The sequence below is a fragment of the Capra hircus genome, assembly GCF_001704415.2.
Source record: "Capra hircus breed San Clemente chromosome X unlocalized genomic scaffold, ASM170441v1, whole genome shotgun sequence".
In the NCBI taxonomy this organism is placed as follows: domain Eukaryota; kingdom Metazoa; phylum Chordata; class Mammalia; order Artiodactyla; family Bovidae; genus Capra; species Capra hircus.
In genome coordinates, this window is record NW_017189517.1 from 5725985 (window position 1) to 5798073 (window position 72089).

Here is a 72089-nt window from a genome sequence, read left to right on the forward strand (position 1 = left end):
CTTGTGTGCTCTTATATTTCCCCTTGAATTGTATTAAAGAAAGAAATAATAAAATTAGTGTAATTTACTTGAAAATATAATTAAAATTTAAATAAAATTTAAATTATATTTAATTTTTAATATAATTTAATACACAAAATATAAGTGTATTTGTTTCTTTGAGCTGCTGTAACAAAACAAACTGAGCACCTTAAAACCACAACAATTTTTTCACTCACATTTATGGGGGCCAAAAGCTCAAAATTCAGATGTTGATAGAATTGGTTCCTTCTGAGTATTCTGAGGCAAAATCTGTTCCCTGCCATTCTCATAGCTTCTGAATTGCTGGAAACCTGTACTTTGATTCTCAGTACCATATTTACCTCATTACTCTCTCACCTTTTAAGCCTTTGCAAAGAGCTCATCTCCTTAATGAGGTCTACCAGAATTCTTTCATTAATACTTCAATATTCTGCCCTTTCTTTCTATACTGCCAGTCCTCCCACATTGCTCTAGCTTTTTTTTTTTTATAACACTTATCAACCTCTAACATAGTCTATACATTATTTATTAGTCTCAACTATTTATTATGACAGCTTATGGTGAATGATGTTGGATTTCTGATCGAAGAAGAATATTTAGCTTCAGGACCAGGGACCAGGCTTGATCGATCACTCAAGACATTTTGTGTAGCAGTTTTATTAAAGTAAGAAAAGGGACAGAGAAAGCTTCTAATATAGACATCAGAAGGGGAATGGAGAATATCCCTGTAGCTAGTCTTGCTGCTGCTGCTGCTAAGTCACTTCAGTCGTGTCTGACTCTGTGCGACCCCATAGACAGCAGCCCACTAGGCTCCTCTTTCCCTGGGATTCTCCAGGCAAGAATACTGGAGTGGGTTGCCATTTCCTTCTCCAGTGCATGAAAGTGAAAAGTGAAAGGGAAGTCACACAGTTGTGCCCAACTCTTAGCGACCACATGGACTGCAGCCTACCAGGCTCCTCCATCCATGGGATTTTCCAGGCAAAAGTACTGGAGTGGGTTGCCATTGCCTTCTCCATAGCTAGTCTTATCAAAGTCTTATATACTTTCTTCAGACCCACTCCCTCAGCATAAATCTTAAGTTAACAAGATTAGAACTAACAATAGAAAGATCTTACCAGACCCACTCCCTTAATATACATTTTAAGATGAGAGGATTAGTCAGAAGGCAAGAAACATGTCCTCCAGCAAGATACATTGTTATGTTGACTAAGACAAAGCAATGTAGAAAAGTACTTTGTCCTTTTCTCCTTGAGAGCCCCAGATACCTTTCTCCTTCTCTGGGGTTCTGGACCCCTTCCTCCTCCTTCTCTTTCTCCAGGAGGGAACCCTGGACTTCTTATCAAACTACCTAGGCATTGACTCTCTCAATTATCTGCCAGTTCAGTTCAGTTCAGTCACTCAGCCGTGTCCGACTCTTTGCGACCCCATGAATCACAGCACGCCAGGCCTCCCTGTCCATCACCAACTCCTGGAATTCACTCAGATTCATGTCCATCGAGTCATTGATGCCATCCAGCCATCTCATCCTCTGTCATCCCCTTCTCCTCCTGCCCCCAATCCCTTCCAGCATCAGAGTCTTTTCCAATGAGTCAACTCTTCGCTTGAGGTGGCCAAAGTACTGGAGTTTCAGCTTTAGCATCATTCCTTCCACAGAAATCCCAGGGCTGATCTCCTTCAGAATGGACTGGTTGGATCTCCTTGCAGTCCAAGGGACTCTCAAGAGTCTTCTCCAACACCGCAGTTCAAGAGCATCAATTCTTTGGCGCTCAGGCTTCTTCACAGTCCAACTCTCACATCCATACATGACTACTGGAAAAACCATAGCCTTGACTAGACGGACCTTAGTCGGCAAAGGAATGTCTCTGCTTTTGAATATGCTATCTAGATTGGTCATAACTTTCCTTCCAAGGAGTAAGCGTCTTTTGCTTTCATGGCTGCAATCACCATCTGCAGTGATTTTGGAGCCCCAGAAAATAAAGTCTGACACTGTTTCTACTGTTTCCCCATCTATTTCCCATGAAATGATGGGACCGGATGCCATGATCTTCGTTTTATGGCAAGTAATCTGCCTGTAATGCAGAAGACCTGGGTTGGATCTTTGGGTTGGGAAGATCCCCTGGAGAAGGAAATGGCAACCCACTCCAGTATTCTTGCCTAGAGAATCTCCATGGAGAGAGGAGCGTGGCAACCTCCATGGGGTTGCAATGAGTCAGACATGCCTGAGTGACTTTCACCTTCACTTTTTTCATGTGTCATTAGACTATAAGCTACAAGGCTCTAAAAGAACAAGGAATCTTGTCTATTTTCTTCATTAAATAAATATTTTTGGAGTAAAATAATGAAAAAGTTTGCTTTGCCAATTGTCTATATGAAATAAAATGTTTACAAATATTCTCATCTTTTGACCATTAATTTCTACTTCTTAGGAATAATCCTAAAGAGATAATGTAAAATGCAGAGAAGAATTTGTATAGAAAAATTTATAAAACAGTTGATAACAATTGTAAAAATGTAGAAACAAATGCCTAGTATTGGGCAAGTGCTAAGGAAATTTTACTTAAAATAATATATAGGCAGTAAAATTATTTTGAGTCTGTAATGGCATATTGACAAGAATATCTTTTTTAAATAAAATGCTTTCTTATTTTAAATGCTAAAAAAGAAAAAAAAAAAAACGCAAAAAATAAACCAAGCAATTGTATATCCAGTGGCTCCTAAATGTATCTATTCACTAAAAAGTCACTTTACTATGGGTTCTGGGAATATGGCAGTAAATGAAACAGACAAAATACCCTGCTATCATGAATCTTACATTGTAGTGTGGTGAAACAGCCACAAACAAGTAAAGATGGCATAATATCAGGTGTGGATAAGTGATGTGAAGAAGACTTAACACTCTTTAAAAGTACAGTGATGGGAAGTGCTATTTCATATGATAGACAGAAAAAAGCCTCTTTGAGGAGGTGATATCTGAGTACCAACCAAAACAAATTCAGCGAGTGTAGCACAAATGTCTAGAAGAGCAATCCATGCTGAGGGACCAGCATGGACTCTAGTTTGAGAGTAAGTTTGGCAAGTTGAAAGAGACATATTGGATTAGGAAGGAAAGAAGAAAGCCTCTGTAGCTAGAGCAGAGAGATCAAGGTAGAAGGAGGCAGGAAATGACCTTGGAAAGATAACCAATGGACAGATCACATACAGTTTTGTGAGAGTCTTGTATTTCATTCTAGTTGTAACAAATATTCAATGGAGACCTTCGTGCAGAGGAGTAAAATGAGCCAACTTATGATTTAAAAAGATAACTTGACTTCTGTGATGAAAATAGAATAATTGGTATCAAGAGAAACAGAGATAATAGGCTATTGCATAATGCCATTAAGAAGTGATATTGGCTTAGACTGAAGTGGTAGTGGTGAAAGATTATGATAAATAAGATTTGGGATATAATTTTGGAGATAGTGACAACAAGAATTGCTGATGCAATGGATATAGGAAGTGACTGGGAAAAAGTAGTCAAAGTTAGGGAATTCTCTCTGAATCCAGTGGTTAAGAATCTACCTGCCAATGCAAGGGACACAGGTTCAGTCTTTGGCCAAGGTTGATCCCACGTGCCATGGAGCATCTAAGTCTGTGAGCCACAGCTACTAAGCCTGAGCACCTAGAGCTCGTGCTCTGCAACAAATGAAGCCACTGCAAGCAGAAGTCCATGCCCCCAAATGAAGAGTAGCTCCCACTAACTGCAACTGAAGAAAGCCCACATTCAGGAAGGACGACCCAGCACAACAAAAAATAAATAAACAAATTAATTACATAAAATTTTTAAAAGATGCTGCCTCTAAAAATTTGTTTAAAAATAGTCAAAGTTCAATTTTACTATGAGTTTAAGCATCTGAGCAAATAAATTGATCAATTTTCAATTAATGGAAGCAATGAGAAAGATAAAAGTAGGTTTGTTTGTTGTTGAAGGATGGGTAGTAATGGAGTTCTATTTCAGAGAATCATGAGAAACTCTTAGTCATCTAAGTGTACATGTCAAATAGGCAGTTAAATATAGACACATACATTGAAGTTTTCGAACTGTGGTGCTGGAGAAGATTCTTGAGAGTCTCTTGGACTGCAAGGAGATCAAACAAGTCAATCCTAAAGGAAATCAACCCTGAAAATTCATTAGAAGAACTGATGCTGAAGCTGAAGCTCCAATACTTTGGCCTGATGCAAAGAGCCAACTCATTGGAAAAGACCCTGATGCTGGGAAAGATTGAAAGCAAGAGGTGAAGAGGGTAACAGAGGGTGAGATGTTTGGATGGCATCACTGACTCAATGGGCATGAGTTTGAGCAAACTCTGGGAGATAGTGAAGGATAGGGAAGCCTGGTTGCAAAGAGTAGGGTATGACTTAGTGACTGAACAACAACAAGAAGCTACATCTGCACTAGATTTACAAATTTGGAGGTCATAAATATGTAGATAACATTTAAAGCTGAGAGACTGGATGAGATCACCAAGGGAGTGAATATAGGTGAAGATATCTCATGATGAAGCTTTGGTTTCCCAAACATTTGGAGTCTAGATAAAGGAGAAGGAACCCAAAAAAAGACAGCTAGTAGGACAGTAAGAAAATGAAGACGATGAAGTATCTTGGTAGTAAATTAAAAAAAAAAAAGTATTTCAGTCCAAGTTAATGAAACAATACAAGTGAGGGAAATAAATGGTATATAGATTTTGAAGGAAAAATAATACTGTCTTTGTTTACAGAAGACATAATAATTTATATAGAAAATCCAAAAGAATCAGTAAAAGCTTCCTGGAACCGATAATTGATTTTAGCAAGGTTGCAGGATGCAAACTTAACATATAAAATCAATCACATATATACCATCAATGAAAAAGTGGAATTTAAAGTTAAAAACATAATAGCATTTTCATTAGTACATAGGCATAAATCTAGAAAAATATAAACAAAACCTATAAGGAAAATTACAACAATGAGATAAAAGGACCTAAAAAATGGAGAGAGACTCAATCTTCATAGAAATTAAGACTTAACATTCTCAAGATGTCAGGTCTTCCCAAGTTCAGCTACAGATTCAGTGCAAACTAATCAAAATTTCAGAAAGTTATTTTGTGGATATTGATAAACTGATTCTAAAGTTTATATGAACAGGCAAAAGGGCTAGAATAATTAATGTGTTATTGAAGGAGAAAAACCAAGTTGGAAGACTGACACTATGGGAGTTCATGATTTACTATAAAGTTTAAGACTTACCATAAAGCTGCAGTCGTTGCTGTTGCTCAGCTGCTCAGTTGTTTCCAATTCTTTGTGACCCCAGGGACTGCAGCATGCCAGGCTTCTCTATCCTTCACCATTTCCCAGAGTTTGCTCAAACTCATACCCATCCAGTCAGTGATGCCTTCCAACCATCTCATCCTCTTCTTACTTTGGTTCTCTTCCTACATTCTATCTTCCCAGAATCAGGGTCTTTTCTAATGAGTTGTCTCTTCTCATCAGGTGGTCAAAATATTAGAGCTTTAGCTTCAGCATTAGTCCTTCCAACGAATTTTCAGGGTTGATTTTCTTTAAGATCTACTGGCTGGATCTCCTCGCAGTCCAAGGGACTCTCAAGAATCTTCTCCAACACCATAGTTCAAAAGCATCAATTCTTCAGCATTCAGCCTTCTTTATGGTCCAACTGCCACATCCATACATGACTACTGGGAAAAAACATAGCTTTGACTAGATGGATCTTTGCCAGCACAGTAATGTCTATGCTTTTTAATACATTGTCCAGGTTTGTCATAGTTTTTCTTCCAAGAAGCAAGCATCTTTTAATTTCATGGCTGCAGTCAGCAGCCACAGTGATTTTTCACCGCAAGAAAATAAAGTCTGTCACTACTTACATTGTGTCTCCATTTATTTGCCACTAATCAACATAAAGTGGTATTGTCAAAAGAATAGATAGACCCACAGAGTTAACTGATCTTTGGCAAAGGAGCAAAAGCAATACAACAAAGCAAAGATAGTTTCTTTAACAAATCAGACCAAACAACCAGACATCCATATGTAAAAAAAGATACATAGACGATGAATAAGAATATGAAAATATGTTCAACACCATATGTCACTAGGGAATTACAAGTTAAAACAATACCACTCCATAGTGGCTGAACAGTGTGGAAATTCCTTAAAAAACTGGAACTAGAACTCCCTTATTGCCGGGGTCCAGCCCCGGTGGATCCAGGGTAATTCGAAGGGGAGACGGAGTAAGCTTCCTAGGAAAAAACTTATTTAATTACAGATATAGAGAGAGATTAGAAACAGAGAGTGTAGTAGGAAAATTAGTGGAGAAAAGGAGGCTGAATAACTTGGTTTACATGGAATACCAATCACCACCTACGTAGGCCACAGGCGTCTTTCCGTTCTCCCGAAGGAGAGGAGGCACTGAGGCCTCCCCAGTCCGATCTTAGAAGCCCAGGCAAAATTAGCAGGCTTGGTGAGTCCCCACGTACCAGATGGGAATTCAGCCAGAAGGGGAAAGAACGACACGGGGGAATCAGTCTTTCCAGAAATTGGTCCTATTTCTTTATTTTTCAGGTTTGCTTATATACTTTTTGTTATACATAGGGATGAATACAGAGCCACGTGGGTTCAGCAGACCTGACCCTTGTCACAATCAGATGCTTCTTATAAAATTATACAAAGGTCTTATGGGTTTTACATCATCTTCTGGCTATGAGGCCTGCTGACATTTTATGATCGTTTCTTTCTGATCACCAAAAAAGTTAGTTTTTCCAAGGATGTTTTTTCTTAAACCAGGCGTGCCACCCTCCAAATAAAGTTGCATTCCTATAGGGTGAGGGTGTAGTGGGTTACAATCAAGAAAGGGATTTACTTAGTCTAAGGTCTAACATGATTAATCTTAAAGGTTAATACTTATTTCTCCTATATGCTATTTATATTCATTATAAGGGCAAGGAATATGGAGATTTAGCAGCAAATATTGGCTCAACAAATGAAAACCCTTCACCAGTATTCTCCTTAAGATCTATTTAGTCTTAAGATAGTGATAAAGTTGCATTTTTACATAGCAAGGACGCGGTGATTTATAACAAAGTACAGTGATCTATAACAAAAGAGAAAATTCATTAACTCAAAAAATCTAGTATTCCTAACATCAAAAACTACTATATTTCCTTTTCTATATTCCAAATACATTAATTAATATATTCCCGGGTGCCTAAGGATATGGAGGCCTGGCGGCAATCATAAACTCAACAATGAGAAAAGCCCTATGCTAATTAAGACTTTCAAAATACTCCAAACTCTCTGTGCTGTTTATGGTTGAGAGGTAGTAAACAATCATGTGTTTGGCAGGAGTATGGATAATCCTGTCACACAAGCTAGTTTGCCAGCAGAGAGGTTTGACCTGAGACACCCTTGTCACACCCAGGGCAGGGAATTAGCAGCAATTATTGGCACAATAAATGAAAAACTGTTCACCAATATAATTCCTAATCAACCCGCTATACTATACTAATAATTTTCTAACTTCTCAAAAGAGTCTCAATTTAGAAAGTTATAAAGCATCTCATGCCTCTCACGGTTGGGAGGCTGTAAACAATCACATGTGGCTGGACGAACCCAATCATGCAGACTAGAGAAACTTCAGAGGAGTTTGTAAGTTGAAACACTCTTGTCACGCCCAGGAATTTTTATTAACTGGAGCTGCAAGTTAACTCCTTCTCCAAGAGAAATGGTGATGGGGAAGAGGCCCCCATAAAGTCAGAGGTATAGGTGAGGGTGTAAAACAGACTCTGGTTTTGGGGATAGATGCTCGGGAACAGGTGGTCTCCTGAGGCTTGATCTTGCCTTTGCATAATGCCGAGCCTCCTTCCTCATGACCTTTGCCATGGGCAGAGTTCCTCACGCTGGCTCCCAGCACCTTATGACCCAGCAATACCACTTCTGGGCATACATATAATTGAAAGAGTCACACGTACCCTAATGTTCATTGCAGCACTGTTTATAATAGCCAGGGCATGGAAGGAACCTAGATGTCCATCAGCTGATGAATGGATAAGAAAGCTGTGGTACATATACACAATGGAGTATTATTCAGCCATTAAAAAGAATGCATTTGAATCAGTTCTAACGAGGTGGATGAAACTGGAGCCTATTATACAGAGTGAAGTAAGCCACAAAGAAAAACACCAGTACAGTATACTAATGCATATATATGGAATTTAGAAACATGGTAATGATAACCCTGTATGTGAGACAGCAAAAGAGACACAGGTGTATAGAACAGTCTTTTGGACTCTGTGGGAGAGGGAGATGATGGGATGATCTGGGGGAATGGCATTAAAACATGTATATTATGATATAAGAAATGAATCACCAGACTAGGTTTGATACAGGATGCTTTGGGCTGGTGCACTGGGATGACCTGGAGGGATGGTACGTGTAGGGAGGTGGGAGGGGGGTTCAGGATAGGGAACATGTGTACACCTATGGCAGATTCATGTTGATGTGTGGCAGAATCAATACAATATTGTAAAGTAATTAGCCTCCAATTAAAATAAATAAATTTAAGTTAAAAAAAATCAATACCACTACATACCTATTCAGTTCAGTTCAGTTCAGTCACTCAGTCGTGTCCGACTCTTTGCGACCCCATGAATCGCAGCACGCCAGGCCTCCCTTTTCATCACCATCCCCCAGAGTTCACTCAGACTCACGTCCATCTGGTGGTGCAGAGGTTAAAGCGTCTGCCTGCAATGTGGGAGAGCTGGGTTCGATCCCTGAGTTAGCAAGATCCCCTGGAGAAGGAAATGGCAACCCACTCCAGTATTCTTGCCTGGAGAATCCCATGGATGGAGGAGCTTGGTGGCCTACAGTCCACGGGTTGCAAAGAGTCGGACATACCTATTAGAATAGCCAAAATGCAGAACACTGACAACAACAAATGCCCACAAAAATGTAAAGCAGCAGGAACACTAATTCACTGGTGGTGGGAAAGCAAAGTATAGAGCCACTTTGGAAGAGAGTCTGGTGGTTTATTACACAACTAAACATATGATGGGTGCATGTGTGCTAAGTCACTTCATTCGTGTCTGACTCTTTGTGACCCTATGGACTGTACCCTACCAGGCTCCTCTGTCCATGGGATTCTCCAGGCAGGAGGAAGTGGAGGAGGGTGCAGCACTTCTTCTGTTTGTAACTTATTCTGCTTCATACATTTGTTTCCTAACTCGTATCACTTACATAAATATTTTCCTCATCTGGTTCTTGCTTTGAAAACCAGTTTTTCACTCCAAAGTCCCACCTCCCTGACGCTGTGGGATCTGAACTTTTGTGTCATGATGCCTTTCTGGACACACAGGAGGAGCACCTTGGCTGGTGAGGGAGATGAGTTGAGCTGCTGGCCTCACCAGAGAGGCAGTGATGAATGCCCCAGGAGTGGCCCGTTTCAGTAAAGCATTCAACTGACAGTTCAATCCTTGTTTGCCTCTGGCTGTTAATCTTTTATGCTTATGGATTAAAATATTTAGTGTGTCCATCCCAAATTTCTGTTATTTTAGGAGAAAGTACAAATTTTATTAAGTGGTTATGAACATTTTCTGTAATCAGTGTAACTAATTGGAGTATTTGATGTTTATGTCAATTTTGGAAATAACCACAAAATAAAATTTTATTTTACTGGAGTGAGTTGCCATGCCCTCCTTCAGGGATCTTTCCAAACGAGGGACTAAACCTGCATCTCCTATGGTTCCTGCACTGCAGGCAGATTCTTTATCACTGAGCCACCAGGGAAGCCCCAAACATACCATAGTATCCAGCAGTTAGACTCCTTGCTATTTACCCAAAAGAGTTGATAGCATATATTCACATAAAACTCAGCACACAGATGTTTGTAGCAGCTTTATTCACAATTGCTGCAAACTTGAAGTGACCAAAGTGTTATTTAATAGGTGAATGGATTAAAAAACTGTGGTACATACAGACAGGGAAATATTATTCAGCGCTAAAAAATTATGAGCTATCAAGCCCTGAAAGACATGAGAGAAAATTTACTGCACATTATTAAGCAAAAGAAGCCAGTCTGAAAAAGCTACATACTGTATGATTTCAAACATATGACATTCTGCAAAAGCCAAAATTATAAAGACAATAAAAAGTTCTGTGGTTACCAAAGATTTGGGAGGAGGAGGGATGAATAGATAGAGCACAGAGAAGTTTTAGTTAGTGAAGATACTTTATATTATACTATAATGTTGAATATATGTCATTATACATCTGTCCAAACCTATAGAATGAATGTAAAACTTCAAGTGTAAACCCTAACCTAAGCTATGGAATTTTAATGATTATGATGTGTCAGTGTGGAGAAGGAAATGGCAACCCACTTAGTACTCTTGCCTGGAGAAGTCCATGGACAGAGGAGCCTGGCGGGCTACAGTCTATGGGGGTCACAAAGGGTTGGACACGACTGAAGTGACTTGCCACGTGCAGGTCCATCATTTGTAACAAATGCACTATTCTGATGTCTATAATGGGAGAGTCTATCATGTGTGGGATTGAGTGTATATAGGAAACCATTGTACCATTATCTCACATTTTTCCTGTGAACCTATAACCGCTCTAACAGTATAAAGTCTTTTTAAAAAAGAAAAGCATTTTGAAAAGGAGAACATGATCGACTGTGTCAAATCTTGCTTTTTCAAATAAGAGAGGGGCTGAAAATTGATCACTTAATTCAGCAACACAAAGCTCACTGTGGGTCTTTGATAAAATATGTTTTTATGGGTGATGATCATGGGAGAATTGTTGAACGAATTCAAAGGAAAATGAGAAGAGAAGAAGTAATACTGGAAAACAGAGAAATGGGGTTATATCTTAAGGGGAGGTGGTAGGTTTGAGAGATGGTGGATCGAAGGTGGAAGATATCACATTTCCATGCTGATAGGAATGGCCTGTAGCTGTTGCTGCTGCTAAGTCTCGTCAGTTGTGTCCGACTCCTAGCGACCCCATGGACTGCAGCCTACCAGGCTCCTCTGCCCAAGGGATTTTCCAGGCAAGAATACTGGAGTGGGGTGCCATTGCCTTCTCCCATGACCTGTAGAGAGGGACGAAATAATAATTCTGAAAAAGGGGAGGTATTATCAATGGTGAAAGTGAAGTGTTAGTCGCTCAGTCATGTCAGACACCTTGTGGCCTCATGGACTGTAGCCTGCTAGATCCCCCTGTCCATGAAATTCTGCAGGCAAGAATACTGCAGTAGGTTGCCATGTCCTCCTCCAGGGGATCTTCAAGATCCAGGGATTGAACTCGGGTCCCCTGCATTGCAGGTGGATTCTTTACTGCCTGAACCAACTGGGAAGCACATTATCAATGGTAAAACTGCTAAATAAAGGAGGTGAGTGGAATTCAGCATACAAGTAGAGGGTGTTCATCTTAGATAGGAGTAAATATAGTTCATTCATTTTTAAAGGAAGGAGACAGAATAGATTGATACAGATTGAGGGAGGTTGGTAGATTTGCTGCTGGAGACATATAGAAGTTCTCTCTTTTTAAAATAGCTTTGTTAAGATGTAATGCACATACCATAAAATCACGTCACATAATGTTCAGTTCAGTGTTGTTTTTTTTTTTTTATTCAGATTTGTGCAACCATCATCACAAAATAACTTCAGAAAATTTTCATCAACCTGAAAACAAAAGCCCATATCCATCGTCAATCACCCCATATCCCCATTCACTGGCCCCTGGTGACCACTAATACACTTTCTGTCTCTATACATTTGTCTATTCTGGACATTACATACACGTAAAATCATACATATGCTTTGTGTTTGACACATGAAAAAATTGGTAATTTTTATTCTGCTCCCTCTATTTTTTAAATTGAGAAATCCAACATCACAGATCACTAATACATTTAATATTATACTAAGTAAAAAAGTGAATAGCATAACAACTGGATAAAAATACAGTAAAATTTTAATGGTAATTATCTTGAGTGATGGGTTTAGAGGTGATTTTATTTTCTTCTCTATACTTTGTGTAATTTGAATGTTTATGTAAGGGACATGTTTTACAAAAAACTGAAGGAATCAAAAGAAGTTCAACAAATTTAAAAGGTATAACACATTATGAGAAATCTAGTGAATATTTTAATTAAGTTTGCTTTAGAATTTCATCTCCTTTTCTAAAATTTAATAGACAACAGTGTCTGATTTTTTTCCTCAATCCTTCAGTTCAGTTCAGTCTCAGTCGTGTCCGACTCTTTGCGACCCCATGAATCATAGCACGCCAGGCCTCCCTGTCCATCACCAACTCCCGGAGTTCACTCAAGACTCGCGTCCATTGAGTCAGTGATGCCATCCAGGTATCTCTTCCTCGGTCGTCCCCTTCTTCTCCTGCCCCTAATCCCCCCCAGCATCAGAGTCTTTTCCAATGAGTCAACTCTTCGCATGAGGTGGCCAAAGTACTGGAGTTTCAGCTTTAGCATCATTCCTTCCAAAGAAATCCCAGGGCTGATCTTCAGAATGGACTGGTTGGATCTCCTTGCAGTCCAAGGGACTCTCAAGAGTCTTCTCCAACACCACAGTTCAAAAGCATCAATTCTTCAGCACTCAGCCTTCTTCACAGTCCAACTCTCACATCCATACATGACTACTGGAAAAAACATAGCCTTGACTAGACGGACCTTAGTTGGCAAAGTAATGTCTCTGCTTTTGAACATACTATCTAGGTTGGTCATAACTTTTCTTCCAAGGAGTAAGCGTCTTTTAATTTCATGGCTGCAATCACCATCTGCTGTGATTTTGGAGCCCCCAAAAATAAAGTCTGACACTGTTTCCATTGTTTCCCCATCTATTTCCCATGAAGTGATGGGACCAGATGCCATGATCTTTGTTTTCTGAATGTTGAGCTTTAAGCCAACTTTTTCACTTTCCTCTTTCACTTTCATCAAGAGGCTTTTTAGCTCCTCTTCACTTTCTGCCATAAGGGTGGTGTCATCTGCATATCTGAGGTTATTGATATTTCTCCAAGCAATCTTGATTCCAGCTTGTGTTTCTTCCAGTCCAGCGTTTCTCATGATGTATTCTGCATATAAGTTCAATAAGCAGGGTGACAATATACAGCCTTGACGTACTCCTTTTCCTATTTGGAACCAGTCTGTTGTTCCATGTCCAGTTCTAACTGTTGCTTCCTGACCTGCATACAGATTTCTCAATCTTACTACAGCTCAAAATTGAGTCTGCTTTTTCTCCACACTGTTTAATTCTGTAGTGTCATAAGGTTCATTTAGAGTTAATCGTTTTCCTGTTGTTGAAAGAGTATATATTGTCTTGAGAATACACTGGTGACTGTTGACCTTCAGAAGGTTTTCTGGAAAAAGAAATCCCCCCACTGGATATAAGTACTGTTGAAAACATCTTAACAAAGACACGTTGCTGCCAAAACCAAAGAAAGGTTATCAGCATCAAGCAAATGGTATTCTGAGAGAGCTGTCATAATTAAAATAATCTTTCAGGTTCTGACATCTAGAGTAAAATAAGGTTGAACTGCAGAAAAATTCAAGAATTAGACACATCACCTTGAACAGTAGAGCACATTGGTCACTTTATTCATTTAGTCTTGATCTTCCTGGGCACAGAGACATATCCTCATCCTTAGTCACTGATCTGACCAATTTAAAAAATTCCTATTGGATAACAAATAGGGAGGCATATAGTTCTCAAGGTTATTTAATTAGCTATGGCCAATAAAGACACAATCTAAGAGACTGAGAGACAAGGGTCAGTGAAATAATCTTCAAATGAAAAGTTACTCCAGTCATTGTTTTCCTTACCACAGAGTGGAACATATCTATAGAGAGATAATTACCATCCTCAACAAAACAAATGAGATATGACCTGAGAAAAAAGTTGAGGTCAATAAACTTAATTTTCTATTTCAATTAGGATGATCCTATCATTTTCTCATTCAATGCTTTATTATGTTTTTAAAATAATCAACCAGCTTAATATTCTTGGGCAATTAATGTTTAAAAATTATCTCTATATGCTAACTTCTAATTCACCATCCTACATGTGGTAGTAGCAAAATCTAGACTCACTCCCTCATTGCTTTTGCCTGGTTTTGAAGAATAAAACTACATGATGTGACTCAAAAATCTATACCCTCCATTTTATTACATTTTCTCCACTTCAAATGCTTATCACAGCTTTCTAAGAATATATCACCCACATGATTTCCTATTTCTTCTCTCTTTCTAAATCAACCTATCATACATAATACTACTCTACCTTCTTTCACAGAAGTGACCTTATTCCCATGTAAATCCAAATCTTCCTCCTATGCTCTTGAAGCTATACCTTTCAATTTATCATATCTTCATGCTAAACATCTTCTCTATTGTAATATTGACATCATCCTGTAACATGCTCAAATAATCACTGCTTGAACAAAAGTTTTTCCTTGACCCAATAACCACCTGCAGATACTATTCCATTTCTCCGTTTCCTTAGTGAAAGTGAAGTCGCTCAGTCATGTCCGACTCTTTGTGACCCCATAAACTTTAGCCTACCATGCTCCTCTGTCCATGGGATTTTCCAGGCAATAGTACTCGGGTGGATTACTATTTCCTTCTCCAGGGGATCTTCCCACCCAGGGCTCGAACTTGGGTCTCCCACATTGTAGACAGACACTTTACCACCTGAGCCACCAGGGAAGTCACATGATAGCAATTCCACTAGAACTATTTTTCATAAATCTTATAATCTCCATTTTATTATGGTAGGCAACAGAAGAAAGTCACCATCGCCCACACTGATCTTCTTTTCCTCTTACCTTATTGATCAGTTTTTCCCATGTCCATTCTTAGTTTCTTGTACCTCACTTGGAAATTTGAAATTCCTAATGGCTTAATTCTGAGCCCTCTTCATTTTCTATATATTAATCACTGATCTCACCAAGAAACTCACTTAATACCTACTTTCATGTTTATTTCTGAAGTGTTGATTTTGCCTCAGAGCTTGAGAATCATAAAAAAATTTACTTCACATCTTTTTGAATATCTCACAGTTATTTCAAACCTAATATTTGAAAAACTGAAATATTGATCTTCATCTCAAAACTCTCATCCAGTCTTTGCTTTCTCCATAAATAATGAAACCATCCAGTCAATTATTCAAGCCAGAGCTATGCGTCAGTCTCAATTGTTCCATTTCCTCCACTCAATATATCCACCTAAATCTATCATCAAGTACTCTTGTGTTTAGCACTTGCTCTGCATCAAGCCATCTATGTTTCCTATCCAGAATGCTGAAATAGTTCATATAAACACATACACACACACATATATATACACTCACATATATATAGATATATATCAGCCCTGATTTCTCTGAGAACTAAACATCAAAATATTTTGGGGTTACTCATTACTATTTTAGGATAGAATCACAGAATTACTTAAATAGCACCTGTAAATATTGATCATTTTATGCAAATTAGATTTATGCGCTGTTCAGTAACAAAGCAAAAGCATTTAGTAGGTACATATTCATTAGTTGTAAACAAAAGAGTAGCTTATAAACTTTTCTGACAAGAAAAAACAGTGAATAGCTGTGATGCTCAGAAAGCAAGTAGTAATATTAGTGTTTTTTTAAACTGCTTACATATTTTTTAATTTAAATTTATTTATTTTATTTTTATTTTTTTAATTTTATTTATTTTTTTATTTTTTAAATTTTAAAATCTTTAATTCTTACATGCGTTCCCAAACATGAACCCCCCTCCCACCTCCCTCCCCATAACATCTCTCTGGGTCATCCCCATGCACCAGCTCCAAGCATGCTGTATCCTGCATCAGACATAGACTGGCGATTCAATTCTTACATGATAGTATACATGTTAGAATGTCATTCTCCCAAATCATCCCACCCTCTCCCTCCCTCTGAGTCCAAAAGTCCATTATACACATCTGTGTCTCTTTCCCTGTCTTGCATACAGGGTCGTCATTGCCATCTTCCTAAATTCCATATATATGTGTTAGTATACTGTATTGGTGTTTTTCTTTCTGGCTTACTTTTAACTGGAGGCTAATTGCTTTACAATATTGTATTGGTTTTGCCATACATCAACATGAATCTGCCATGAGTGTACGCGTGTTCCCAATCCTGAACCCCTCTCCCACCTCCCTCCCCATACCATATATAGTATGTATACAGCACATATAATGTACTAGCCACTAGGCATAGGTGGCTGTAAAAAAAAAAAAAAAAAACAAAAAAAAACACAACTGCTTACTTATGAGCTGCTGCTGCTGCTGCTGCTGCTGCTGCTGCTGCTGCTGCTGCTGCTGCTGCTGCTGCTGCTAAGTCACTTCAGTTGTGTCCGACTCTGTGTGACCCCATAGATGGCAGCCCACCAGGCTCTCCGTCCCTGGGATTCTCCAGGCAAGAACACTAGAGTGGGTGGCCATTTCCTTGTCCAATGCATGAAAGTGAAAAGTGAAAGGGAAGTCGCTCGGTCGTGTCCGACTCCTAGCGACCCCATGGACTGCAGCCTACCAGGCTCCTCTGTCTATGGGATTTTCCAGGCAAGAGTACTGGAGTGGGGTGCCATCGCCTTCTCCAACTTATAAGCTAATATTTGTATAAAGACCATGAGACCCAATCTACCCTATGATTTGTATGTTCAGTGCAAGGTAATTAACTTTCAAATTGACTGGATCTCTATTTTACTGGATCACAGCAATCTTCATCTTTTAATCTCTAATTTAAAAAATTAAACCTAAAACTTTGAGAGAACTGTAGACTCACATAGAGTTGTAAAACACAATGCACAGAGATCAGAGAGATATCATGTACTCTCAAAAAGTAACATCTTCCAAAACTGTAGTACCATATAACAACCAAGTTATCAACATTAATACAGTCCAGATACAAAATATTTCTACTGCCTAAGGATCTCTCCGTCTGTCTTTTATATCCAGCACCACTTTCCTGCTACTCTTACGCCTTCCTTAAACCATGGTAATAACTAATCTCATCTGTATTTCTTTAATTTTGACATTTTAAGAGTGCTATACAAGGACTACTGTGGAGGTTCAGTGGTTAAGACTCCATACTTCCACTGAAGGGGTGCAGGTTTAATCCCTGACTGAGGAACTAAGCTCCTTCATGCTGTGCTGTGTAGCCCAAAAAAGAAAAGGAGAATGTTTCAATAATGAAAGTATATAGTAATCTTTGGCTTTATTTCATTCAGTATTATTTCCTGGAGATTCGTTGCAGTTGTTGCATGTATCAGTACTTCACTAATTTTTATTGCTAAATAATATTTCAGTTTTGGATATGACAGAATTTTCTTAACCCTTTTCCCATTGAAGAACATTTGGTTCCTCCTGTGTGCCACCCCGCTTCCCCCCGTTACTAGCTATTATAAAGAAAACTTCTTTTAATATTCATGTACATACTTTGTGGGAAGATAATTCTTCTTTTTTCTAGAATAAACACCCAAGAGTGATGTTGCTGGATAATATGGTTGGTAACAAGTTTAGTTTCTTCCTTTGTTTTGTAAAGAAACTGCCAAACTGTTTTCCAGATAATCTATATCATTTTCCCACCAGCAATGTATACATCGTCAGTTTTTTCACATCCTCTACAGCATTTGATGTTGCAACTATTTTTTTTATTTTAGCCATTCTGATAGATATGTAATGGTATATCATGTGGGTTTGTCTTGTCTTTGCCTAATGGCTAATGATGTTGAACACCTCTTCATGTGCTCACTTGCCATCTGTATTTTTCTCTGTAATTTTGCATTTTCAATCCTCCTGTGAACAACCTGAGCCTTGCAATAGGTCTAGACCTTGAACTTGGATTACAACTTTGGAGAGATTCATAAGGTTTCTAAGAGGCACTGACTGTTTTATTTTTTTAGTTCCTTCATTGTAGAGTGGATTGTCATTTTCTCAAGTACTTCAGTAGATATTACCTCAGTCAAATTAATCTCAGAAAACCTTCATGTAAGAAAAGTCAGCCCTAAATATCATGTGTGTATAAAGAAATTCAGATACTCTTTGCAAATATATATTTTTTGCCTTGAAAATAATCTATTTGGACTATCAAGAGTCTAAACTGATAGCAGATTGTTGACAAAGTTCAATGAAAATGTTTTTAAGCAACATGAACCAATGACAGTTCAGAATAGACATAGAAAATAAATGGCAATTCTTATCTATGACTATGTTACCTAGAGGATAGCTTATAGAAAGGTTACTAGCACATGCATAATATCTGAGAAACTGATCTTTTCTGGGGAGTTGCTTAATACTCTTGTCTTAGGGACCGGTTGAATGAATACTATGCTTTTAGAAAATAGATTCATCAATTTACCTCCTGATTACACTAATGCTACTGTTGTTCAGTTGCTCAGTTGTGTCTGACTCTTTGCAACCCCATGGACTGCAGAACACCAGGTTTCCCTATCCTTCCCCATCTCCCAGAGTTTGCTCAAACTCATATCCATTGAGTCAGTGATGCCATCCAAACATCTCATCCTCTGTCACCCTCTTCTCCTCTTGCCTTCAATCATTCCCAGCATCAGGGTCTTTTCCAATGAGTCACTTCTTGACATCAGGTGGCCAAAGTACTGGAGTTTCAGCTTCAGTATAGTCCTTCCAATGAATATTCAGGATGGATTTCCTTTAGGATGGACTGGTTGGTACTCCTTGCAGTCCAAGGGACTCTCAAGAGTCTTCTCCAACACCACAGATCAAAAGCATCAAATCTTTGGGGCACAGCTTTCTTTATAGTCCAACTCTCACATCCATACACGATTACTGCAAAAACAGTACCTTTGAGTTATATAGATCTTTGGCAGCAAAGAAAAGTCTCTGCTTTTTATTTTTTTAACTTATTTATTTTAATTGGAGGCTAATTACTTTACAATATGGTAACGCTTTTTGACATACACTGACATGAATTAGCCATGGGTGTACATGTGTTCCCCATCCTGAACCCCCCTCCCACCTCCCTCCCCATCCCATCCCTCAGGGTCATCCCAGTGCACCAGCCCTACGCACCCTGTCTCATGCATCGAACCTGGACTGGTGATCTGTTTTGCATATGATAATATACATGTTTCAATGCTATTTTCTCAAATCATCCCACCCTCACCTTCTCCCACAGAGTCCAAAAGACTGTTCTATACATCTGTGTCTCTTTTGCTGTCGTGCATATAAGGTCATTGTTACCATCTTTATAAATTCCCTGTATATACATTAGTAAACTGTATTGGTGTTTTTTTTTTTTTTTTTTTTTTTCTGGCTTACTTCACTCTGTATAATAGGCTCCAGTTTCACCCACCTCATTGGAACTGATTCAAACATATTCTTTTTAATGGCTGAGTAATACTCCATTGTGTATATGTACCACAGCTTTCTTATCCATTCGTGCTGATGGATATCTAGGTTGCTTCCATGTCTTGACTATTATAAACAGTGCTACAGTAAACATTGAGGTACACGTGTCTCTTTTAGTTCTTGTTTCCTCAGTGTCTATGCCCAGCAGTGGGATTGCTGGATCATGTGGCAGTTCTAAGGAATCGCCAGTTTTATAAGGAATCTCCACACTGTTCTCCATCATGGCTGTACTAGTTTGCACTCCCACCAGCAGTGTAATAGGGTTCCCTTTTCTCCACACCCTCTCCAGCATTTATTGTTTGTAGAATTTGGATAGCAATCATTCTGACCGGCATGAGATAGTACCTCATTGTGGTTTTGATTTGCATTTCTGTGATTTTGAGCATCTTTCCATGTGTTTGTTAGCCATCTGTATGTCTACTTTGGAGAAATGTCTGTTTCATTCTTTGGCCTATTTTTTTGATTGGGTCGTTTATTTTCTGGAATTGAGCTGCAGAGTTGCTTGTATATTCTTGAGATTAATTTTTTGTCAGTTGCTTGGTTTGCTATTATTTTCTCCCCATCTGAAGGCTGTCTTTTCACCTTGCTTATAGTTTCCTTCATTGTGCAAAAGACTTTAAGTTTCGTTAGGCCCAACTTGTATATTTTTGCTGTTGTTTCCATTACTCTGAAAGGTGGTTCATAGAGGATCCTGCCGTGATTTATGTCAGAGAGTGCTGTGCATATGTTTTCGTCTAGGAGTTTTATAGTTTCTGGTCTTACATTTAGATCTTTAAACCATTTTGAGTTTATTTTTGTATATGGTGTTAGAAAGTGTTCAGTTTCGTTCTTGTACAAGTGGTTGACCAGTTTTCCCAGCACCACTTGTTAAAGAGATTTTCTTTTCTCCATTGTATATTCTTGCCTCCTTTGTCAAATATAAGCTGTCCATAGGTGCGTCGATTTATCTCTGGGCTTTCTATTTTGTTCCATTGATCTATATTTCTGTATTTGTGCCAGTACAATACTCTCTTGGTGACTATAGCTTTGTAGTATAGCCTGAAGTCAAGCAGGTTGATTCCTCCAGCTCCATTCTTCTTTCTCAAGATTGTTTTGGCTATTCGAGGTTTTTTTTTTTTTTTTTTTGTATTTCCATACAAATTGTGAAATTATTTGTTCTAGTTCTGTGAAAAATACCATTGGCAGCTTGATAAGGATTTAATTGCATCTATAGATTGCTTTGGGTAGTGTACACATTTTCACTATATTGATTCTTCCAATCCATGAACATGGTATATTTCTCCATCTATTTGTGTCATCCTTGATATCTCTCATCAGTGTTTTATAGTTTTCTATATATACGTCTTTTGTTTCTTTATGTAGATATATGCCTAGGTTCTTTATTCTTTTTGTAGCAATGGTGAATGGAATTGTTTCCTTAATTTCTCTTTCTGTTTTCTCATTCTTAGTGTATAGGAATGCAAGGGATTTCAGTGTGTTAATTTTATATTCTGAAACTTTACTATATTCATTGATTAGTTCTAGTAATTTTCTAGTGGAGTCTTTAGGGTTTTCTATGTAGAGGATCATGTCATCTGCAAACAGTGAGAGTTTTACTCTTCTTTTCCAATCTGGATTCCTTTTATTCCTTTTTTTTTTTTCCTCTGATTGCTGTGGTGAAAATTTCCAAAACTATGTTGAATAGTAGTGTTGAGAGTGGGCACCCTTGTCCTGTTCCTGACTTTAGGGGAAATGCTTTCAACTCTTCACCATTGAGGATAATGTTTGCTGTACATTTATCATGTATGGCTTTTATTATGTTGAGGTATGTTCCTTCTATGCCCTCTGTCTGGAGGGTTTTTATCATAAATGGATGTTGAATTTTGTCAATGGCTTTCTCTGCATCTATTGAGATAATCGTATGGTTTTTATCTTTCAGTTTGTTCACGTGGTGTATTACATTGATTTGCAGATACTGAAAAATCCTTTCATCCTTGGGAGAAAGCCCACTTGGTCATGATTTATGATCTTTTTAATATGTTGTTGGATTCTATTTGCTAGAATTTTCTCAAGGATTTTTACATCTATGTTCATCAGTGATATTGGCCTGTAGTTTTGTTTTTTTTTGTGTGTGTGTGTGTGTGTGTGTGTATGTGTGTGTGTGGCATCTTTGGTTTTGGTATTAGGCTGATGGTGGCCTCATAGAATGAGTTTGGAAGTTTACCTTCCTCTGCAATTTTCTGGAAAAGTTTGAGTAGGATAGGTGTTAGCTCTTGTCCCAATTTTTGGTAGAATTCAGCTGTGAAGCCGTCTGGTCCCGGCCTTTTGTCTGCTGGAAGATATCTGATTACAGTTTTGATTTCTGTGCTTGTGATGAGTCTTTTAAGATTTTCTACTTTTTCCTGGTTCCGTTTTGGAAAGTTATCCTTTTCTAAGAATTTGTCCATTTCTTCCAAGTTGTCCATTTTATTGGCACATATTTGCTGATAGTAGTCTCTTATGAACCTTTGTATTTCTGTGTTGTCTGTTGTCATTTCTCCATTTTCATTTCTAATTTTATTGATTTGATTCTTCTCCCTTTTTTTCTTGATGAGTCTAGCTAATGGTTTGTCAATTTTTTTTATCTTCTCAAAGAACCAGTTTTTAGCTTTGTTGATTTTTGCAATGTTCAATTTTCTTTGCTTTGCATTTATTTCTGCCCTAATTTTTAAGTTTTTTTTTTCTTCTACTAACCCTGAGGTTCTTCATTTCTTCCTTTTGTAGTTGCTTTAGGTGTAGCATTAGGTTATTTACTTGACTTTTTTCTTGTTTCTTGAAATAAGCCTGTATTCCTAGGAACCTGCCCCTTAGCACTGTTTTACAGTGTCCCATAAGTTTTGGGTTGTTGTGTTTTCATTTTCGTTCATTTCTATGCAAATTTTGATTTCTCTTTAAATTTCTTCTGTCGTTTGTTTGTTATTCAGAAGCATATTCTTCAGCCTCCATATGTTACAATTTTTAATAGTTTTTCTCCTGTAATTGAGATCTAATCTTACTGCATTGTGATCAGAAAAGATGCTTGGAATGATTTCAAATAAATGAATTTAGCAAGGTTAGGTTTATTGCCCAGGATGTGATCTATCCTGGAGAAGGATCCATGTGCACTTGAGAAAAGTTGAAATTCATTGTTTTGGGGTGAAAATTCCTATAGATATAAATAAGGTCTATCAGGTCCCTTGTATCATTTAAAGTTTGTGTTTCCTTTTAATTTTCTGTTTAGTTGATCTATCCATAGGTGTGAGTGGGGTCTTAAAGTTTCCCACTATTATTATGTTATAGTTAATTTCCCCTTTCATACTTGTTAGCATTTGCCTTACATATTGTGTTGCTTCTATGTTGGGTGCATATATGTTATTATTGTTATATCTTCTTCTTGGATTCATCCTTTCATCATTATGTAGTGTCCTTCTTTGTCTCTTTTCACAGCCTTCATTTTAAAGTCTAATTTATCTGATGAGTATTGCTACTACTGCTTTCTTTTGGTCTCTATTTGCCTGGAATATCTTTTCCCAGCCCTTCACTTTCAGTCTGTATGTGTCCCTTGTTTTGAGGTGGGTCTCTTGTAGAAAACATATATAGGGGTCTTGTTTTTATATCCATTCAGCCAGTCTATGTCTTTTGGTTGGGGCATTCAACCCATTTACATTTAAAGTAATTATTGATAAGTATGATCTCATTGCCATTTACTCTGTTGTTTTGGGTCAGGTTTATGCACCCTTTCTGTGTTTCCTGTCTAGATAAGATCATTTAGCATTTGCTGGAGAGCTGGTTTGGTGGTGCTGAATTTTCTCAGCTTTTTCTTGTCTGTAAAGCTTTTGATTTCTCCTTCCTATTTGAATGAGATCCTTACTGGGTACAGTAATCTGGGCTGTATGTTATATTCTTTCTTCACTTTAAGTATGTCCTGCCCTTCCTTTTTGGCCTGAAGAGTTTCTATTGAAAGATCAGCTGTTATCCTTATGGGAATGACCTTGTGTGTTATTTATTGGTTTTCCCTTGCAGCTTTTAATATTTGTTCTTTGTCTTTGATCTTCACTAATTTGATTAATACTTGTCTTGGGGTGTTTCATCTTGGGTTTATCCTGTTTTGGACTCTGGTTTTCTTGGACTTGGACGACTCTTTCCTTCCTCATTTTAGAGAAGTTTTCAGCTATTATCTCCTCAAGTATTTTCTCATGGTCTTTCTTTTTGTCTCCTGGGACGCCTATGATTCGAATGTTGGGGCGTTTAACATTGTCACAGAGGTCTCTGAGGTTGTCCTCATTTCTTTTAATTCTTTTTTCCTTTTTCCTCTCTACTTCATTTGTTTCTACCATTCTATCTTCCACCTCACTTATCCTATCTTCTGTCTCTATTATTCTACTGTTGGTTCCCTCCAAAGTGTTTTTGACCTCAGTTATTGCATTGTTCATTATTGCTGGACTCTTTTTTTAATTTTTTCTAAGTCCTTGTTAAACATTTCTTGCACCTTCTCAGTCCTTGTCTCCAGGCTATTTATCTGTAACTCCATTTTGTTTTCAAGATTTTGGATCATTTTTACTATCATTTTTCTGAATTCATTTTCAGGTAGACTCCCTATCTCCTTCTCTTTTGTTTGGTTTATTGGGCATTTATCATGTTCCTTTACCTGCTGAGTATTTCTCTACCTTTTCATCTTTTTTTTTTAGATTGCTGTGCATGGGGTGGACTTTCTGTATTCTGGCAGTTTGTGGTTCCTCTTTATTGTGGAGGTTCTTCCCTGTGAGTATGGTTGGAGGAGTGGCTCCTCAAGGTTTCCTGGTTAGGGAAGCTTGCATCAGTGTCCAGGTGGTTGGAGCTGGATTTCTTCTTTCTGGAGTGCAATGAGAGGTCCAGTAGTGAGTTTTGAGCTGTCTGTGGGTTTGGTGTGACTTGGGGAAACCTGTATATTGAAGCTCAGTGCTATGTTCCTGTGTTACTGGAGAATTTGTGTGGTATGTATTGCTCTGGGGCTTGTTGGCTCTTGGATGGTGCTTGATTTCAGTGTAGGTACAGAGGCTTTTGGATGAGCTCTTATCAATTAATGTTCCCTGGAGTCAGGAGTTCTCTGGTGTTCTCAGGTTTTGTACTAAAGCCTCCTGCCTCTGGTTTTCAGTCTTGTTCTTACAGTAGCTTCAAGGCTTCTATATCCATACAGCACTGATGATAAAACATCTAGGTTAATGGTGAAAAGATTCTCCACAGTGAGGGGCACCCAGAGAGGTTCACAGAGTTACATGGAGAAAAGAAGAGGGAGGAGGGAGATAGAGGTGACCAGGAGGAGAAGAAGTGGAATCAAAAGGGGAGAGAGCAAGCTAGCCAGTAATCAACTCCCTATGTGCTCTCCACAGTCAGGACCTCTCAGAGAGGTTCACAGAGTTAAGTAGAGAAAAGAAGAAGAAGGAAGGAGATAGAGGTGACCAGGAGGAGAAAATGAATCAAAAGGAAAGAGACAGATCTAGCCAGTAATCAGTTCCCTAAGTGTTCTCCACAGCCCAGAACACACTAAGCAATTCACAGAGTTGGGTGGAGAAGAGAAGGGAGAGGGAGGAGAGAGAGGTAACCTGGGGGAGTAAAAGGAGAATCAAAAGGTGAAGAGAGTAATCAAGCCAGTAATCACAGTCCTAAGTAAAAATGGGCACTGAAGATTGGATTCTTAAAGGTACAAAATTGATAACAAGTACCAAAAAGTAAAGATTAAAAATCTATAGTTTAGACTCTCAAAAATACAATATTAAAACAAAATAAAACAAAATCACAAAAATTATAAAATATATATATGAAGTTTGCTTTAAAAACAGGGTCTTTTTTTGCAAACGTTATAGTAGATTTAAAAAAAAATGAAAATTAAAGAAGTAATAGAGGACTTAATTTTTTTAATTTAAAATTTAAAAAATGATAATAGTAAAAATATATCTAGGAATTTCTCTGGAGCTGTTGCAGGCAGTGCAAGGTAAGTTCAGTTTCAGATAGTTCCTTGTTTCAGCTTATACCTCTCAAGATCTATAGGCCCCTTCAAATGTAGTTTGTGCTAACTACAGGGTTTTAATTTGTTCCACTTGTCACTTCCAAAGCAGTTCCCTCTGTTTATTTTAGCTTCTTCTGTTTACAGGTCTCTTCAGTGTCTAATTTCTGCCTTGACACAAGGGGCCAAAGGTGGTCACTTATTTAGGCTCACTTGTTCAGGCTTGCTGTGGGGAGGGAGGAACACTGCAAACAAATATCACTGGTGTGTGTGGGGAGTGCTTGCAGTATCTCAGCTGCACTGGGTTTGTCCCCGCTCACGGTGTTATCCTGGTCTATACTTCTCAGGCTCTCGGTTGCTCTGCAGGGGAACTGTCTAAAGCGGGCCCTGGGTTGCATGCACTTTCCATGTCTACACCGCTCAGATTCAGGTTCTTGAGTACTCCACAAAGGAGCAGACTTGATTGGGCCTGCATTTTGTGCCCTTCCCAGGTCTGAGAAGCTCTGGTGACCAAGTGCTTGATGAGCACACTCTCTCCAGGTGTGTTGTATCTCCTCCCCCATCCCAGCCGCTCAGTTTCCTGGGTGCCAGCGGCACACCCATCTCAAGTGTGCCATGTGTCTCTTCTAGGGAGGTGATCTCTGGCTGCGACCCTCCTGGTGGATGTCAACCATCCAGAATCCCAAGAAGTCTTGGTTAGCAACTGGGAGCCTGCTTGTAGTTTGGTAGAGGATGCTGTCTCTGAGGCCAAGATTGTCCCCTTCTGACTCTGGCTGCCCCCTGTCTGCCTCCCTGCCTCTGGTGGAGGATGGGCAGGTCCACAGCAGGCTAGCTCTCCTCTGGTATTAGCTCAGTCCTTTGTTCTGTGATCATGGACCGGCAATGCCTTAGGTTAGGGCTTTTCATGGGATGATTCTCTCTCTCTCTCTCTCTCTCTCTCTCTCTCTCTCTCTCTTTTAGACTATCCCACAGTTTGGGTTGCTATTTCAGGTTAGCTCCCTCAGATTGCCCTCAGGGCATTCAGGCCCAGTCCTTACCCTAAGCAATGCAGCCCGCGCCTACCTGTTCAGCCCCCGCTTGCGGTGGTGGATGTGAACTTCTGGGCTACTTTTCTGCTGGGAGTTGCCATCAGGCACGTAACTGTGGGTTTTATTCATTTATTTTTCCTCCCAGTTATGTTGCCATCTGAGATTCCAAAACTCCCCACAGACCTGCTGGTGAGAGGTTTTCCTGGTTTTTGGAAACTTCCCCTCTTTTAAGATTCCCTTTGTGGGATGGGTCTCTGTCCCTAACTCTTTCATCTCTCTTTTTATTTTCATATTTTGATCTACCTTCTTTTGAAGACAACAGGCTGCCTTTTGGTGTGCCTGATGTCCTCTGCCAGCATTCAGAAGTTTTGTGGAATTTGCTCAGTGTTCAAATGTTCTTTCAATGAATTTGTGGGGGAGAAAGTGGTCTCCCTTTCCTATTCCTCTGCCATCTTAGGACCACGTCCTCTGTCTCTGTTTTTTAATATGCTCTCTAGGTTGGTGATAGCTTTTCTTCCAAAGAGTAAGCGTCTTTAATTTCATGGCTGCAGTCACCATCTGCAGTGATTTTGGAGCCCAAGAAAATAAAGTTTGTCACTGCTTCCATTGTTTCCCCATCTATTTGCCATGAAGCAATGGGACCCAATGCCATGATCTTCAATTTCTGAATATTGAGTTTTAAGCCAGCTTTTTCACTCTTCTCTTTCACTTTCATCAAGAGGCTCTTTAGTGCCTCTCCACTTTCTGTCATAGGAGTGGTGTCATCTGTGTATCTGAGATTATTGATATTTCTCTTGGCAATCTTGATTCTGGCTTGTGCTTCATCCAGCCTGGAATTTCACATGATGTACTCTGCATATAAGTTAAATAAGCTGGGTGACAATATACAGCCTTGATGTACTCCTTACCCAATTTGGAATCTGTTGTTCCATGTCCTGTTTTAACTGTTGCTTCTTGACCAGCATACAGATTTCTCAGGAGACAGATAAGATGGTCTGGTTTTCCTAACTCTTGAAGAATTTTCTGGTTCATTATGATCTACACAGTCAAAGACTTTGGTGTAATGAATAAAGCAGAAGTAGATGTTTTTGTCAGAGAAGGCAATGGCACCCCACTCCAGTACTCTTGCCTGGAAAATCCCATGGGCAGAGGAGCCTAGAAGGCTGCAGTCCATGGGGTCGCTGAGGGTCAGACACGACTGAGCAACTTCACTTTCACTTTTCACTTTCACGCATTGGAGAAGGGAATGACAACCCACTCCAGTGTTCTTGCCTGGAGAATCCCAGGGACGGTGGAGCCTGGTGGGCTGCCGTCTATGGGGCCACACAGAGTCGGACACGACTGAAGTGACTTAGCAGCAGCAGCAGCAGCAGCAGCAGATGTTTTTGTGGAGTTCTCTTGCTTTTTCTATGACTCAATGCATGCTGGCAATTTGATCTGGTGCTACTAGAGCTACATAAAATAGTAATAAGGGAGAGAGGAGGAAGGAAAATAATTTTAATTCTACTTTCTCTATACTTCAAAATAGAGCCTTATCTGTCCCTTCTTTTTCAGTCTGCTCCCCAACTTTTGTTTTCTAAATCTCCAATTTGAATATATTAGAATTTTTCTTCAGAACACTATTTGTAGCACTACAAAATTCTAAAAATAAAGTGAATAAATTAGGTAATAGTAAAGATGACAGTCCATTATTTGCAATCAAGTTTCTTTTTAAGCACTAGACTGCATATTAGCACCAGAAGTTAAGTGAAAATGTATTTTCCCAAGGCTTGTCTACTGTATTCTGTGTAGTTAAATCATTTTCTCTTTTTTGTTGTTTAGTTGCTAAGCTGTGTCCAACACTTTGTGACTCCATGGACTGCAGCACTCCAGGCCCCTCTGTCCTCCACTGTCTCCTGGAGTTTGCTCAAACTGATGTCCATTGAGACAGTGATGTCTAAAGATATCACTGAACACTATTTTCTTACAGCTTGCATTCAGTTACATGTAGTTAATAGTTAGCTTCAGTTCAGTTCAGTCACTTAGTCGTGTCCGACTTTTTGTGACTCCATGAATCGCAGCACTCCAGGCCTCCCTGTCCATCACCAATTCCTGGAGTTCACCCAAACTCATGTCCATCGAGTCGGTGATGCCATCCAGCCATCTCATCCTGTCATCCCCTTCTCCTTCTGCCCCAAAGCCCTCCCAGCATCAGGGTCTTTACCAATGAGTCAACTCTTTGCATGAGGTGGCCAAAATATTGGAGTTTCAGCCTCAGCATCAGTTCTTCCAATGAACACTCAGGACTGGTCTCCTTTAGGATGGACTGGTTGGATCTCCTTGTAGTCCAATGGGCTCTCAAGAGTCTTCTCCAACACCACAGTTCAAAAGCATCAATTCTTCGGTGCTCAGCTTTCTTCACAGTCCAACTCTCACATCCATACATGACCACTGGAATAACCATAGCCTTGACTAGATGGACCTTTGTTGGCACAGTAATATCTCTGATTTTTAATATGCTATCTAGGTTGGTCATAACTTTCCTTCCAAGGAGTAAGTGTCTTTTAATTTCATGGCTGCAATCAGCTACCACTTAATGAGTGATATAAATGTATCAGCACTGTGATAAGTTTTCAGGCCACTTATCTAATGCTCATCTCAATCCTATGAGTTAGATATTTTTAATCTCAGTTTTACATGTAAGAAAACCTACACTTTGAGAGATTAAGTCATTTATCCAGTATTGCACAGTTAGTAAGTGATAGAGGCAGTCTTCTCTGTCTCCAGCTCTGTACTTTGTAATGCTCTGATCTATGGTAAGTAGTGATCCCAACAAATTCCTTGAGTGCTGGGAGGTGGAAGTGGAGGTACAGGCAAAGATTGAAACATAAAAACAACTTTGAAGTCATAGAGCAGTCAATTTCTGGTTGTTCACCTAATGGCTATCCCACAGAAAATTCAAAACTATATAGTTTATCTCCCTGACAATCATTTCTATGTTATTTCCTCCCAGATTTGTTGATACGTGCCCAGGAGAATAATATTTATTTTTTCCTAAAGCTAGATAAATCCAAATGTATGTAGGGTGGTTAATCCTCCATTAACGTGCACATATTCAATATGAACATTTTTCATATTTTTCACAAAAATTGTCTCCCTGTCCCATCTCCCACATATATACTCATCTATTGTTAAAACAAGGAGTGAGTGTGGTGTTGGATAAATGCTTGCCTAGGGGACACACCCTCTTCCTGGAGAGCTATCATCATAAAATATCAGCAAGGTAGAAGGCATGGAGAAAGGGGAACCCTTCTACACTCTTGGTGTGAGTGTAAACTGGTACAGCTGCTATGCAAAACAGTATGGAGGTTCCTTAAGAAACTCAAAATAGAGCTATCATATGATCCAGCAATCACATTCCTGGTCACATATTCAGAGAAAAACATGATTCTAAAAGATACATGCACCTCAATGTTCATTGCAGTGCTGTTTACTATAGGCAGCATATGGAAACAACCTAAATGTCCACTGACAGATAAATAGATAAAGACGATATAGTATATATAAAGTGGAATATGCATTAGTGAAGTGAAGTCGCTGAGTTGTGTCCGACTCTTTGTGACCCCATGGACTGCAGCCTTCCAGGCTCCTCTGTCCATGGGATTTTCTAGGCAAAAGTACTGGAGTAGGTAGCCATTTCCTTCTCCAGGGGATATTCCTGACTCAGGGATTGAACCCGGGTCTCCTGCATTGCAGATGGACACTTTACCCATGGAATATTATTCAGCCATCCAAGAGAATGAAACAATTTGATGCACGATGGATGGACCTAGAGATTATCACACCAAGTGAAGTAAGTCAGAAAGAGAAAAGCACATACCATACAATATCACTTATATGTGGAATCCAATAAATAAATAAAATATGATACAAATCAACATATCCATGAAACAGAAACAAACTCACACACATAAAGAACAGACTTGTTGTTGCCAAGGGAGGAGATGGATTGGGAGTTTGGGGTTAGCAGATGCAAACTAGTATATATAGGATGGATAAACAACAAGGTCCTACTATATAGCACAAGGAAATATGTTAAATATCCTGTGACAAAGATGGAAAAAACATGGAAGAGAATATAAACGGAGTCACTTTTCAGTTTATGGTTCAAGTTTAGGTACCTTTCAAAGAGCTTTGATAAGAATGTGAATAACCATTTTATTTCTTTGAATAATAGTCATCATTCCCTTCGATTTCTGATAGGTGAGTCATACAGGTGTTTAACTCCATAGCAATCCACTCCAACCAATCAGAGCCAAAATCCAACAGTAAGAGTATTATGGTAAATTCTTCCTGAAGTTATATTACGTATCAGGCGTTGATCTAATATCTACATACAGATTACATTTATTTATTGCAACATTCATTATTCAGGGCTTCTAGTATCCTCATCTTATAAATGAGGACATTAAGTTGTAGAATATAACTCACCTGAGCTCTCATAGCTCATGAATAGTAACTACTCAATAGAAAGATGAACTCAGGTAGCTTGGCTCCAGAGCACTTTTCTTCCTCACCTGCTCTACCCTACTGTGTAAACACATGTCTAAAATGTATGTGTGAGTGTCCTTTCTCACTTGTGAATAAAAGATGAGACAAAATGAGAGCTATCAGAGTGTAAAGGAGCATGTCATTTGTGTATCACCTGTTCTCCCCATCACCAGCTATTAAACAGACACTTCAAATGTATGCCATCACACACACACTGCACTGCCAGTCAGGCACCCCTGTGTAGACTGATGAGAAAAGGTACCCCTGCTGCCTTTGAAAGCTCTGTGAAAAGGAGAGCTAATTCTGTTATATGTATGTATTTTATATATATATGTATATATATATATCAGGAACTGTCAATAATGGTCCCATGATGATCAAATGGCTAAACACTGCCAGAATTTATGAGGAAAAGGTACTAAAAGCTCAATTGAGGTTAAAAACACTGGTCTTATGATCCCTTAAGAGATCCACAGGATATCAGGTATTGATGTGTGTTGCTCATATAGAGGAAAGAACAAAATTATGCTGTACTGTGCTTAGTTGCTTGGTCATATCTGACCCTTTGTAACCCGCTAAACTGTAGCCCATCAGGCTCCTCTGTCCATGGAGGTTTTCCAGGCAAGAATACTGGAGTGGGTTGCTATGCCCTCCTCCAGGGGATCTTCCCAACTCAGGGATTGATCCCAGGTCTCCAGCACTGCAGGTATATTCTTTACCATCTGAATCATCAGGGAAGCCCAAGAATACTGAAATGGGTAGGCTATACCTCCTCCAGAGGATTTTCCCAACCCAGGAATCGAACCAGGGTCTCCTGCATTACAGGCAGATTCTTTACCAGCTGAGATACCAGAGAAGACCAAACAAAATTATATTTCTTTCTAAATCAAGGAGAGGCTAAAGAGGAAATGCCAAAAAAGTTAACATACAAACATTGGAGCATATTTAAAGAAAAAAGAAATGCACTGTTGCTGTTGTCGTTTTTTAAGATTTATTTATTTTTATGGCTGCACTGGGTCTTTGTTCCCAGCACAGACTTTCTCTAGTTGTAGCAAACTGAGGCTACTCTTTACTTGTGGTGCATGGACTTTTCATCGCGTGGCTTCTCTTGTTGCAGAGCACAGGCTCAATAGTTGTGGTGCACAGGCTTAGTTGCTCTGCAGCATGTGGGATCTTCCTGGATCAGGGATCAAACCCATGTTCCCTGCATTAGCAGGCGGATTCTCAACCACTAGACCACCAGGGAAGCCCAAGAAATAGACTTTGAATGACATATTTTTTGTTCAATTTTTTAACAGATGAAATACCGGGTTGTTGTGCTAGTCACTCAGTTGTGTCTGACTCCTTGCAACTCCATGGACTATAGCCCACCAGGTTTCTCTGTCCATGTAATTCTCCAGGCAAGAATACTGGACTGGGTTGCCATTTCCTTCTCCAAGTGTTGTTTACTAGGTTTTCTTAAAACCACTTAGAGTAAATTAAGATGTCAAAGGAAGGTATTATGAATTAAACTGCATACATATCCCATTTTCCTAAGTATGATGACCTCTCTTTTTTTCCTATAATTATGTGGTCTTTAAAATAATTTTATTGAAATATAGTTGATGTACAATGTTATGCTAGTTTCAGGTATATAGCAAGTTGATTCAATAGTGCACACACACACACACACACACATATTCTTTTTCATTGTCTTCCAGTATAGGTTGTTACAACTGTATTGAATATAGTTCCTTGTGCTATGCAATATGTGATGGCCTCTCTTTCTGAAGTAAAACTTGGGAAATGTAGTCTAACAAGTCCAAGTGTATTCGTAAAGATTACAAGAAAAAGAAAGTGACTTGAATTTAGCCTCATACACAATCTAAGCAGTGAAGTCATGTTGCCTATGTGGATGAGAAACACATGAAGCAATTTGATGGTTTTGACAATTCATCAAGATTTTTGATTTTACTGTAACAAGGCTTCTGAAAGGACTTTCTGTCATGAAAGTCATGATGTAGATGATGATAAGCTCAGCACAGAAGGAAGTCAGAGAATGGAAGTCTTATGTTGGTTGACATATTCCAAGGATGTAGTGTCCAAAATACGTGCCTATTTCTGCAAGTGTGCCAGCATGCTGTTGGTGGGCTATGTTGCTAAAGATAGAAAGTCACAAGATTCAGATTTGGGAAAGAGGAGAAAAAAAATCTACATTGCCTGGCACAATGTTGTGTGGTTTATATGAATTATTTAATTCATACAAATGTGACAATATAATCATCAAGTGTGGCAATGTAATCATCCCCATTTTCCAATGAAGAGAACTGAGGCTCTAAATATGTGCAAGATCCTGCTGCAACCAAGGAGAAGCTTCAGGGTTTTGTGAAAAAGGTACCATTGGGAGCTGTGTACACAGATTGACATCACAGAGGTCCACTGTAGTCCTAGACTGAATTAGGTCACCTTTTCAAATGCTTTCATAAATTCTGGTACTCTAACTTCCTCTCAAAACTGTAGTTAATCCAATAATATTTTAATGCTTATCTTCCTCTAATAGACTAGCTTGTCACTTCTGTACAGGTGGAACTTTTTCTGTCTTGTTCATTTCTGTAGCTCTAGTACTCAATGAAGTGTCTGACACATAGTCAAAACTCAGTAAATACTTGCTGTATTAATGAATGGGAACAGTGGATTGAGTACCAGATTGGAATTTGATCAAAGCAGAAGGAGTTATGTAGCCTAATAATTTTTACTCCCCAAAACTGAATTCATCAGCTTCCCACCAACTCCTCACACCTCCATCATCCCCAGCCAAATGGTTGTAGTTTCTGGGTTCATATCTCCTTAAAGAACACCACCATCCACAAAGTAACTCAGGCAAGAAGTCTTGGAATCATACTTGACTTTTCCTTTAAATCCCATAAAGTATCATTTGCCAAATCATATCAGATCTGCCCATCCTTCAATATCAAACTCCAGTACCATGCTGTCTATGAAGCTTTCTTTACACACCAGGGAAGTGAATACAGGGAAAGTATATTAATTAGTTTTCAAGTCCCATAATATACAGTACATCTTCCATAACATGTACTTCTTTGTGCCACATATAATTAACTTATTTATGTGTGTGTGTGTGAGTGTGTGTTTGTGTGAGAGTGTATCTGTCTATTCTGTTTAGCTAATCTCTCTATTGAAATAAATTAAAAAAATACTCCCCATACAAATAGAAAAAAAAAAATCCTTAAATTCAGGGAAAATATAAATTTTATCATTTAACCCCCTCACACTGCAACTGAAAGATAATGTTTTATATAATTGACTGATAAATGTGTTGAATAACTTGATTTATTGCATTATTCAATAAATATTAGCATAATTCCCAGCATAAATTATCTTTAACATCCAGGAAGATTACTGTCAGTTCTTTATTACTTTTCATTGAAAAGGGACATTTTTCCATTTAGACATATGTTAACATCAGAGTCCCAGAAATAATGAATGGATGCTGGAACCAACTAGAGAAACCTTTAGAAACCTTTAATTCAGGCCTCAGATTCCCAGCACAGCCCTAGGATGATCCCCTAGGCATAAAGCAGTACATGCAGACACATTTAAATGAGACTGAGGCAATATAGAGCTATGGTACATTCTTGATGTTCCTTAAAAACAGGAAGAACTTACCAGAATCAACAGTCAACCTGTTTTATTGGGTATGTGATCAATTATTCTCACTTAACAAAAGTCATCAATGATGTACTGTTTCTAGAAAAGAATTCCAGCTGGATTTCCTAATGTTATTTTTCAATGTACATCATATTTAATATAAAACCCTCATTGGTCACCATTAGAAATTGCAGTTACCAACTTTATATTCTGAAATTTGGTAATTAAAAGGAAAGACCTAAATATTTATATTGCCTTTCCAGTATGAACTATATTTCAGAGTAACTAAATTACCCTAATTGAAAAAGATAAGCAATTTTTATAGAACAATTTCAACTAATACATATGGAAAGAACAATAAGATTAAAAACAAATATTTTGCAAACCTAAATGACATAATTTGTTCAGACAACAATGCTGAAACCATTATATAGCAACTTGATGAGAAATTTAACAATAGAGAGATCAGCCTATATATTCAACCAGACCCCACTGATCAGTGAGTTCTTCAATAAAGGTGGGACAATCAATCATTGTGTGATTCCTGTTACAATACAATATGAGGACCGCAGTACCATATGTGTAATATTCTTATCAAAAATCTCAAAACAGAATCTAATCTAACTTCTAGAGTTAATTTTCATAAACAGAAAATATGGAGGATAAAGATTCAAGTTCAATAATACCACAAGGAAGCAAAGTCAAATCAAGAATGTGAGACCTTATTCAAGGTAACTATCTCAGTTTTTACATTACATCAGTTTATTCACCTCTCTACCCTTCCACAGATTAAAAGTGTTACAAAAGCACATGTCTGAGAAGAATGAAATGCAAAGCAAACAATTGAGACCATTTTTTAAAATTGTATGTCAAGTTGCCAAAAAGTCCAAAATCTAGTACAGATAATAAACAGGTCTTAGAAACTACGTTTGCCATGTTTGAATTACAGTATTACTTACACTCCTTGCTTACTGATACTTTCAATAAATGTTGATGATCTATAATAGTAAACACTTTCCTTACTTCTTCTTTTAAAACAGAAAAGGAGAAAAAGAAACTCCTGGTCAACACAAACCACTTTACTTGCTGTATGAGATGAGCTCACAAACTTATTGAACATGCATGAGGCTGTAGTCTTTACACAGACCATTCTATTTAATCCTGATGAAACCAAGATACTGCTAAGAAGACATCAGCATAAGAAATTAAAATAACAAGAAGCTAAGATGATGATTCAGTTCAGTTCAGTTCAGTCACTCAGTCGTGTCTGACTCTTTGCGACCCCATGAAATGCAACATGCCAGGCTTCACTGTCCACCACCAACTCCCAGAATTCATTCAAACTCACGTCCATCGAGTCAGTGATGCCATCCAGCCATCTCATCCTCTGTCGTCCCCTTCTCCCCCTGCCCCCAAACTCTCCCAGCATCAGAGTATTTTCCAATGAGTCAATTCTTCGCATGAGGTGGCCAAAGTACAGGAGTTTCAGCTTTAGCATCATTTCTTCCAAAGAAATCCCTGGACTGATCTCCTTCAGAATGGACTGGTTGGATCTCCTTGCAGTCCAAGGGACTCTCAAGAGTCTTCTCCAACACCACAGTTCAAAAGCATCAATTCTTCAGCCCTCAGCTTTCTTCACAGTCCAACTCTCACATCCATACATGACTACTGGAAAAACCATAGCCTTGACTAGATGCACCTTAGTTGGCAAAGTAATGTCTCTGCTTTTGAATATACTATCCAGGTTGGTCATAACTTTTCTTCCAAAGAGTAAGCATCTTTTAATTTCATGGCTACAATCGCCATCTGCAGTGATTTTGGAGCCCCCCAAAATAAAGTCTGACACTGTTTCCACTGTATCCCCATCTATTTCCCATGAAGTGATGGGACCAGATGCCATGATCTTCATTTTCTGAATGTTGAGCTTCAAGCCAACTTTTTCACTCTCCTCTTTCACTTTCATCAAGAGGCTTTTTAGTTCCTCTTCACTGTCTGCCATAAGGGTGGTGTCATCTGCATATCTAACATTATTAATATTTCTCCTGGCAATCTTGATTTCAGCTTGTGCTTCTTCCAGCCTAGCAAGGAGAGATAAGAAAGCCTTCCTCAGTTATCAATGTAAAGAAATAGAGGAAAACAACAGAATGGGAAAGACTAGAGATCTCTTCAAGAAAATTAAAGATACCAAGGGAATATTTCATGCAAAATGGGCTTGATAAAAGACAGAAATGGTATGGACCTATAAGAAGGAGAATATGTTAAGAAGAGGTGGCAACAATACACAGAAGAACTGTACAAAAAAGATCTTCATGACCAAGGTAATCACGATGGTGTGATCACACATCTAGAGCCAGACATCCTGGAATGTGAAGTCAAGTGGGCCTTAGAAAAAATCACTACAAGCAAAGCTAGTGGAGGTGATGAAATTCCAGATGAGCTATTTCAAATCCTGAAAGATAATGCTGTGAAAGTGCTGCACTCAGTATGCCAGCAAATTTGGAAAACTCAGCAGTGGCCACTGGACTGGAAAAGGTCAGTTTTCATTCCAATCCCAAAGAAAGGCAATGTCAAAGAATGCTCAAACTATTGCACAATTGCACTCATCTCTGCTGCTGCTGGTGGTGCTGTTGCTAGGTCACTTCAGTTGTGTCTGCCTCTGTGCGACCCCATAGATGGCAGCCCACCAGGCTTCCCCATCCCTGGGATTCTCCAGGCAAGAATACTGGAGTGGGTTGCTATTTCCTTCTCCAATTCATGAAAGTTAAAAAGTAAAAGTGAATTCACTCACACACAAGTAAAGTTATGCTCAAAATTCTCCAAGTCAGGCTTCAGCAATACGTGAATCATGAACTTCCAGATATTCAAGTTGGTTTTCGAAAAGGCAGAGGAACCAGAGATCAAATTGCCAACATCTGTTGGATCATGGAAAAAGCAAGAGAGTTCCAGAATAACATCTATTTCTTCTTTATTGACTATGCCAAAGCCTTTGACTGAGAGGATCTCAATAAATTGTGGAAAATTCTGAAAGAGATGGGAATATCAGGCCACCTGACCTTCCTCTTGAGAAACCTATATGCAGGTCAGGAAGCAACAGTTAGAACTGGACATGGAACAACAGACTGGTTCCAAATAGGAAGAGAAGTACGTCAAGGCTGTATATTGTCACCCTGCTTATTTAACTTATATGCAGAGTATATCATGAGAAATGCTGGACTGGAAGATGATGATTAATAGAACTTAAATAATTGATACAAGATTCACAAGAGTAGATCAACAAAAGTTTAATAGTAAGATTTTATGTTAAACACGCTCATAAATGTTGCCTGTGAATGTAAAAGCTCTTGTGGATTTACACTTAACTATTCCTTTTCAGCAGAGAAGGCAATGGCACCCTACTCCAGTACGCTTGCCTGGAAAATCCCATGGGTGGAAGAGCCTGGTAGGCTGCAGTCCATGGTGTTGCTAAGAGTCAGACACGACTGAACGACTTCACTTTCACTTTTCACTTTCATGCATTGGAGAAGGAAACGGCAACCCACTCCAGTATTCTTGCCTGGAGAATCCCAGGGATGGAGGAGCCTAGTGGGGTGCCATCTATGGGGTCGCACAGAGGCAGACACGACTAAAGCCACTTAGCAGCAGCAGCATTCCTTTTCATAAAGCTTACAAAGAAAACAATGTACCTCAAAATGTTTACTCTCTTGCTGAGCAGATGGGAGCTTTTCTGCTGGATGAAAGTAGAAATCATTGGAAAATTGCCCACCCGGAGAATAATTGAGATTAATAGGAAGGAGGTGTCTCTCCTGCCTACAACAAAAAAAAAGACCAGCACAAAAGGACAAATGAAGCCCAAGGAGTCCATGCCACTATCTGCTGCTCTTCCCCAAGTCCACCTGGTTATAGACTGATGCTTCTATCAGTTCATGAGTCAAAATCAACACAATCTAACAGAATGCCAGGTGCCCCATTGCCACAACTAGGGATGAAATCTAGAACAAGTCTTGCTTTCTTGAGCCTCTTGTCACTCAGAAAGTCAAAAATGCATGTGTGCATGCTAAGTTGCTTCAGTCGTGTCTGACTCTTTGCAACCCTATGGACTGTAGCCCACCAGGATCCTCTGTCCATGGCATTCTCCAGGCAAGAATACTGGAGTGAGTTGTCATGCCCTCCTCAAAGGGACATTTCCAACTCAAAGATCAAGCCCGTGTCTCCTGAAGCTCCTGTATTGCAGGTGGATTCTTTACCACTGAGCCACAGGGGAAGCCCAGATCAAAAGTGCTGAGAAATAATAGATATTAGGCACTAGAGTACCTGGAAGTGAAATTGGAACATGCATTTACCTACTCTCTAACTACGGGCCATTGCCTCAAGACCTTCTTTGAACAGAGCCCTTGCTCCATGTCATTGCCATTCCTCCTCCTTTATTGTATTTGCCTTTATACCTCTGTCATCACCTGCCACAGTAAGTGTTTTATTTATTTATTGTCTATCTGCTCCAACTAGATCATAAGCTCCATGAAGGTAGGGGGTTGCATTTATTTCACTCAATGATAGTATCTTCTTTGGCACAAGTTCATCACTGAATAACTATTTTGGATTGGAGAATAGTAAAGATGAGCACAGAAAACATCAATTGACAACATAAATATTGAAAAATATAAAATAAAGGAAAAGAAGCAGATAATCTTTAGGAATAGTTTGAATAAATGATAATGAATAGTGGCCACTGTCTTTTCTGTGGAAGAAGCAATTGCTGTAGTACCATGAGTGAATATATATAATTTGGGGCTGGCAAGATTTGGTTTTGACTTACAGATCTGTTTCACAGCTTAGGTAGTAAAAACTTCAGAGCTTCAGAGTTTCAGATTTTTCAAATTTTTCTTGATGGTTCTCTGCCTCTTTTTGTTCTTTCCCATTTTTCTCCAATTGATGTTTTCTATGATTTTATTAGCTAAAATCTTTATTACTTTAAAAATATTTGCTGAGTTCCTATGTTGTTGTCTGAGTTGGTTTGGGGGATTAAATAAATATATATATGTCTTTGTATACACATGAACACTCACATGTATTTAGATGACACATAGTAACTGCTCAATAATCAGTGACTTAAACATAATAGAAACATAAGCTGATGGAGGACAGTGATGGTAAAAGGAAGCAGAGAAAGGCACAGCATTAATCAAGAGAGAACTGGAAAGATATGAAACACATTTAAGTGATTTTATTTAGAGAAGAATCTCTTTACATGCAGTTGTCACTGTGTCATTCAACACGCACAACTATCTTTACAAAACACATGGGGGATTCTAGCACAGTTAAGTGAAAGATCATTAATTTATTGAAATCTATAATTTAGTGTTATAAACAATTGGCACTCTACAAAGAATTGTGTATGATGGCCACGCAATTGTGAGCAACTCCAAGAGGTTTCATTTGGATTACTCACCAAACTATCCATTATAACAATGGTTGATAGAAAATATCCTCTTACTTCTGCTGGATAGGTAATAACAATAATTATCTTGATAAATTGCTTATAGCATCATTCAACTTTATGTACTTCCACTTGCTTTCATGTTTCTAGCAAAATTATGATAGCTGAAAATAATTTTCATAATTGTTTTTTTCAGGCCCAGATGACACATGCTTTTCTATACACCTGAGCTAATAATACAAATGTCTTGTCTGATTAGTCACCAAGGCACTTTTGCCTTTATACACTCACACACATATTTGTATATATTTATTTTTATATATGTACATATAGGAAACACTGAGTGGGAAGTCCTTTTTTAAATTATGTTTGCAATTGAATGAACATACAGTTATCGCTCATGCACCAAATAATTCCCAGAGGCCAAATCAGAGCAATGAAATACTAGGCTAGCATAATTTCTCATGCAACGTGTTTTCAGTTTTATTGCTTATGGATATGACAGCAAGAAAGTCCGGTTCAGCAAGAGAAGAGTGTGGAGGGTGGGGATGGTGAAAAATTAAGTAACCAAGAAAGAGAGAAGAATATATAAATGTGTTAGAGAAGGTGGAGTGGATAGAATATTAGGATAGTAAAGGTCAGTTCTTGGTGTTCACTAGCTCATGAATCTACCAACTACCCCTCCATCCCATCAATCCATACATCTAAGTCACCTCCTGTAAATAAGGCAATATATATGCTACAGTGGCACCTCTTCCTTGTAAGAAGATCAAATGTCTGTGAAACTAGAACACAGTGAAGAAGAAGAAGAGAAGCTCATGAGAGCCTTAAGGTACTTCTCTGGGTGTACAAAGAAGGGACAGATTGAAAAAACTGCAGTAAGTCAATGACAGTTTTAGGAAAGAGGTGGTGTTGGAATTGAACCTTGAATGATGGTTAAGTCTGAGGCCAGAAATATTGAAGGAATGTGAGATGGACTTCTAAGTAGAAGATAAAATAAAATCATTGGTAGAGAAGTATAATATACAGGGAAGAATATACTCAGAGAAGAGGGTGACTACAAACTTATAGTGGAAAGTAAGGATGGAAAAGTATGTTGGAGAAAAATACAGGGAATTTCAAATAATAAAGACTTAACTTTATACAAGAGTAATTACAATCACTGCCCCTGAGAGAGGACCTAGATTGAGATATGAAGGCAAAGATAAAATTGCATGTGCTAGTTTTCAATTTCTGTATAGAAAATTACCATAAACTTATCAGCTTAAAGTAATATAGACTTATCATCTCACAGTATCACTGGATCAGGAGTCTGAGGATGGACTAACCATGTCCTCTATTCAGTCTCATTAAGGCTGAAATGAGGGTGTGGACTAGCGCTATAATATCATTTGAGGCTTTGAATTATCTCCCAAATTCATCATTTATTGGCAAAATTCACTGGTTGTATGACTGAGGTCCCTGTTTTCTTGCTGGCTGTCATTCAGAAGCCATTCTTAGGTCTTAGAAGCCACCCACATCCTCTGTCTCCATTTTCATACCTGTGATATACACTTCTTGTGTTGAATCCACCTGGTGGATCTCTGACTTCTTCCATTTCTCACTTCTTTTTAAAAATTAATTTATTTATTTTAATTGGAGGCTAATTGCTTTACAATATTGTAGTGATTTTTGCCATACATTGACATGAATCAGCAATGGGTGTATATGTGTTCACCATCCTGAAACTCTGTCCCACCTCCCTCCCTATCCCATCCCTCAGCGTCATCCCAGGGCATCAGCCCTGATCACCCTGTTTCATACATCGAACCTGGACAAGTGATCCGATTCACATATGATAATATACACGTTTCAACACTGCCCTCTCAAATCACCCCACCCTCGCCTTCTCCCACAGAGTCCAAAACACTGTTTTTTACATCTGTGTTTCTTTGGCTGTCTAGCATATAGGGTCATCGTTACCATCATTCTGAATTCCATATATATACATTACTATATTGTATTGGAAGAGAAGGCAATGGCACCCCACTCCAGTATCTTGCCTGGAAAATCCCATGGACGGTGGAGCCTGGTAGGCTGCAGTCCATGGGGTCGCACAGAGTCAGACATGACTGAGCGATTTCACTTTCACTTTTCACTTTCCACTTTCATGTATTGGAGAAGGAAATGGCAACCCACTCCAGTATTCTTGCCTGGAGAATCCCAGGGATGGGGGAACCTGGTTGGCTGCCATCTATGGGGTCACACAGAGTCGGACACGACTGAAGTAACTTAGCAGCAGAAGCAGCAGCATACTGTATTGTTGTTTTTCTTTCTGACTTACTTCACTCTGTATAATAGGCTCCAGTTTCATCCACCTCATTAGAACTGATTCAAATACATTCGTTTCAATAGCTGGGTAATATTCCATTATGTGTATGTATCACAGCTTTCTTATCCATTCATCTGCCAAAGGACATCTAGGTTGTTTTCATGTCCTGGCTATTGTAAACAGTGCTGCAATGAACATTGAGGTCCACGTGTCTCTTTCAATTCTGGCTTCCTTGGTGTGTATGCCCAGCAGTGGGATTGCTGGGTAATATGGCAGTTCTATTTCCAGTTTTTTAAGGACTCTCCACACTGTTCTCCATAGTGGCTGTACTAGTTTGCATTCCCAACAACAGTATAAGATGGTTCCCTTTCTCTGTACCCTCTCCAGCATTTATCATTTGTAGACTTTTGGATAGCAGGCATTCTGATCAGAGAGAGATGGTACTTCATTGCGGTCTTGATTTGCATTTCTCTGATAATGAGTGATGTTGAGCATCTTTTCATGTATTTGTCAGCCATCTGTATGTTTTCTTTGGAGAAATGTCTATTTAGTTCTTTGGCCCATGTTTTATTGGGTTATTTATTTTCTGGAATTGAGCTGCAGGAGTTGCTTGTATAGTTTTGATATTAACTCTTTGTCAGTTGCTTCATTTGCTATTATTTTCTCCCATTCTGAAGGTTGTCTTTTCATCTTGCTTACAGTTTCCTTCTTGTGCAGAAACTTTTAAGTTTAATCAAGCCCAATTTGTTTATTTTTCTTTTATTTCCAATATTCTGGGAAGTGGGTCAAAGATGATCCTGCTGTGATTTATGTCAGAGAGAGTTTTGCCTATGTTTTCCTCTAAGAGTTTTATAGTTTATGGTCTTATATCTAGATCTTTAATGCATTTTGAGTTTATTTTTGTGTATGGTGTTAGAAAGTGTTCTAGTTTCATTCTTTTACAAGTGGTTGACCAGTTTTCCCAGCACCACTTGTTAAAGAGATTTTCTTTTCTCCATTGCATATTCTTGCCTCCTTTGTCAAAGACAAGGTGTCCATAGGTGCATGGATTTATCTCTGGGCTTTGTATTTTGTTCCATTGATCTATATTTCTGTCTTTGTGCCAGTACCATACTGTCTTGATGACTGTGGCTTTGTAGTAGAGCCTGAAGTCAGGCAGGTTGATTCCTCCAGGTTCATGCTTCTTTCTCAAGATTGCTTTGCCTATTCAAGGTTTTTTGTATTTCCATACAAATCATGAAATTATTTGTTCTAGTTCTTAGAAAAATACCACTGGTAGCTTGATAAGTATTGCATTGAATCTATAGATTGCTTTGGGTAGTATACTCAGCTTCATTCTATTGATTCTTCTGATCCATGAACATGGTATATTTCTCCATCTATTTGTGTCCTCTTTGATTTCTTTCACCAGTGTTTTATAGTTTTCTGTATATAGGTCTTGTTTTTCTTTAGGTAGATTTATTCCTAAGTATTTTATTCTTTTCATTGCAATGGTGAATGGAATTGTTTCCTTAATTTCTCTTTCTGTTTTATCATTGTTAGTGTATAGGAATGCGAGGAATTTCTCTGTGTTAATTTTATATCCTGCAACTTTACTATATTCATTGATTAGCTCTAGCAATTTTCTGGTGGAGTCTTTAGGGTTTTCTATGTAGAGGATCATGTCATCTGCAAACAGTGAGAGTTTTACTCTTCTTTTCCAATCTGGATTCCTTTTCTTTCTTTCTTTCTTTCTTTCTTTCTTTCTTTCTTTCTTTCTTTCTTTCTTTTTTTTTTCTCTGATTGCTGTGGTGAAAACTTCCAAAACTATGTTGAATAGTAGTGTTGAGAGTGGGCATTTTTGTCTTGTTCCTGACTTTAGAGGAAATGCTTTCAATTTTTCACCATTGAGGATAATGTTTGCTGTGCATTTATCATATATGGCTTTTATTATGTTGAGGTATGTTCCTTCTATGCCCTCTGTCTGGAGGGTTTGTTTTTTTTTTTAAGCAAAAAAGTTCATTCCTGTTTTATTCATAATAACCAAACATTGGAAATATCACAAGAATCAATTCACACAAGAAAAAACAAAACCAGTTTACATAGATACTATGAATTACTACTCAGCAAAGAAAAAAAAAAGAATTAACCACTAATCATGCAACAACATGGATTAATCTCAAAAACATATTGAACAAAAGAAGCCAGGAATGCATGGGTATGATTTCATTCATATGAAGTTCAAGAAGAGGCAAAGTTAAAATATGTTGGAAGAATTGGTGTGGTTATTATCAGGGAGTAGGAATTGACTCAGAAGGAGCATAAGTGAATTTTCTAGGGGTAAAAAAGTATTCTATGTCTTGATCTGGGAAGTGGCCACATATGCAAAAGGTCAGACACACACAAAAAGTCATCAAGGTCTATTCTTAATCCTGTGCATTTTACTATGTATAAAGTAACACCTCACTAAATTATTGCTTCAGTTCAGTTCAGTCGTTCAGTCGTGTCCAACTCTCTGTGACCCCATGAATTGCAGCCAGGCCTCTCTGTCCATCACCAACTCCCGGAGTTCACTCAAACTCATGCCAATCAAGTCGGTGATGCCATCCAGCCACCTCATCCTGTGTCGTCCCCTTCTCCTCCTGCCTCCAATCCCTCCTAGCATCAGAGTCTTTTCCAGTGAATCAACTCTTCACATGTGGTGGCCAAAGTACTGGAGTTTCAGCTTTAGCATCAGTCCTTCCAAAGAACACCCAGGACTAATCTCCTTTAGGATGAACTGGTTGGATCTCCTTGCAGTCCAAGGGACTCTCAAGAGTCTTCTTGTTTGGAGGGTTTTTGTTATAAGTGGATGTTGAATTTTGTCAAAGGCTTTCTCTGCATCTATTGAGATAATCGTATGGTTTTTATCTTTCAGTTTGTTCATGTGGTGTATTACATTGATTGATTTGCAGATACTGAAGAATCCTTGCATCCCTGGGAAAAAACCCACTTGGTCATGAGTATGATCTTATTAATATGTTGTTGGATTTTGTTTGCTAGAATTTTCTTAGGGATTTTTGCATTTATGTTCATCAGTGATATTGGCCTGTAGTTTTCTTTGTGTGTGTGTGTGTGTGTGTGTGTGTGTGTGTGTGTGCGGCATCTTTGTCTGGTTTTGGTATTAGGGTGATGGTCACCTCATAGAATGAGTTTGGAAGTTTACCTTCCTCTGCAATTTTCTGGAAGAGTTTGAGTAGGATAGGTGTTAGCTCTTCTCTAAATTTTTGGTAGAATTCAGCTGTGAAGCCGTCTGGTCCCGGGCTTTTGTCTGCTGGAAGATTTCTGATTACAGTTTCAGTTTCAGTGCTTGTGATGGGTCTGTTAAGATTTTCTACTTCTCCCTGGTTCCATTTTGAAAAGTTATCCTTTTCTAAGAATTTGTCCATTTCTTCCAAGTTGTCCATTTTACTGGCATATAGTTGTTGATAGTAGTCTCTTATGATCCTTTGTATTTGTGTTGTCCATTGTGATTTCTCCATTTTCATTTCTAATTTTGTTGATTTGATTCTTCTCCCTTTTTTTCTTGATGAATCAGGCTATTGATTTGTCTACTTTATTTATCTTCTCAAAGAACCAGCTTTCAGCTTTGTTGATTTTTGCTATGGTCTCCTTTGTTTCTTTTTCATTTATTTCTGCCCTAATCTTTATGATTTCTTTTCTTCTACTAACCCTGGGGTGCTTCATTTCTTTTCCTTTTCTAATTGTTTGAGGTATAGAGTCAGGTTATTTATTTGATTTCTCTCTTGTTTCTTGAGGTATGCTGGTATTGCTATGAACCTTCCTCTTAGCACTGCTTTTACTGAGTCGCATATCCGCTGGATCATTTAAAAAATAAGAGAGTTCCAGAAAAACATCTATTTCTGCTTTATTGACTATGACAAAGCCTTTGACTGTGTGGATCACAATAAACTGGAAAATTCTGAGAGAAATGGGAATACCAGACCACCTAACCTGCCTCTTGAGAAATCTGTATGCAGGTCAGGAAGCCACAGTTAGAACTGGACATGGAACAACAAATTGGTTTCAAATAGGAAAAGGAGTATGTCAAGGCTGTATATTGTCACCCTGCTTATTTAACTTCTATGCAGAGTACATCATGAGAAACGCTGGACTGGAAGAAACACAAGCTGGAATCAAGATTGCAGGGAGAAATATCAATCACCTCAGATATGCAGATGACACCACCCTTATGGCAGAAAGTGAAGAGGAACTAAAAAGCCTCTTGATGAAAGTGAAAGAGGAGAGTGAAAAACTTGGCTTAAAGCTCAACATTCAGAAAACGAAGATCATGGCATCCAGTCTCATCACTTCATGGGAAATAGATGGGGAAACAATGGAAACAGTGTCAGACTTTGTTTTTGAAGGCTCCAAAATCACAGCAAATAGTGATTGCAGTCATGAAATTAAAAGACTCTTACTCCTTGGAAGAAAAGTTATGACCAATCTAGATAACAGATTCAAAAACAGAGACATTACTTTGCCGACTAAGGTCCGTCTAGTCAAGGCTATGGTTTTTCCTGTGGTCATGTACGGATGTGAGAGTTGGGCTGTAAGAAGGCTGAGTGCCGAAGAATTGATGCTTTTGAACTGTGGTGTTGGAGAAGACTCTTGAGAGTCCCTTGGACTGCAAGGAGATCCAGCTAGTCCATTCTGAAGGAGATCAACCCTGGGATTTCTTTGGAAGGAATGATGCTGAAGCTGAAACTCTAGTACTTTGTCCACCTCATGCAAAGAGTTGACTCATTGGAAAAGACTCTGCTGCTGGGAGGGATTGGGGGCAGGAGGAGAAGGGGACGACAGAGGATGAGATGGCTGGATGCCATCACGGACTCGATGGACGTGAGTCTGTGTTAACTCCGGGAGTTTGTGACGGACAGGGAGGCCTGGTATGCTGCGATTCATGGGGTCACAAAGAGTCAGACATGACTGAGCGACTGAACTGAACTGAACTGAACTGATAGGTTTTGCATTTTTGTGTATTCATTTTCATTCATTTCTATGCATATTTTGATTTCTTCTGTGATTTGTTTGTTATCAGAAGCATGTTGTTTAGCCTCTAGATGTTTATATTTTTATTTTTATTTTTTTCTGTAGTTGACATCTAATCTGACCGCATTGTGATCAGAAAAGATGCTTGGAATGATTTCAATTTTTTTGAATTTACTAGGGCTAAATTTTTGGCCCAATATGTGATCTATCCTGCAGAAAGTTGCCTGTGCACTAGAGAAAAAGTTGAAATTTATTGTTTTGGGATAAAAATTCCTAGAGATATAAATTAGGTCTATCAGGTTCCTTGTATCATTTAAAGTTTGTGTTTCTCTTTAATTTTCTGTTTAGAAAATTGATCTATCCATAAGTGTGAGTGGGGTAATAAAGTCTCCCACTATTGCTGTGTTACTGGTTTTTTTTTTTTTTTCCCACCATTTCAGACTTATTAACATTTGCCTTACATATTGCAGTGCTTCTATGTTGGGTGCATATATATATATATATATATATATATATATATAATTGTTATTTATAATTGTTATATTCTTCTTGATTTGTCCTTTTATCTTTATATAGTGTCCTTCTTTGTCTCTTTTCATGGCCTTTATATCTAATTCTATTTTATCTGATATGAGTATTGGTACTCCTGCTTTCTTTTGGTCTCCATTTGCATGAAATATCTTTTCTTAGCCCTTCACTTTCAGTCTGTATGTGTCCCTAGGTTTGAGGTGGGTCTCTTGTAGGTAGCATATATATGGGTCTTGTTTTTGTGTCTGTTTAACCAGGCTTTGTCTTTTGATTGGCGCATTCAACCCATTTACATTTAAAGTAATTATTGATATGTATGATCCCATTGCCATTTACTTTGTTGTTTTGGGTTCAAGTTTATAAACCCTTTCTGTATTTCCTGTCTAGAGAAAATCCTTTAACATTTGTTGGAGAGCTGATTTGGTGGTGCTGAATTCTCTCAGCTTTTGCTCATCTGTAAAGCTTTTGATTTCTCCTTCATTCTTGAATGAAATCCTTGCTGGGTACAGTACTCTGGGTTGCAGGTTTTTCTCTTTCATCACTTTAAGTATGTCCTGCCATTCCCTTCTGGCTTGAAGAGTTTCTATTGAAAGATCAGCTGTTGTCCTTATGGGAATGCCCCTGTGATTTATTTGTTGTTTTTCCTTTGCTGCTTTTAGTATTTGTTCTTTGTTTTTGATCTTTGTTAATTTGATTAATATGTGTCCAAAGCTGTTCCCTCTGTTTATTTTGGTTTCTTCTGTTTTCAAGTCTCTTCAGTGTCTAATTTCCTCCCTGACACTATGGGGTGAACGTGGTCACTTATTTAAGCTCACTTGTCAGTTGTGTTGTGGGAAGGCAGAAACAGTGCAAACAAATATCACTGGCATGTGTAGGGAGCGCTCGCAGTGTCTGGGCCACACTGGGTTTGCCCCCACTCACGACATGTGTGCTTTCCCAATCTACATTTCTCAGGCTCTAGGTTGCTCTGCAGGGGAACTGTCTAAAGTGGTCCATGGGTTACATGCACTTCCCAAGTCTAAGCCCTCAAGTTCAGATTCTCGGGTACTCCCCAAAGGCACAGACTTGGTTGGGCCTGTGTTTTTTCCCTTCCGAATTTCAAGTATCTCAGGTGACCAGGTGCTTGGTGAGTGCACTCTTGCCAGGTGTGTGGTGTGTCTTGTCAACTCCCTCATCCCAGCTGCTCAGTTTCCTGGGTGTGCAGCAGGAGATTTGTCTCAGGTGTACCATGTGTCCTTCTGGGGAGCTGATCTCTGGCTGTGACTCTCCTGGAGGATGCCAACTCTCCAGAATCCCAGGAAGACTTGATTAGCAACTAGGAGCCTGCTCACAGTTTGGTAGAGGATGCAGTCTCTGGCACCAAGATTGCCCCCTCGCCCTCCATCTCTGGCTGTTGCCTGCCTGCCTCTCTGCCTCTAGCGGGGCATGGGCCAGTCTGCATCTGGCTAGCTCTCCTGTGGTATTTGCTCAGTCCTTTGTTCTGTGAGTGGGCCCGGCAGTGCCTTAGGTTAGAGCTTTTTGCAGCAAAGTTCTCTTTTTCTTTCTTTCTTTTTCTTTCTTTCTTTCTTTCTTTCTTTCTTTCTTTCTTTCTTTCTTTCTTTCTTTCTTTCTTTCTTTCTTTCTTTCTTTCTTTCTTTCTTTCTTTCTTTTTTTCCTCTCTCTCTCTCTCTGGCTATCCAACAGTTTGGGTTGCTATCTAAAGTTAGCTCCCTCAGACTGTCCTCAGGGCATTCAGGTCTGGTCCTTACCCTAAGCAATGCAGCCCATGCCTCCCTGTTCAGCCCCTGCTTGCTGATAGTGAATGCGAGCATCTGGGCTACATCTCCCCTGAGAGTTACGGTTAGGGGTGTAATCTGTGGGTTTTATTTATTTATTTTTTTCTCCCTGTTATGTTGCCTTCTAAGATTCCAAAACTCCCCACAGACCCGCCAGTGAGAGGGTTTCCTGATGTTTGGAAACTTTTCCTCTTTCATGACTCTCTCCCCAGGACGGATCTCCATCTCTCACTCTTTTGTCTCTCTTTTTATCTTTTATATTTTGTCCTACCTCCTTTCAAAGACAGTGGGCTGACTTTCTGGGTGACTGGTGTCCTCCGCCAGGGTTCAGAAGTTGTTTTTTGGAATTTGTTCAGTGTTCAAGTGTTCTTTCGATGAATTTGTGGGGGAGAAAGTGGTCTTCTCATCCTATTCCTCTGCCATCTTAGGCCCACCCCTCTCCATCTCTCAATTCTAATATCAGACTTAAAGTATCAACTGATTTATTCAGGCCCACATTAAGATTCTTCCTATCTTAAGGTCAATTGATCAGGGTCTTTAATTGCAACAAAATTCTTTCATAACAAAGTTGGTATTTGACTGAGTACATGGGACAAGATGTGTATATATCAGGGTCCAGGAATCTTGGTGGGAAGGGGTACATCTTAGAATTCTAACTTCTATAATACCCAGGCCAGCCATCAGTTTTTACTTATTTTTAACCTTTAAAATAGATTATGACAGTTCTCCTTATTTTTAACTTGTGAAATAGATTATGACAGTTTATGTATACAAACAGACACACAGATGCACTCCTGCATCTTAACTATATTTTCTATAATTGCCAGGAATTCTGATATAGACATACCAAATAGCAGAAAATGCATGGCATCATTTAGGCTATAGCTTCTATCAAGTTTAAATTAGGTATAAACTATATTTGGAACATCTAAAATGCTAGCCTATTTTGTTCAGCTACATCATTTTGGAAAAATGGAAAATATACCATGGTCAATGTGCAATGGAACTAGATTTGCATTGACTTCAAAATAATATACGCTAAAATACAAAGACAGCTAAATTGTACAAGGTCATTCCTGGGCTTGTCAGAGTTGCAAAAATGTGATATGCCTCAATAGTAAGAATAAAAGAGTACCATAAAATGGGCAATTGCACAAATGTAACCACATGTATTTGTAAATTTATTTCCTTTGAAGCAATGTACCATGTTCCATTCTGCATATTTAAGGTGTCATTTAGATTCATATTTATGATATAAATGATCTTCAACTATTTCATATAAAATTATTCGGTTTGTGATATTCATTTTTCAGATGGATAAACTGAGTCAGAAAAAAATTATATAGAGATGTGAACCAAATCTCCATACACATATGAATAGAGAATGAGTGATAATCTGTAACTTTAGGTAGCAATCTGTAGTTTTTTAGCTTCACCTCACCACTCATTCCTGATTCATTAATCAACAGCTTATTTAAAACACACATTCCATTTACAAGACTGAATTTTATATGAAATTGCCACAAAACATCATTTGCCTCATGACCAGGAAAACAGTCAAGGCACATGGAATCATCAATCTCAGGTCATCTCTCAAATATGGTCCTTTGGATGTTGACATCATCTCTCTTCTTAGCAGATTACTCATCGCAGCCTGACCAATCCAGTAAATAGACATCAACCATGAAAATCAGCAGTCACATAAATGGGACTCTTTTGCATAGCTTTCACATGTGAATACAGCTTGTATATTACTGGCTAAATTTCTAATTATTTTTTAAGAAAAAAAAATCACAGGTGCTTATTCTGTTAATGAATTATTAAAATTGTATGTTATTATACAACTTGTATACCAAGAGATACTTACGTAATATAGATGTTGTAAGAAAACCAAATACAAGAAACAAAAAGCAAAATCAATGGATCAGGAGGCTTAAAATCAAACCATGGATTTAGGTCATGTAGTTTGTCATATAGGGCAAAATGAGACCTTGGACTGTCACTTAACTTGAGCCTCATGTGACTGTCTATCCTGGTTAGTTGGTGGAATTCTAAGGTCAGCATGAAAAGGTTTGTGGAAGTTTTTCATAAGCATCTAAGGGCTTCACTTATGTATCGGGTCACTGCTGAAACACATAGATCAAAGATGACTTTTCAGATTCAGAATGATGGTTGGCTGATTCCAAACTCAGTGGAAAACAATGTGATGTCCCAAGCTGAATTTGGATTGTAGAATACTGACAGACTGAGAGTCAGAAGATGGAGGTAGGGAGAGATAGTCAGGGGAATATATTTGACTTGGTTCATCATTATTTATTGTATGTTAAATAAAGCTAGTAAAAGCCATATTTTAAGTTAGTTTTTGTTAATTTATTAATTTGTTTGGTTACATCAACAATCTTCACATTTTATTCATACACTTATTTATAGATTTTGAGAAAATTTTATAAAAATATAGAAATTCATATTGGGATTAAGATTTACAAATTGATGTCTGGTTTAGAAACTTTAAAACGTCAGTGACACTTGGCATGATAGCTCATCTTAATAGTCTTATAATAGAACTATCAATGCTGCTGCTGCTGCTAAGTCACTTCAGTTGTGTCCAATTCTATGTGACCCCAGAGATGGCAGCCCACAAGGCTCCCCCATCCCTGGGATTCTCCAGGCAAGAACTATCAATACTACACACACACACACAAAAAAAAAAATCCACAAATTTCCAACTCTTGGATCACTCAGTGTTAAATTAAGGTCTCAAAATTTTTAAGGGAGATTTTAAGGAAAAAACATTTAAAAGATTTATTGGCTAAAATTTAATTCTATGATAGAGAAACCAGAGTTTACATATTAGTACATTGAATCCATATTAATCTGTTCCAATTCTGAAATTCTTAGATTTTGTGAAAAATTTGCTTGGTTACTCAAACTTTAGCGTTTATTGAGTATTTAGCTCAATCTAAATTAAAATACAAAAGCACACATATACACCCGTGGTGGATTCATGTCAATGTATGGCAAAACCAATACAGTATTATAAAGTAAAATAAAGTAAAAATAAAAATTAAAAATAATAAAAAATAAACCACCACCAAAAAAAAAAAAAAGCAATGTTCAAATTAATTTATTAGAACCCTCCATGTGTGTGCGTGCTAAGTGGCTTCAGTCATATCTTACTCTTTGAAACCCTGTGGATCGTAGCCCACCAGGCTCCTTTGTCCACCAGGTTATCCAGGCAAGAATACTGGAGTGGGTTGTCATGCCCTCCTCCAAGGTATCTTTGCAACTCAGGGATCAAACCCATGTCTTCTGTGGCTCCTGCATTGCAGTTGGATTCTTTACCATTGAGCCACTGGGGAAGCCCACAATCCTCTACACTGACAGTAAAAAGTTATGCAGGACCATTTTCCAAAGTGCAAAAGAGATAAACAATCCTTACTTTGCTTAAAACAGTAGAGCACATTTAAACACTGAGCAAAAAGAAAATCAGAATGGAGATGAAATAAACACCATCCAACAAGTACTATTGAAGAAGTTGTCTAAAAGTGTCTGTGAATTGTGAGTCTATATTTGAAACGTTTTGATTATATATCAAAAAGTAACTTTTCAAATGTATGTTTAATAGCTTGTATGAAAATGACTTAAATATCAAACTATATTTAGTTTTTCATTACCTTCATCTCCTACTTATTTTCATCTTAATATTTTAATACTTCAAAATATAGACCATCAATTAATTGCTGTTTAATCACCTGCAATCACTATTTCTTATCACTACTGATGCCAATAACTCATCTCCACAGCTATGGGAAATATTACTGTACTATACACAGGGGCTGAGAAAGGAATGAACACAACTTCTAATTTCTGTTATCATGCCAATATTACCTAATTGGGTTTAATGCTCAGCCTCTTTGTTACTATTATTTTGCTCATCTCTCTTTTTTTTTATTTTTTATTTTATTTTTTATTTTTTTTATTTTTTAAATTTTAAAATCTTTAATTCTTACATGCATTCCCAAACATGAACCCCCGTCCTACCTCCTTCCCCATAACATCTCTCTGGGTCATCCCCATGCACCAACTCCAAGCATGCTGTATCCTGCATCAGACATAGACTGGCGATTCAATTCTTACATGATAGTATACATGTTAAAATGTCATTCTCCCAAATCATCCCACCCTCTCCCTCTCCCTCTGAGTCCAAAAGTCCATTATACACATCTGTGTCTCTTTCCCTGTCTTGCATACAGGGTCGTCATTGCCATCTTTCTAAATTCCATATATATGCATTAGTATACTGTATTGGTGTTTTTCTTTCTGGCTTACTTCACTCTGTATAATTGGCTCCAGTTTCATCCATCTCATCAGAACTGATTCAAATGAATTCTTTTTAATGGCTGAGTAATACTCCATTCTGTATATGTACCACAGCTTTCTTATCCATTCATCTGCTGATGGACATCTAGGTTGTTTCCATGTCCTAGCTATTATAAACAGTGCTGCGATGAACATTGGGGTACATGTGTCTCTTTCAATTCTGGTTTCCTCGGTGTGTATGTCCAGCAGTGGGATTGCTGGGTCATAAGGTAGTTCTATTTACAATTTTTTAAGGAATCTCCACACTGTTCTCCATAGTGGCTGTACTAGTTTGCATTCCCACCAACAGTGTAGGAGGGTTCCCTTTTCTCCACACCCTCTCCAGCATTTATTGCTTGCAGATTTTTGGATCGCAGCCATTCTGACTGGTGTGAAGTGGTACCTCATTGTGGTTTTGATTTGCATTTCTCTAATAATGAGTGATGTTGAGCATCTTTTCATGTGTTTGTTAGCCATCCGTATGTCTTCTTTGGAGAAATGTCTATTTAGTTCTTTGGCCCATTTTTTGATTGGGTCGTTTATTTTTCTGGAATTGAGCTGCATAAGTTGCTTGTATATTTTTGAGATTAGTTGTTTGCCAGTTGCTTCATTTGCTATTATTTTCTCCCATTCAGAAGGCTGTCTTTTCACCTTGCTTATATTTTCCTTTGTTGTGCAGAAGCTTTTAATTTTAATTAGATCCCATTTGTTTATTTTTGCTTTTATTTCCAGAATTCTGGGAGGTGGATCATAGAGGATCCTGCTGTGATTTATGTCTGAGAGTGTTTTGCCTATGTTCTCCTCTAGGAGTTTTATAGTTTCTGATCTTACATTTAGATCTTTAATCCATTTTGAGTTTATTTTTGTGTGGGGTGTTAGAAAGTGATCTAGTTTCATTCTTTTACAAGTGGTTGACCAGTTTTCCCAGCACCACTTGTTAAAGAGATTGTCTTTACTCCATTGTATATTCTTGCCTCCTTTGTCAAAGATAAGGTGTTCATATGTGTGTGGATTTATCTCTGGGCTTTCTATTTTGTTCCATTGATCTATATGTCTGTCTTTGTGCCAGTACCATACTGTCTTGATGACTGTGGCTTTGTAGTAGAGCCTGAAGTCAGGCAAGTTGATTCCTCCAGTTCCATTCTTCTTTCTCAAGATTGCTTTGGCTATTCGAGGTTTTTTGTATTTCCATACAAATCTTGAAATTATTTGTTCTAGTTCTGTGAAAAATGTTGCTGGTAGCTTGATAGGGATTGCATTGAATTTGTAAATTGCTTTGGGTAGTATACTCATTTTCACTATATTGATTCTTCCGATCCCTGAACATGGTATATTCCTCCATCTATTAGTGTCCTCTTTGATTTCTTTCATCAGTGTTTTATAGTTTTCTATATATAGGTCTTTAGTTTCTTTAGGTAGATATATTCCCAAGTATTTTATTCTTTTCGTTGCAATGGTGAATGGAATTGTTTCCTTAATTTCTTTTTCTACTTTCTCATTATTCGTGTATAGGAATGCAAGGGATTTCTGTGTGTTGATTTTATATCCTGCAACTTTACTATATTCATTGATTAGCTCTAGTAATTTTCTGGTGGAGTCTTTAGGGTTTTCCATGTAGAGGATCATGTCATCTGCAAACAGTGAGAGTTCATAGTTCTGGAAGTTTTGGCCACAGCAATTAGAGCAGAAAAAGAAATAAAAGGAATCCAAATTGGAAAAGAATAAGTAAAGCTCATCTCTCTTTAATAGTCTTTGAAATAAAAAAAAAAATTTAGCAACTATATTCTTCAGAGAATTAGGTATTTCACAAAGTAACAAGCACCTCATTATCACTGGAAGTATTTAAGAAGAATGCAAAACATTTATGCATATATATATATATATATATATACACACACAAATATATATACACTTATAGCATCTATATAAATGATATGTGCATTATTTATGTGTGTATATGTGTGTATCTATATATACATAACATATATGTATGTATAAAAATATTTGTATTTATAGTTCTCTAACTTATACCCAGTATTCCTAGGAACTTCTTACCTATAAACAAGGTAGACTAAAAGAGCAATCATTTTACATGACAAAACCCTACTCTCAATGGTCATAAATGGTTGGCCCTGGAAAAGTAACTGACCCAAGATGAGCCCTTTGTGTGATAACTGGACTCAGAAGCCACAGAATCAAGGCAGTTTCTCCTAAGCCAGGTTCTATAAAACTCAGGAACTGTAAGCAGCCATGTGTTTTGCCATGTGGAGAAAGAGTGAAGCCAAAAAAGCAGTGAAAATCAGAGAAAAAATTATTGAACCCTAATGGTATTTGACAGTTTCATCCTTAGTCCCAGTTATAGCCCTGCTTTGACTCCCAAGAAATTCTACACTATTCTCACAATAAATTTCTTTATTTTCTTATGCCAGTTTTAGTTGGATGTCTTTCACTTGTAACCAAATGATTAAATAGTTATTTATTCAATTTGTTATAGAAAGCTGTTTACCTTTATATGTAAGCTGAAATTGATGAGTCCTGACATTGCATGATGAAATTCTAAGGATTTAACGATTCTATGATTATGAACTTGCTATAAAATATCTTTAGGCAGGTAGAAAATTTTAAGTTCTTATTTTATGTCCCTTAGTTTTCATAAATTAAAAGGGATTTTAAAAACTATCCAAATTCAGTACAGGTTTATAACTTGACATGAGACATGGCTGCTACAGGGCAACAGAAGGATAAGATGGGAGAGGTGTATATCTAAGTGGCACAGACTTAGCAGTGTGCAAGTTTAGAGATCAAGACTCAAAATTAAATTTGTGAAGGCAAATTTCCAGATATCAGGCTAAATTGAAGAACATGAGTAAATCTGTAGAATATTTGGAGACCTAGAAAAGGGAGGCATTGCTGAGCAGAGGACCTCACAAAAGACATGGTTAGGAATACAGACAATAGTGCAAACTAACTGGATCCACACCAAAGAGTCGATTTTTTATCTTCAGTTCTGGGCTGCATGCAAAAACTGGAAAAAAAAATAGGGAAGAGATGATGAACCAAAAGTCTGGAGATTAATCTAGAAGAGGTACATGGTTTCACAATGAAGAAGGCAAGTATTGAGGAGTAGTCCATTGTATGAGATTATCTGCCCAGTCGCTGAAAGCTTCTACCCTACAGACAAATAACACATCTTCCTCTAGCTTGACGTTTGACTGGAAAATTTCACAGACCAAAGAGACTGCTTTTTAAATCTTGTCCCTAAGGAAAATTTTCCTAATCTTTAGATAGAAGAATGTTTGCTGGGTTTAACTAGAGTTCTACTATAGTGGATCTATATATTTTATTTTGGAGTGCCTTGTTGTTGTTCAGTTGCTAAGTTGTGTCCTACTCTTTGAGACACCATGGACTGCAGCACACCAGGCTCCTCTGTCTTCCACTATCTCACGGAGTTTGCTCTTCAACTTGGCCCAGCCTTCTTTATGGTCCACCTCTCACATCTGTACATAACTACTGGAAAAACCGTAATGTTGACTATACAGACCTTTGTCAGCAAAGTGATGTCTCTGCTTTTTAATACGCTGTCTAGGTTTGTCATAGCTTTCCTTCCAAAGAGCAAGTGTCTTAATTTCATGGCTGCAGTCACTGTATGCAGTGATTTTGGAGTCCAAGAAAACAAAATCTATCAGTTTCACTTTTTCCCTTTCCATTTGCCATAAAGTGATGGGACCAGATACCAAGATCTTAGATTTTTTAATGTTGAGTTTTAAGCCAGCTTTTTAACTCTCCTGTTTCACTTTCACCAAGAGACACTTTATTTCCTCTTTGCTTTCTGCCATTAGGGTGGTATCATCTGTCTTATTTCCTGTTATTTATAATTTCTTTATCATTTAAAAATGTTTAAATGGAGATCTGAAATGCACAGTGTTAAAGGGACAATCCTAAAGACAACCGGAATCTGTTTTTCCTAGTTAGTTTCTAGCTCTCCAGAAGCCCTTCAAGTACCCAAAACTCTTCTTCTCCTTGAGAACATGGAAAACCTTAAGAACAACCAGTTAAATAGCTTAGGTCAAAGGTAGTCAGGATCACAAGGGAAAATGCTGGTCACAGTAAGCCAGTAAAGTTGCAGGCCAGTATCATCTTTCCTGCCTACACAAGACTATCTCGAGGAAAGGACTCAAGTAGGATCACTGTAGATCTGCCTTTTGTTTTAAGGATTAGTCAGTATCTCTGGTCTTCCCAATCATTCCATATTATGCATCAATGAAATTATGAGTTGGATTTCTCACCCTAACAAGAATTCCTCAATGAAAATATGAAGGGCTGAAAAATATTTTTTTGAGCATATGAGATGTTGAAAGCATTGAGCAAAATCCCCTCTCCAGAATACAAGGACATAGCTAATGAGGTCAGAGGCTTAAAGGGAAGAATTTTGTTCAACATTAGCATTTTTATTTTCCTATAATGCCTTATGGAATATCCCTACTATATCTTATTGTTCAGAATACACTTGCATGAAATTGCACAGAATGAAAAATATGATCCTTTAATACCTTTTTAAAAAGAGGAACTGGCAACATATACTGAATTCTACAGGAAACACACAGAAATAAGTGCCCCAAATAAACTAACTTTTTGGTGATTTTGCAGGTATTTTAAAAAGTTTTCATGTGAAAATCTTCTGAGAATTAGTTTGCTCTCCAATCTCTTTCTTTAGGCATGTACACTTCTAACATGTCTGTGAGAGCAAGACTAAGTGGGAGAAAAATCAATCATGGGAAAAAGAGTGAGTTTGTCTTTGATTTCTAAAACTTTTCTAATATATGTACCTTAGTTTTCACAAATATTTAAATTTGAAGCAAGGCCTTTTGCTTACCTTGGATGTAATCAGCTTCAGTTTAACTAAATTTAATGTATTATGTATTGAAACTACTTAGTTTATTTTCATCTCTAAAGATACTGAAGGGGCAGATATGCTGATTTGTTTTATAGGTTAACTAACTGAGGTGAAATTTCTTTTATTTTTGCTTATGGTTTGAAAGAAGAAAAAGATTCAAGGAAAGAATTTATAGTAATGAGAATAATTCAAAGAAAGAAAATATTTCTGAATAGGCAGTAACACCTCAATGAGAAGAGAACTAGATTTTCATCTTCATCTGTATTACCATTTGCTATTTTCAATTCTCTGAAGAAGGCTTTCTTATCTCTCCTTGCTATTCATTGGAATTCTGCATTCAAATAGGTATATCTTTACCTTTCTCCTTTGCTTTTCACTTCCCTTCTTTTCATAGCTATTTGTAAGGCCTCCTCATACAGCCATTTTGCTTTCTTGCATTTCTTTTTCTTGGGGATGGTCTTGATTCCTGTCTCCTGAACAATGTCATGAACCTCTGTCCATAGTTCATCAGGCACTCTATCTATCAGATCTAGTCACTTAAGTCTATTTCTCACTTCCAAGGTATAGTCATAAGAGATCTGATTTAGGTTACATCTGAATGGTCTAGTGGTTTTCTACATTTTCTTCAATTTCAGTCTGAATTTGGCAATAAGGAGTTCATGATCTGAGCCAGAGTCAGTTGCCAGTCTTGTTTTTGCTGACTGTATAGAGCTTCTCCATCTTTGGCTGCAAAGAATATAATCAATCTGATTTCAGTGTCTACCATCTGGTGATGTCCATGTATAGAGTCTTCTCCTGTGTTTTTGGAAGAGGGTGTTTTCTATGTATGACCAGTGCGTTCTCTTGGCAGAACTCTATTAGCCTTTGCCCTACTTCATTCTGTACTCCAAGGCTAAATTTGCCTGTTACTCCAGGTGTTTCTTAACTTCCTACTTCTGCATTCCAGTCCCCTATAATGAAAAGAACATCTTTTTTGGGTGTTAGTTCTAAAAGGTCTTGTAGGTCTTCATAGAACCGTTCAACTTCAGCTTCTTCAGCTTAACTGGTCAGGGCATAGACTTTGATTGCCATGATATTGAATGGTTTGCCTTGGAAACAAACAGAGATCATTCTATCATTTTAGAGATTGCATCCAAGTACTACATTTCGGACTCTTTTGTTGACTATGATGGCTACTCCATTTCTTCTAAGGGATTCCTGCCCACATTAGTAGATATAAAGGTTATCTGAGTTAAATTCACTCATTCCAGTCCAACTTAGTTTGCTGATTACTAGAATGTCGATGTTCAAGCTCATCATCTCTTGTTTGACCACTTCCAATTTGCCTTGATTCATGGACCTAACATTCCAGGTTCCTATGCAATACTGCTCTTTACAGCACTGAACCTTGCTTCCATCGCCAGTCCCATCCACAACTGAGTGTTTTTTTTGCCTTGGCTCCATCCCTTCATTCTTTCTGGAGCTATTTCTCCACTGATCTCCAATAGCATTTTGGGCACCTACCGACCTCGGGAGTTTATCTTTCAGTGTGCTATACTACTGCCTTTTCATACTCTTCTTGGGGTTCTCAAAGCAAGAATACTGAAGTGGTTTGCCATTCCCTTTTCCAGGGGACCACATTCTGTCAGGCCTCTGTCTTGGGTGGCTCCACATGGCATGGCTTGGTTTCATTGAGTTAGACAAGGCTGTAGTCACTGTGATCAGATTGGCCCATTGTCTGTGATTGTGGTTTCAGTTTGTCTGCCCTCTGATGCCCTCTCTCAGTGCCTACCATCTTTCTTATGTTTCGCTTACCTTGGATGTTGAGTATCTCTTCACAGCTGTTCCAGCAGAGTGCAGCCGCCACTCCTTACCTCAGACGTGGGGTAGCTCCTCTCGGCCACTGCCTTGGCCTCAGGCCTGGGGTACCTCCTCTCACTGCGCCTGTGCACTGTCACAGACACTGCACCTGTGCACAGTGGCAGTAAAGTGCTGCCGCAAATTCACCAAGCCAGGCTTCAGCAATATATGAACTGTGAGCTTCCAGATGTTCAAGCTGGTTTTAGAAAAGGCAGAGGAACCAGAGATCAAATTGCCAACATCTGCTGGATCATCGAAAAAGCAAGAGTTCCAGAAAAATATTTATATCTGCTTTATTGACTATGCCAAAGTCTTTGCCTGTGTGGATCCCAATAAACTGAGGAAAATTTTGAAAGAGATGGGCATACCATACCACCTGACCTGCCTCTTAAGAAACCTGTATGCAGGTCAGGAAGCAACAGTTAGAACTGGACATGGAACAACAGACTGGTTCCAAATAGGAAAAGGAGTACGTCAAGGCTGTATATTCTCACCCTGCTTATTTAACTTATATGCAGAGTACATCATGAGAAATGTTGGACTGGAAGAAGCACAAGCTGGAATCAAGATTGCCAGGAGAAATAACCTCAGATATGCAGATGACACCACCCTTATGGAAGAAAGTGAAGAGGAACTAAAAAGCCTTTTGATGAAAGTGAAAGTGGAGAGTGAAAAAGTTGGCTTAAAGCTCAACATTCAGAAAACAAAGATCACAGCATCTGGCCCCATGACTTCATGGGAAATAGACGGGGAAACAGTGGAAACAGTGTCAGACTTTATTTTTTTGGGCTCCAAAATCACTGCAGATGGTGACTGCAGCCATGAAATTAAAAGATGCTTACTCCTTGGAAGGGAAGTTATGCCCAACATAGATAGCATATTCAAAAGCAGAGACATTACTTTGCCAAGAAAGGTCCACCTAGTCAAGGCCATTGGTTTTCCAGTGGTCATGTATGGATGTGAGAGTTGGACTGTGAAGAAAGCTGAGCACCAAAGAATTGATGCTTTTGAACTGTGGTATTGGAGAAGATTCGAGAATCCCTTGGACTGCAAGAAGGTCCAACCAGTTCATCCTAATGGAGATCAGTCCTGGGTGTTCACTGGAAGGACTGATGCTAAAGCTGAAACTCCAATACTTTGTCCATCTCATGTGAATAGTTAACTCACTGGAAAATCCCTGATTGGGGGCAGAAAAAGAAGGGGATGGCAGAGGATGAGATGGCTGGATGGCATCACCAACTCGATGGACATGAGTTTGAGTGAACTCCGGGAGTTGGTGATGGACAGGGAGGCCTGGTGTGCTGCGATTCGTGGGGTCTCAAAGAGTCTGACACGACTGAGCAACTGAACGGAACTGAACTGAAGAGTTAAATGAGATTATATAGATTAAATGCTCAATACAAAGTATTCAGAGAAGGGAAGCTGTTACTATACACTGCTTTTTTGTATTTTGCAGTTTTTGGAGTTTGTACTCTGTATTGTACTACCGTACTGCTTCTTATATGCATTAATTCCTCATTTTTCTGAGTGTTACAATCCCCCTTATGTTATGCTCATCACACTTACATCAGATTCTCTCCTTCATATTCAAACTGCAAAATCTGTGATCAGCTGGCATCTGAGGTTTCTGCTTCTCAAAAGCATTATACCCCAATATGTCCACTATTGCATTTTGATAGGAAGAAATTGGAAACAACCACAAAACATCTAAAACTATAGGTATGGCTAAAGAACTGACATATAATATGACATTTGCAGCTTGTCAAATGAGACTGATAAAGACTTTATGCTATGCTATTGTAAGTCGCTTCAGTTGTGTCTGACCCTGCGTGACCCTGTGAACTGTAGCCCACCAGGCTTCTCTGTCCATGAGATTCTCCATGCAAGAATACTGGAGTGGGTTTCCATGCCTTTCTTCAGGGGAATCTTCCTGACCCAAGGATCAAAGCTAAGTCTCTTATGTCTCCTGCATTGGCAGGCGGGTTCTTTACCTGGGAAGCCCCCATAAAGACTTTAATAACACAGGAAATAATTTAGTATAATGTTATTTGAAAAATTACAACATTACATATTATATAAAACTATATATATGTATATGTATTAGAAGCTCAACAGATATGTGTGTAATAATGTATGCATAAAGACAAGCCTGTAAGTAAATTTTTAAAATGCAGTTAACTCAAGTCTTCCCTGGAAGTCCGGAGGTTAGGACTCTGTGCTTCCATTGGAGGAGGCACAGTTCCCTATTCAGGGAACTAAGATCCTGCAAGCTCTGCGGGAACAGCTAAAAAAAAAAAAAATCAAGTAAATGTGATGCTCATTTTTGCAGTAGTAGAGTGCATATGTTATTTTATCCTAACAACCAATTGGTGCTTAGTAACAATAGGGTTGAATGTAAAAACGATTATGCAAAATGAAGAAAACTATATATATAGTTTTCTATATATAAACAACCCTGAATCACATGACTCCATTCATATGACATTCTGGAAAAGGTGAACTTATTAGGGACACAGACCCTCTTAGTGACTATCAGGGACTGGGTGTGGAGAGAGAGGACTGACAACAAAGAGACATGAGGAAACTTTCTGATGTGATGAGCATGTTCTGAAAGTGGATTGTGTGATTCTAAAACTCATATAACTATACACTTTTAAAAGGTGAATTTTATTTGATCTAAATTATAACTCAATAAATTCAACATTAAAACTTTTATTTTGTTTTAAAGGCCCAAATGTAGCCACAGGTTTAAATACCAAAAGAATATAACATCCCCACTTATAGTTTAAAATATTTTCATTTATTTAATCAGTTTCTCTGCAAAACTGTTTAAGAACTTTTTCATTAATAAGTTTAGTTAAAGCTAAGCACCAGGGCTTCCCTGGTGGCTCAGAGGTTAAAGCGTCTGCCCGCAATGCAAGAAACCTGGGTTCGATCCCTGGGTCGGGAATATCCCCTGGAGAAGGAAATGGCAACCCACTCCAGTACTCTTGCCTGAAGAATCCCATGGACAGAGGAGCCTGGAGAGCTACAGTCCACGGGGTCGCAAAGAGTTGGACACGACTGAGCGACTTCACTTTCACTTTCTTTTCTTTCAAGCAACAGATCAGCCATACAGCTAACAGAAGCAACAGTGGATTAGAAAAAAAATGCTACCTGTACACCTTAAACTAACAGAGTATTGTATATCAACTATGTGAAAGTGAAAGTATTAGTCACTCAGTCAAATCAGACTCTTTGGACCCCATAAACTGTTCGTAGCCCACCAAGCTCCTCTATCCACGGAATTCTGTAGGCAAGAATACAGGAGTGGGTTTCCATTCCCTTCTCCAGGGGATTTTCCCAACCCAGGGATCACACTCAGATCTCCCCTATTGCAGGCAGATTCTTTAGCATCTGCGCCACCAAGAAATCAACTATACTCCACTATAAAATAAAAATTGAACTAAAGAAAGAAGAAAGATATTACCCCTAGGCATTGTCTTTGAAAGACTTGCTTTAACCTTATCTTCTGTTTTATTTTGGCTTTTGCTTATGGCTATTTTTTGTCTTCTTACTGCATCACCATCTGCATTTTCTTGCTTCTTTAAAAAAAATAATTTTAAACATCCTTTATTAAGTCACTCATTCTATGTGACCATTTGTCACATTGCACTTTATGGGCTCCAGTTAGCGGTAATGTATTGTATTCTTAAAATTTTAAGAGAGTAGATTTCATGCTAAATGTTCTTACCACACCAAATAAAGTAAACACAAGGAAACTTTTGGAGGTGTTGTACGTATCTATTACCTTGATTGTGGTGATGGCATCACAAGTATTTTCATATGTCCAAATTAATCAAATAGTAACATTAAACATGTGCAATTAATTATATCTCAATAAAACTGTGAAAAAGGAAGCTGTTATATTAATATATCAGATTCAAAGTATACACATTTAGACTCCCTGCAGTGAGATTCCTCTGTCAACATCTTATCCCCTTGCATAAAGCAACAAACTACAAAGAGAGCAATTCAGAATGTGTGTTATTAGAGTTTTAATCATGTTGAGTTAGGAATCAACATTTAGTCTGCTAAAAGAAAGTTAAAGGTTTTTTCCACTGACAACCCAATTGCTTGTCACCACTATAATTCCAGTGACTGCATCAAATCCCTCCTTGTTGTTGTATTAAGTGCATGGCAACCTGCAAGGTGTTCAATTTCTCACCATCTGGAGCTAGCAGTGTTTAATGCTCACGGTAGACTGGCAAGCATTGAAAGGATAATATCCTAATAAAGAAAAGTAGAAAATGGGTGTGTCTTTATTATACAACAATCCAGAGCAATGCATAAGGGATAAACTGTTCATGTTTCTTTTTTTTTTTAACTTTTTCCTTTTATTTATTTATTTTTTAATTTATTATATTTATTTACTTATTTATTTTTTAACTTTATTTTACTTTACAATACTGTATTGGTTTTGCCATACATGAACATGAATCCACCATGGGTGTACATGAGTTCCCAAACATGAACCCCCCTCCCACCTCCCTCCCCATAACATCTCTCTGGGTCATCACTATGCACCAGCCCCAAGCATCCTGTATCCTGCATCAAACATAGACTGGTGATTCGTTTCTTACATGATAGTATACATGTTTCAATGCCATTCTCCTAAATCATCCCACCCTCTCCCTCCCACTAACAGTCCAAAAGTCCACTCTACACATCTGTGTCTCTTTTGCTGTCTCGCATACAGGGTCATCATTACCATCTTTCTAAATTCCATATATATGTGTTAGTATACTGTATTGGTGTTTTTCTTTCTGGCTTACTTCACTCTGTATAATAGGCTCCAGTTTCATCCATCTCATTAGGACTGATTCAAATGTATTATTTTTAATGGCTGAGTAATACTCCATTGTGTATATGTACCACAGCTTTCTTATCCATTCATCTGCTGATGGACATCTAGGTTGTTTCCATGTCCTGGCTATTATAAACAGTGCTGCAATGAACTTTGGGGTACATGTGTCTCTTTCTATTCTGGTTTCCTCCATGTGTATGCCCAGCAGTGGGATTGCTGGTTCATAAGGCAGTTCTATTTGCAACTTTTTAAGGAATCTCCACACTGTTTTCCATAGTGATTTTACTAGTTTGCATTCCCACCAACAGTGTTAAGAGGGTTCCCTTTTCTCCACACCCTCTCCAGCATTTATTGCTTGCAGACTTTTGGATCGCAGACATTCTGACTGGTGTGAGATGGTACCTCTTTGTGGTCTTGATTTGCATTTCTCTGATAATGAGTGATGTGGAGAATCTTTTCATGTGTTTGTTAGCCATCCGTATGTCTTCTTTGGAGAAATGTCTATTTAGTTCTTTGGCCCATTTTTTGATTGGGTTGTTTATTTTTCTGGAATTGAGCTGCATAAGTTGCTTGTATATTTTTGAGATTAGTTCTTTGTCATATGTTTCTAATATGGTTTGTTAATTAAGAAAATGGTAAGGGAAGAGATAAATGACCCTCATATTACATTGCAAATTAAAACTCCAACCTACTACTAGCATTCATTATCTTGCTTCTTAATTTAACATTGCTTTCTTCTCAAATGGAAGCTCTACATATATTCCTAATGTCTTACATTTCTTTTGATGATGAATTTCATATTTAGGCCTAAAAATCTATATACAGAACTTATTTTTAAATCACAAAACTGGATTTTAATGCTTGGCTGAGAATACAAATTTCTAAAAGAGTGTTTAACAAAGCCAGAGTCTTTTTTCAAGTCAGGATGAATGCATCCATTTGTATTTCCCCATGCACAATTCACTGAACTTCATTTGGAAAATGTCAAGGATAAATATTCTTCAAATGCTTCCATTAAACAGACAATAACCATAGCAACAGTGTATGGTTTGATTTTTACCTATATTTCTGAACTTTCTTCTTACAAATAAAATCATATTCAAAATGAGGTTGCAAATACTTGTATGCTTTTTATGCACTATTCATATAGGGATATTAAAACAGAGATATAACATACCTCCTAATGCATTACATTAGCACTGCCTTTGTCAAAAAAGCTTTTACAATAACCTTTTTTTAATTGTAGCATGTTTTAACTTGAAATCAACCATCTCCTCACTTGAGAATGCAAGAATATAACCCTTCTCTTAACATAAAATATTAGCTATTTCCCTTTTACAAATACATGCCCCCAAAAAAGAGAAGCTGGATTAAAATATGTCTTAGTTCTAAACACATGATGTTGAAGTGTAAAGAGAACTTATAGATCATTGACTCCTACAGAGATATTTTTCCAGAATAGGAAAAAAGACCAGTACCTATTACTGAGCCTAGAGGCAAAAGGTTGCATGCTTGCATGCTAAGCCACTTCAGTTGTGTCTGACTCTTTGCAACCCTATGGATTGTAGCCTACCAGTTTTCTCTATCTATGGGATTCTCTAGGCATGAATACTGGAGTGAGTTGCCATGCCCTTCTCCAGGGGATCTTCCGACCCAGGGATCGAACCCATATCTCCTGCATTGGCAGGCACATTATTTACTACTAGTGCCACCTAGGAAGCCCAGAGGCAAAAGGTTACCTTATTTCTAAAAAGAAAGTGACATAAAGAGAGTAATGAGCTACAGCACAATATTAAAAGAAAGAAAGAAAGAAACAATCAAAAAGTGGGCAGAAGACCTTAAATAGACAGTTTCTCCAAAGATGACATGCTGCTGCTGCTGCTAAGTCACTTCAGTCATGTCCGACTCTGTGCGACTCCATAGACGGCAGCCCACCAAGCTCCCCCATCCCTGGGATTCTCCAGGCAAGAACACTGGAGTGGGCTGCCATTTCCTTCTCCAATACATGAAAGTGAAAAGTGAAATTGAAGTCGCTCAGTCATGTCAGACTCTTAGTGACCCCATAGACAGCAGCCTACCAGGCTCCTCTGCCCATGGGATTTTCCAGGCAAGAGTACTGGAGTGGGTTGCCATTGCCTTCTCCGAAAGATGACATAAAGATGGCCAAAAAGCACACGAAAAGACGCTCAGCATCAGTAATTATTAGTGAAATGCGAATCAAAACTACAATGAGATACCACCTCACACTAGTCAGAAGGGCCATCATCAAAAAATCTACACATAATAAATGCTGAAGAGGGTGTGGAGAAAAGGACACTCTCTAACACTGTTGGTAGGAATGTAAATTGGTACATACCCTATGGAGAAAAGTATGGAGGTTCCTTAAAAATTAAAAATAAAGCTACCATATGATCCAGTGATCCTAATCCTGTGCATATATCTGGCAGAAGCCATAATTCAAAAAGATACACATGCATCCTAATGTTCATAACAACACTACTTACAATAACCAGGACATGGAAACAATCTAAATTTACATAGACAGAGGAATGGATAAAGAAGATATGGTACATATATACAATAGAATATTACTCAGCCATAAAAAGGAACAAAATAATTCTATTTGCAGCAACATGGATGGATCTAGAGGTTGTCATCCTGAGTGAAGTAAGTCAGACAGAGAAGGTAAAATATCATGTGATATCATGTGATATCACTTATATGTGGAATCTGAAAAATGGTATAAATGTAATTGTTTACAAAACAGTAATAGAGTCATAGATGTAGAAAACAAGCTTACAGTTACCAGGTTGTAAGGGGTGGGGGAGGGATAGATTGGGAGACTGGGATCAACATATACACACTACTATATACAAAATAGATGACTAATAATGACCTACTGAAGAGCATAGGGAATTCTATTCAATTAAGAGTGGATATATGTATATGTATAACTGATTTACTTTGCTGTACAGCAGAAACTAACACACTATTTTAAATCAACTCTACTGCAATAAAATTAAAACAAATAAAAACAAATAGAGCAACGAGCAAGCACACTTGGTGACTATTTCACGTTTTAAATCATGTTACTAATACAAAATAGGAAACTGAAAAAAGTCCATAAAAAAGTGGTCCTGCACTTCTAGAACATTAAAAATGCTGAGGTGAGCCCTTACAAAAAGAAATGTCACTGAGAAGTCCTTCTACAAAGCAGTTGGCTCCATTAATCAATATTTTTAATGGTTACTGAAGTCCATTCTCAACCATCAACTGAGAGAATTAGCACATATGGGGAATATTTTCATTGAGGTCAAGGGTTTTTTCTTCCTTCTCCTCAGTCCCCAGTGAAAGTGAAAGTGTTAGCCTCTCAGTCATGTCTGACTCTTTGCTACCCCATGGACTATAGCTTGCCAGTCCCAGTATGAAGCTAAAACACTACTAGACATGAAGTCTGAGAATTCGAAATACAAAAGTTTAATTTGCAGAGCTACCAAACAAGACTTCCAAAATCCCTGAAAATTTTTTTCTGTGAAAACATTTTATCAAATCAGATGGGATGCAGAACATACGGGAAGAACTACAAGAACCAGCAGTACCAGTAAAGGCAGGGTGACAGCTCTCAGATTCAAACCTTTGTCATTTTAAGAGAGGGAAAAAAAAAATCTTCAACTAAACTGAATCCATCTGGAAGGGAATTGCTATTGTATACAGCCGCTTTCTTAAAAATTAAATAATATACCCTGTTTTTTTTTTAAGACTACATGACATGTCAGCATGGATAAAAGCTCCAATTTTTCAGTACCCAAAGCCCATATTTGGTCATGGGTGGAATCAATTTAACAGTTTTCAATAACTGAACTTTGCCTTTCACAAAGTCTTCACAGAGCATGCAGAAAGCCTGTTATCCTGGATTTCCAAATGATGACCCAATTAAACTGATAGCTATTACAGAAGCCACGATACTCAAAGTAAAATGTTTTAATTGATTGTCAAAGCAATTGAACAATGACTTTTGCTGCCATTCCTGGTGAGCCAGGTCCAGAATTGTCTTTTTACTTTCACCAATGCAACTAATTTAGAGGAACAAAGGCACAATACACAGTGACTCTAAGAGAACATACAAAGTGAGCAGAAGTTTCAGTCTTTAAGTGTGGGCTAGTCAACCTAGGTTGTTTAGTTTCTCAACATCATTTTCTGAAATTCCATTTTGCCTTACAGAGTTTTGGCACAAATCTAAGGTCTATATTGCAACTACATTACAAACTTGCCAGTTATATTTACTTAATGTTTTCTGTATACAAAGATTCTGTGTTGAGACTATATTCTCAATTAAATACTTTTCTGGAAGAAGGAAATACTGCCACAATATATTCTAAACAATTATTTTAAAATCTGTCATTATAAGTCAGAAAGAGCTTGTGTTTTGACAGTAGCTGATAGTCAACAATTCTTGCTCCTATAAATGTTCCACAAGAGGTGTATGATTGGGGTTTGGGGTATAAACATTGCGAGGTGGTGAAAAGAACACTGAGCTCAGATCTCAGAGGCCTGGGGAAGGCTGAGCTTTGTGGGTACTTGCTCTGTAACCCTGGCCAAGTCACTTCTCCTTTCTGAATTGCAGATTACTGATTTAAGAAATGATGGAGTTAGATTATTTTTGAAGGTAGTGATTGTCTAATTACAAGAAATCACCCAGAAAACTTATTAAACATGTAGATCCATCAGCCCCATCTCTAGAGATTGCTTCAGGTGAGCTGTGCGATTGACACAAGAATCTGGATCATAAAAAGAGGCCATCTGAGGCAGATGTGTCCAGACTGCATTTTGAAAAAACAATGTACTAAAATATTTTGTTGATTAAAAGTTTCATAAATCTATGAGGGACAGATAAGAAGTAATGACTCAAAGAAAATAGAAAAGAAAATCATAATTATTGTACTCTGTCATAAATAGCTGGGGAGAAGCAATCTTGTACCACGTGCACTTATCTGTAGGATCAAATCTTAATGACAATAGACAATGTATTTATGCAACAATATCCTGATGAATTAAATTGCCACTGCCTTTTTGTCATTGTGCTAAGTTGCTTCAGTCATGTCCGACTCTATGTGACCCTATGAACTGTAGCCCACCAGGCACCTTTGTCCATGGGGTTCTCTAGACAGGAATACTGGAATGGGTTGCCATGCCCTCCTGCAGGGAATCTTCCCTACCCAGGGATCGAACCAGTATCTCCTGCATCTCCTGCATTGCAGGTGGATTCTTTACTGTTGAGCCACCAGGAAAATGGACCTATAGCCAGTAAATTCATTGGCTTAGATCACAGCCTAGAATGCAATGCCATGTCCTTTGGATGTGAGTATTGAGTATTATACTAGACTGCACTCATACTATCCATGTTTTTGAGGACTTTAAGTTATTTAGCACGAGGTTTGATGACTCCTTCTCTTCATGGGCTCTTCAGTGACCAGTAGGACAGTTTGGAGAAGGTCCTGGGCAGTGTGAGTGGTACTTCCCATTACCACAGAACAAAATGGAAGCATCTAACCACGGAGCTTGGTCTCAATAGCTCTACACATGGTGATGTTAATATTGACTCTGAATATGGAGATGATAGTCTCTTTGGAAAAGTATCCTTGTTGATCTATGAGAGAGACCAAGCAGGAACACTTTACTGCCTACACTCACTAAGGAAGAGGACTCACATAATGTTTTACAGCATGACCTTTATCTGAGTTAAAACAAATCTGATCTTCCTACTTTAATGTCTTCCTCTCCATAGAGAATGCCCTTCCCCACTTTACCATCTGTGTAAACCCATCTTCTCATAGAAGGTGCAGCTGCTGAAAGTTCTACTTCAACACCTAAGTATGACCAACCTTTCCTTTATATAAACTTTCGTAGGGTGAAGATTGTACTTCGAGGAGGTACTTTAAACCTTTGTGGATCTTGATGTCTTTATCTGTAGAAAACTTTGATGCTGCAACTCTGGCTATTTGTTGTTTTAGGTTGTTTTTTTTTATTAATTATACTATAGTTATAACTCTGTGTAAGCGTTATGTTTCACTTCCTTCTCTAGATTCTGAGCTCACTAATGGCAGGATTTATTCTGCATTCTTTGTCATAACTTCACTATCTTGCTTAGAATCTAGATTATAATAGGTACTTAGCAAATGTGTTTTTAAGAAATAAATTAGTGAATGAATGATGGATTAAGTAAATCCATGAGTCAAAGGTAGAAATCTTCCTAGAATTTTATTTTGGTTAAAAGTTACCATTGTAAACAGAAGATTTTTATTCTTAGTCACATGGGATAAAAAACCAGTTCAGACATGAGGCTGTCACAAAGTAAGCATGCCCTTGGTGAAAACAGACCAGAGAATGCCTTACCCTCGTCTGAGTGCTGAAGAGGAGTTGTTATATCAAATGCAAATCTGAGAATATTCTCCAA